This window comes from Primulina eburnea, chromosome 11 (assembly GCF_022965805.1).
Source record: "Primulina eburnea isolate SZY01 chromosome 11, ASM2296580v1, whole genome shotgun sequence".
Lineage (NCBI taxonomy): Eukaryota > Viridiplantae > Streptophyta > Magnoliopsida > Lamiales > Gesneriaceae > Primulina > Primulina eburnea.
This window is the reverse complement of record NC_133111.1, coordinates 38502045-38571860: the sequence shown is the minus strand read 5'-3', so window position 1 is coordinate 38571860 and position 69816 is coordinate 38502045. Positions and strand designations below refer to the sequence as shown.

General features: G+C 34.5%; 10 protein-coding genes and 2 long non-coding RNA genes across 23 annotated transcripts; 7 read left to right on the top strand and 5 right to left on the bottom strand.

Annotated features, from left to right (window-relative positions):
- Positions 1–2145: 2145 nt before the first annotated feature.
- On the top strand, positions 2146–3840 carry LOC140805852 (CBL-interacting serine/threonine-protein kinase 6-like). The gene has a single exon (XM_073162189.1). It carries the CDS (start codon positions 2424–2426, stop codon positions 3717–3719), a length of 1296 nt encoding a protein of 431 aa, XP_073018290.1. The 5' UTR covers positions 2146–2423; the 3' UTR covers positions 3720–3840.
- Positions 3841–9353: 5513 nt separating this feature from the next.
- On the top strand, positions 9354–10682 carry LOC140805854 (uncharacterized). The gene is made up of 2 exons (XR_012112384.1): positions 9354–9880; positions 10519–10682. It is a non-coding gene; the product is annotated as an uncharacterized lncRNA (long non-coding RNA).
- Positions 10683–11005: 323 nt separating this feature from the next.
- On the bottom strand, positions 11006–15518 carry LOC140805853 (AP2/ERF and B3 domain-containing transcription factor At1g51120-like). Of its 9 annotated transcripts, none has more exons than XM_073162197.1 (3): positions 13900–15518; positions 13742–13801; positions 11006–12126 (listed from the first exon to the last, which is right to left on the bottom strand). In XM_073162197.1, the coding sequence occupies exon 3, from the start codon at positions 12114–12116 to the stop codon at positions 11112–11114; it is 1005 nt and encodes a 334-aa protein (XP_073018298.1). In that variant the 5' UTR covers positions 12117–12126; positions 13742–13801; positions 13900–15518; the 3' UTR covers positions 11006–11111. The 9 variants fall into 9 exon arrangements, with proteins under 9 accessions (XP_073018298.1, XP_073018297.1, XP_073018299.1 ...); XM_073162196.1 differs by having other exon boundaries at positions 13742–13798; XM_073162198.1 differs by having other exon boundaries at positions 13742–13798; positions 14311–15518.
- Positions 15519–21560: 6042 nt separating this feature from the next.
- On the top strand, positions 21561–23167 carry LOC140805849 (UDP-glycosyltransferase 89B2-like). The gene is given in 5 exon segments (XM_073162187.1): positions 21561–22309; positions 22311–22448; positions 22450–22512; positions 22514–22588; positions 22590–23167. Coding segments are annotated over 5 exon segments (1407 nt in total). The 5' UTR covers positions 21561–21679; the 3' UTR covers positions 23091–23167.
- Positions 23168–23215: 48 nt separating this feature from the next.
- LOC140805851 (VAMP-like protein YKT61) lies at positions 23216–28816 on the bottom strand. Its single transcript, XM_073162188.1, has 6 exons — positions 28396–28816; positions 24251–24348; positions 24066–24170; positions 23868–23933; positions 23520–23606; positions 23216–23338 (listed from the first exon to the last, which is right to left on the bottom strand). The coding sequence occupies exons 1-6, from the start codon at positions 28589–28591 to the stop codon at positions 23288–23290; spliced, it is 603 nt and encodes a 200-aa protein (XP_073018289.1). The 5' UTR covers positions 28592–28816; the 3' UTR covers positions 23216–23287.
- Positions 28817–30360: 1544 nt separating this feature from the next.
- Positions 30361–33231, bottom strand: LOC140805848 (uncharacterized). Its single transcript, XM_073162186.1, has 5 exons — positions 32554–33231; positions 31679–31715; positions 31225–31461; positions 31091–31138; positions 30361–30919 (listed from the first exon to the last, which is right to left on the bottom strand). The coding sequence occupies exons 1-5, from the start codon at positions 32853–32855 to the stop codon at positions 30659–30661; spliced, it is 885 nt and encodes a 294-aa protein (XP_073018287.1). The 5' UTR covers positions 32856–33231; the 3' UTR covers positions 30361–30658.
- Positions 33232–35882: 2651 nt separating this feature from the next.
- LOC140805847 (uncharacterized) lies at positions 35883–42471 on the bottom strand. Its single transcript, XM_073162185.1, has 9 exons — positions 42276–42471; positions 42082–42132; positions 41300–41321; positions 41012–41126; positions 40361–40393; positions 39631–39756; positions 36751–36857; positions 36586–36657; positions 35883–36457 (listed from the first exon to the last, which is right to left on the bottom strand). The coding sequence occupies exons 1-9, from the start codon at positions 42408–42410 to the stop codon at positions 36072–36074; spliced, it is 1047 nt and encodes a 348-aa protein (XP_073018286.1). The 5' UTR covers positions 42411–42471; the 3' UTR covers positions 35883–36071.
- Positions 42472–44509: 2038 nt separating this feature from the next.
- Positions 44510–45304, top strand: LOC140804254 (uncharacterized). Its single transcript, XR_012112143.1, has 3 exons — positions 44510–44810; positions 44907–45106; positions 45203–45304. It is a non-coding gene; the product is annotated as an uncharacterized lncRNA (long non-coding RNA).
- A 504-nt stretch (positions 45305–45808) lies between these two features.
- LOC140805845 (uncharacterized) lies at positions 45809–48838 on the top strand. The gene is made up of 5 exons (XM_073162183.1): positions 45809–46073; positions 46298–46943; positions 47585–47991; positions 48226–48324; positions 48488–48838. Exons 1-5 carry the CDS (start codon positions 45916–45918, stop codon positions 48699–48701), a joined length of 1524 nt encoding a protein of 507 aa, XP_073018284.1. The 5' UTR covers positions 45809–45915; the 3' UTR covers positions 48702–48838.
- Positions 48839–55327: 6489 nt separating this feature from the next.
- Positions 55328–58343, top strand: LOC140805842 (uncharacterized). 2 transcript variants are annotated; one of them, XM_073162176.1, is made up of 5 exons: positions 55328–55564; positions 55788–56433; positions 57083–57489; positions 57724–57822; positions 57993–58343. In XM_073162176.1, exons 1-5 carry the CDS (start codon positions 55434–55436, stop codon positions 58204–58206), a joined length of 1497 nt encoding a protein of 498 aa, XP_073018277.1. In that variant the 5' UTR covers positions 55328–55433; the 3' UTR covers positions 58207–58343. The 2 variants fall into 2 exon arrangements, with proteins under 2 accessions (XP_073018277.1, XP_073018276.1); XM_073162175.1 differs by having other exon boundaries at positions 55647–56433.
- A 2250-nt stretch (positions 58344–60593) lies between these two features.
- On the top strand, positions 60594–62805 carry LOC140805840 (peptidyl-prolyl cis-trans isomerase CYP28, chloroplastic). The gene is given in 3 exon segments (XM_073162174.1): positions 60594–61220; positions 61222–61342; positions 62002–62805. Coding segments are annotated over 3 exon segments (873 nt in total). The 5' UTR covers positions 60594–60677; the 3' UTR covers positions 62211–62805.
- Positions 62577–69528, bottom strand: LOC140805839 (uncharacterized). 3 transcript variants are annotated; one of them, XM_073162171.1, is made up of 10 exons: positions 69256–69527; positions 66348–69161; positions 66070–66263; positions 65905–65976; positions 65614–65766; positions 65357–65520; positions 65003–65150; positions 63264–63386; positions 62888–62975; positions 62577–62804 (listed from the first exon to the last, which is right to left on the bottom strand). In XM_073162171.1, the coding sequence occupies exons 2-10, from the start codon at positions 69019–69021 to the stop codon at positions 62596–62598; spliced, it is 3825 nt and encodes a 1274-aa protein (XP_073018272.1). In that variant the 5' UTR covers positions 69022–69161; positions 69256–69527; the 3' UTR covers positions 62577–62595. The 3 variants fall into 3 exon arrangements, with proteins under 3 accessions (XP_073018272.1, XP_073018273.1, XP_073018274.1); XM_073162172.1 differs by having other exon boundaries at positions 66070–66254; XM_073162173.1 differs by lacking the exons at positions 62577–62804; positions 62888–62975; positions 63264–63386 and adding an exon at positions 64385–64733 and having other exon boundaries at positions 69256–69528.
- Between the last annotated feature and the right edge of the window lie 288 nt (positions 69529–69816).

Here is a 69816-nt window from a genome sequence, read left to right as displayed (position 1 = left end):
ATTTCATGTCACTTCCTACTTTACAACAAAGCTAAAAATAAACATATGAATATCAATGATGGATAAATAAAGAAAAGTGGAAAATATGATTAAAAATGAACTAAGAATTCTTAAAATTGTAAAAAAAAAAAAAAAAAAAAAAATTATACCCAGAAAAAAAAACTTTTCAGAATCATAGGAAATTCATTGATTTTGTAATTCTTGTTTTCCAAAATTGTTTTTTTTATTATTTTAAAAAAAGAAGAAACTTCGTGTTAGGGCTTCAAAAGTTGACCTGCAACCAGTCAGAATTGTCACTTTGCCCCCGGGGTACTTGTTGGCTGTAGCCTTGCTTTAAACATGTGCGTTAAGAGAAGATACTATTTACAAATAATAATATCACATAATATTTAGGAAATTTTGGAAATGTCGGTTGTGTTGTTCGAAAATTGTTGGAATAAATTTAAAAAATATTTCAATATTTAGGAAATTATGTTATTTCCAAACCTTTTGAGATGAAAATCAACCGACAAATTAAATATAATTTGAGTTAGGGCTCAATCAAAATTTTCAGTTGATCTTCAATGTTTTCTGCAAAAGGAAATTTCGGAATGTTTCACATTCTACTTCATATAGGCTGCATTCTAATTCTAATCAAATAAATTTACTTATCTCTATATTACCAAGAGTAGGTCTCTTGTGATATGGTCTCTGTGAGACGGGTCAACTCTACCGATATTTACAATAAAAATAATACTCTTGGCAAAAACTTGTGTGAGACGGTCTCATGGGTCGTATTTTGTGAGACGGATATCTTATTTGAGTCATGCATGAAAAAATATTACTTTTTATGCTAAGAATATTACTTTTTATGGTGAATATCGGTAGGATTGACCCGTCTCACAGATAAAAATTCGTGAGACAGTCTCATAAGAGACCTACTCTAATTTTTTTCGACTTGGAGGTCGAATCGTACCCACTATAATTAGGTTTGTGGTGAGCAAGTTTTTAGTATTTTGGACTCAATATTACTCAAGAAAAAGTAAACCACCATCCATGTCTACATAATTTCCTCCAAATGAAACTTTTACTTATTATTATTTTTCCATTTTAATAAAATATTTGATTATTTCCTATAATATACTAAAATTCTAGTCGACGAATGGAAATTGAATTCACTTTGATAATCTCATACTCAATTTTAAGTATTTTTGTTAAACCATGGTTATTTTTAAAAGCCAATTAACTCTTTGTTTTTTCTTCTAATAATTTATGCATCAATGGTCAACGAAAGCAAAAGTGCGAATCGAAAACAAGCCGAGTAGAAGAAACTTGATTGCATACGCTTCTCTACATTCAACGTCGTTGTTTTGCAAAATCATTCAAGTAATCGTTAATTCTCATATATTTGTCAAATGTTCCAATTATTAGTGTTATTAAGAAGACCAAAGATTAGAACATGTTTTTTTTCCTCGTTATTTTGTCGATGACTTATAGTTAGTTCATCGACAAAAATTTTTTGTAATATCAACAAAAACAATAAGTTTCTTTCAGGAACTGTCTCAATGAGTTTTTTTTTTAAAAAAAAACAACAAGAGTAGTTATCTTGTGAGACGATCTCACGGATCTTTATTTGTAAAACGGGTCAACCCTATCGATATTCACAATAAAAAGTAATACTGTTAACATAAGAAATAATACTTTTCAATGAATGACACAAATAAGAGATATGTCTCACAAAATACGAACTGTAAGATCGTTACATACAAGTTTTTGCCAAACAATAAATAATATCAAATAACTTTATAAGAGGCTTGAATAATTTGTCCATTTGTTGTACTATATTATTATATTACTACGAGGAATCTTTGGAGTTTTTTGTGCATTAATTGAATCATAGTGGGCATACAATATGGTTGTTTAACACAATCCGATGCGGAAAATATTAAAATAAAAAAGGAAATTAATTAATATTATTATGGTGAAAGTAATTTATTTTTGTAACCTAAGATATAATAATACAATATATTTTTAATTTTAACAAATTAAAAAAAACTATACACAAATCAACAGCCGTCCGATTAACTTCAGGCACCAACAAAGAACTATATTTACATATTTACCCTTCGCTTTGTAGATATAAACACTCGTATTGTGGATGGTTTCTTCCAAGAAAATTTCACCCCGCAGGAAAAACAGTGCCGGCGGCGGTCCAAACCCTAAATATTTTGTATTGAATTTTGCGTCATCATATTTTCTTACGAAATCGAACAGAGTTCCAACTGGGAATGCAGAGAGATGAGAAGATTTTCGCTTTCTAACACCCAATTATCCTGTGTAAAAACAAAGAAGCCTCTATCTAGTGGACGGAACTACCACCGGAAACACGTCGAAGACGGGTGATATCACCACCGTCGAACATATTAGAGAACACTTAAAGGATCATGGGATCTGAGGCAAAATGCGGCGTGCTTCGTGGGAAATACGAACTGGGCCGTTTCTTAGGCCACGGCACTTTTGCGAAAGTTTACCACGCCAGGAATCTGGCGACAGGTAATAGCGTCGCCATGAAAGTGGTGGGAAAGGAAAAGATCATCCGTGTTGGAATGATGGAGCAAGTGAAGCGCGAGATATCCGTCATGAAGATGATGAAGCATCCCAGCATCGTGGAACTCTACGAGGTCATGGCTAGCAAGACCAAGATTTACTTCGCTATGGAATTCGTTCGCGGCGGCGAGTTGTTCGCAAAGATCGCCAAGGGCCGCCTGCATGAGGACCCTGCTCGGCACTACTTCCAGCAATTGATCTCTGCCATTGATTTTTGCCACAGCAGGGGTGTTTATCACCGTGATTTGAAGCCGGAGAATCTACTTCTAGATGGAGATGGTAATCTGAAAGTCACTGATTTCGGGCTCAGTGCATTGTCCGACCATATCCATCTAGATGGGTTGCTGCATACGACGTGCGGCACGCCGGCCTACATTGCACCGGAAGTTATCGGGAAAAAAGGATACGACGGAGCAAAAGCCGATATTTGGTCATGTGGGGTGATTCTTTATGTACTTTTGGCTGGTTACTTACCCTTCCAAGACGATAACATTGTTGCTATGTATAGAAAAATATACAGGGGAGATTTCAAGTGCCCGCCATGGTTTTCACCCGAATCCCGTAAGTTAATCACCAAGATGCTGGATCCGAATCCCAGTACGAGGATAAGCATAGCCAAGATCATGAATTCATCTTGGTTCAAGAAAAAATCAACAGCGAGAGGATCAAACAGTAAACTAGAGCAGGAATTTGCATTGGGAGATGAAGTGAATGCGGGAAAGGGAAAAAATACAGAGACTTTGAATGCTTTCCACATAATTTCCCTGTCCGAGGGATTCGATTTGTCCCCTCTGTTTGAAAACACGAAGAAAGTTGATAAAGAAGAACTGCGATTTGCCACTATGACTCCTGCAAGTAGTGTAATCTCCAAGCTTGAAGAAGTGGCGAAAACACAGAATTTCAGTATAAAGAAGAGTGATTCTTGTGTTAGGTTGCAGGGGCAAGAAAATGGAAGGAAAGGGAAACTCGGAATCGCTGCTGATATTTTTGCCCTTACGCCGTCTTTTCTGGTGGTGGAAGTGAAGAAATGTAGTGGTGATACTCTTGAATATAATCAATTCTGCAACAAAGAACTGAGACCTGCGCTTAAAGATATAGTTTGGAGAACAAATGGGAATTCAATGCCTGATTGAAGATAAGAATTGTGCTAGATTCATGAAAAAATAAATAAATCTCATATCGAGGAAATTCTTGTTTAGCATTTCAAGTTTGTTAGGTTGAAATAGAGTTCTAATTCACTAGTCTTGGTTATGATTTAGTTCTTCAAAATCTTCATTGTTTATTGTATTTTAAAAATGGTTGATAAAAACTTGTGTGAGACGGTCTCGTGAGTCTTATTTTGTGAAAAGAATATCTTATTTGAGTCATCCATGAAAAAATATTACTTTTTATGCTAAGAATATCACTTTTTATTGTGAATAGATAAGGATTCGTAAAACTGTCTCACAAAATATATACTCAAAATTGTTTCTCCTAATAATGACTCAGGTTTAGTCCTCCCAACCCTTATAATAGGATTTCAAAAAAATAAATAAATAAAATAAAATAAAATTTGTTAACAGTGTAGATTTTCTGCCAAGTGGCTAGTTTTAGATTTTGACGGGTCTTTCTGGTATTATTATAACAATCACTGAAGATGGTGACCTGGTTTTGGCAATTTCTTGGAATATGCCAATGCAGCATTGTCTTTGTGACTTTGTATATGAAGCCAAAATTGATACAGATTCAAGGGAAAAGAACGTGGATGATGGACCCAAAAACGTTGTTGGATGCGAATAAAATGGAGAGATATGTAGCACGAATCATGGCCACAAAAATTTAGAAGCCGGTTTCAAGGTTCCTTTTCCCATCAACGATGCAAGACTCCATTTGTATTAATTTCAGAAACAGGTATCGAACTGGATTTATACATGAAAATCGTTTTAGATGTATTTTTATCCACTGCAGTCATTATAAAACATGAAATCGTGTTATTTGAAGGAGTCCGAGTTGATAGAGTAGGTGAATATTTGAACAATGGTCAGAAGTTTCGATTTCTCCTACCAAAATTTTATCGAGCGAGCCTATGCCCGATACAGTTTACTTTACATAGTTTGTATGATATTGCATTAGCTTCAGATTTACCCGGTGCACAATAAAAAAACCGGATACATGTTCTGAGTCTTCTGACATCATTTAAAAAATAAATGTAAATAGTTCGATTGACGAAGAGTTAATGAAGTCAACTTCAAATATATACTGTCTTTAAATAATAATTTCGATTGATTACAAATCATCTTAAAATTTCTATTTATGAATCTCTAGGTTTTTACGTACACCAAAACACATGCACACACAAAAATAAATTATACACGTGCAATATTATATTATATGCGTAATTTTGTTAGTAATATATTGAATTTTTAATGCATCCTATATTCACATTATTTTCAAATAAAATCCCCCCACTACACAAAAAAGGCTAGTGATAGTTTTGAATTATGTCCCAAATTCGGTCGTCATTGACCTATAAAAATTGTCACAAATTTAGTGACGCTTTTTTGAAAGATATCGTTGTTATTTTAAAAATCATATATGGCTAGTAGCGATGGTTTTTATGAAAGATCGTCAACAAATTTGGCGACGAATTAATAAATCATCATTAATTACGATGGTTTTTGTGAAACACCATCGCTATGTAATTTATTCTATTTTTTAGTACAAAAATAATATTTATAATTTCTATAATTAATGAACAACATATTTTTATATTTAAAATTTTAATCATTAGGATGTTTTATATATAAAAAGATTCTATCAAGAATTTGAATATATATCAAACATTAATAAATTAAATTATTTGTTTCCCAAAAAAGATATATATATATATATATATATATATATATATATATATATATATATATATATATATATATATCAAATATCCGACTTATATATAAACAAAAGTGTGCAATAAACATGGGATCAAAAAAAGTGTGCGATAAATATTCTCAATAGAATGTAATAAAATCTTACGGTGTCTTAGTCTCGTCATCGTCGTAATCGTTGTGGTTGCAACCATCACCATCCTAATGTCCCTTGTCATTGTCATCATCATCGTCATCGTTGTAGCTCAAGTTGTGTGATGACCCGATTTGCTCCTGTGAGTACACGTATCCATGTAAGAATTTGCGTTCGTGTGATGGTCTGATGACAAAGCGGTCGCGGTGTGATCCTGCTATCATGAATAAATATAATAATATTTGAATTTATAATTAAAATTGTCATTAATTAAAAATTACTATGATAAATATTTATGTATAAATATAAACAATTTTTTCAAATTTAATATATGTATTACTTAAATTTAATTATACTATATATAAATTTTTAATTTTTTTAAATTGTTAAAAATAATAAATTGACAGCCGTGTTGTTTATTTTTTATTTTATTTGGATGATTATTTAAAATAATTATGAAATAATATTATTATTTATTTAAATGACAATGTGACAATAATACATAACAATAAATATATATAATTTCACTAATAATCATAGATAATAGTTAAAATAAATATTGTAAAAATAGTAATATTAATAATAGATATAATAATATTTGAAATGATAATTAAATATATAATCGTGTTCATGAATAATGTATTTGAAATGATAAACATAATTATATATATCTTACTACATATGAAATGAAAGTTTATATTATTATTTTTTATCAAATTAACAAATATAATATATACTATAACACATTCATAGATTGATATACTAGTTAGATCTAACATACATTTAAATAGTATAGTAAATTAAATATTATGTTATACTAGTTAGATCTAACATACAATTAAATAGTATAGTAAATTAAATAATCAAACATAAAACATTTTCATTTAAAAATAGGAAAACAAAACGTTTTTAAAATATGTGATGACGGAATTTATACGAAAACCGCGGCTATATATTAACGACAACGGTTTATATATTTCATCCCTAACTTAGCGACCCAAATACAGAAATTCAATCCACTGGCAAACCATAATTAAATTCTTCCAAAAGAGGTGAAAAAGGAAAGTAAATATAAGTTTCATATTCTAAATATACCATAAAGTTATCGGAAATATTCAAACAAGTTAAATGAGTTATTTTAGTCTCCTGGCCTAGTGTGTGGTTTGTTAAACAATCGTATTAATATTTGGATTGTGAATTAAACTTGAAAAATGTGAGACTCTGTGATCTGATTTACGTTAATCAAGTAAATATATGAGTAGTAAATCAACTCATAATATAATTGTAGAAAAAAGTAGTATTTTTGCCTGTCTTTGTTTTTTATGCTTTTACTCATCCATGTTGCCAGTTTCATCGTTAGAAGATTTTCGACGAAACTTATTTAAAATAGCTTATAAGTTCTTACATGTTATAAATTATTTTAGGATGTTTGAAGCTCTGAGATCTTATTTTAAAAATAAGTTGTCAATTAATGTGTTTGAATGAAGTAATTTTAAACAATTTAAATATTTTTATGTGTTTGATGTTATGGGGTCTTTTTTTTTTGTCAAAGTTACCAAAAAAAAAGGTAGAGTGGGTCTTATGTGAAACCATCTCACGGATCATAATCTGTGAGAAGGGTCAACCCTACTCATATTCACAATAAAAAGTAATACTCTAAGCATAAAAAGTAATACTTTTTAATGTATAACCCAAATAGAGATCCGTCTCAGAAATACAACCCGTGAGACCGTCTCACACAAGTTTTTGCCAAAAAAGTATAATTATGGATGTAATCGATTCGAGTTGAGCCGAACTCTTGAATGTTTGAGCTTGATTCGTTTATAATCGAGCCGAGCTCGAGCTTTATTTAACGAATATATGCATGGCTCACGAGCTTATTCAAGTCTTTATCGAGCCTAAACAAACTTAATAAATATGAATTATAGATTTAAATTTTCATTAAATTAATTAAAAAGTAAATTATATATTTAAAGAAAAATATATTACTCTTATTAAAATTTGTAAATATGCAAAATCAATAAATCAAATATCAAAACTATTATTTTTCAGCTTAAAGATTACTCATAAACTTACCAACGAACATGTTCACAAGCTAACGAGCCGACTGTAAAGCTTGAGTTTGGTTTGTTTATCTTAACGAGCCTCATTAAACGAGCTCAAACGAGCTTTATCGAATCGAACTTCGAATAGCTCACAAATGGTTTAGTTCGTTTACATCCCTAGGTATAATACTATGAATTAATATAAGTAGTTATATATATATATATATATATGAAAATATTATTATAATTTTAATATTTAAAAAATTTATTTTATATTTATATTTAGTAAAAAATGACGTTTTTCGGGAAAAAAATATTTAATATTATTTTAAATGTATGCAAGTAAAATGCTGATTAAAAAATTGTAGTTACTAATTGACTCGATAAAACTTTAACAACTTTGTTTTTATATCTTAATAAAAAAGTAGAACAAAACCTTATTTTAAATTGAATAAAAAAAAAAAGCAAAGTAATAAAGTGGAGATCTAAGAAGTGAAGATAAAGCTCGGATTTAAGAAGATATATAAAGATATTTAAAAATAGTGAAATATTAAAATAATATCTTTTAGAAAAAAGTTGGGAGGATCCCAACTTTTTTAAATAGCTTTTAAGCGGTCAAACAACTTATTTTGACATCTTACAAATTGTTTGAATTTTTTTTTCCCGAACAAATAATGAGAGCTTATAAATGTGTCACATCAACACTTCTAATAAAAAATGACTAAAAATAAAAAAATAAGATGACTTGACTGAAATTTAAGAATATAAATGACCAAAATAATAAAGAAATAAATATACTTGACCAAAGTTACAAAATTTTCTACTTTTTATGACTGTATAAATGAAATAATCTGAACGATGTTCTTAAAATTTTAAAAAAATAATTCTAAATATATATATTTACTTACAAGCATAAATTTTGCAAATATTTTTACTTAGTAGTTAGTTTATACTACCACAAAGAGGGTTACTTACAGTCAATGTGAAATAAAACAAAAGGTGAAAAAGCAATTTACCGATTAGTTGACGTCCGGAAAATCCCAACAACAGATGTCATTTCCCACAATTATTAAATAGATAATGTTGCACTAGGCTAGGAAGGAGAATTTTTTGAGTAGTTCTCTTTGAGATAATTTTACAAATCTATTTGGATGTGAGTTGGATCAACTCTATCGATATTTATAATAAAAAATAATACTCTTAGTATAAAATGTAAAATTTTATGGATGACCCAAATAAGATATCTGTCTCACAAAATATAACTCGTGAGACCGTTTCACACAAATTTTTGTCTAATTTTTTCATGAGTTCGAGTCATGCGTGGAAAACTCGAAACAAGAAGGAAGATCTTCAATTTTTTTTTTGGATTTGGGTTCAAAGATTTTTTAAATCTCTTAAATAGTTTGGAGTAGATATGATAATATTACCCTCATTCCTTGACTCACCCAATACCAATAATAATTTATTATTATTATAATATTGTTTTTTAAAAAAAATTAATAATATTATTATAATTAAAAAGAATAGTTTAATAATAACAATTTCGGTTTTAGATTCTGAAATCTCCTAATTCGTCTATCTTATTAATATTTTTGAAACGAAGATAAGAATAAAGACGAAGATTTAATCTCTTCAACCCAAAAAGGGGGATCTCGGCTAGGTTCCACATCACACAAAGTATACAAAGATTCAAGAAAGCCGAACCCAATAACAGAAGCAGATGCAACAATTAGTACTAGTACAGTAATCTTGCACGAACATTTGCGGTACCACATCACACAAAGTACACAAAGATCCGAAAAACCCTAACCTTCTATGTTCCAAGATAAAGCTTAAAAAAAGTACACGAATTTTGTGGCTGAATGATTCCGGGGCTCCAAATTTTCTCCATCCAAAATGGGTTTTTCTTGGATTTCTGTTCCGAACAGTACATCGTTGGGATCACTACAGTTTTAGTCCGAATACAAACTTGGATCGATAGAATTTAGAGTTGGCAGGAGAGTGAGCACACGCAGGCAAAGTATATAGACAGAGATGTTTTTGTGCGTATATGCGTGTGACCACTTCTCTTCTGCCAGCTAATTCCCTCTCTATAGTTTCTCTCGTCTGTTCTTTAAGCCCTTTATTGTTCACGACTTTATGCTCACCACGAACTTGAGATTCTTGCAGCTGAAAATCTGGAAACGTCAAAAGAAAAACTGAATAAAGCAAAGTTTACACGTCGACACTGCTTACAATCAGTGAGATCTGTAATATTAGCCACTCTTTTAGTATTATTCAAGCTTATCACTCTCTTCTGCACGCAAAGAATGCACAGACTTTTCGATTACGTGGCTTGTTTGTTTTGAGATATAAGCTTTGAGATCAAGTTCGCCTGAAGAGCTTACTGTACGATGAAATTAAAATGGTTCTTGAAGTAAATAATACCAAGTAATGTCTCTAAATTACGTGTGGAGTTGAATAGTGTGTTTCTTGTTTTTGTGATTATCACATTTTCTGCAACATTCTTGCTGCTGTTGTTGGATAGAACGAGTCGGGGGTTGATAACTACACCTGCTGGCTAGTTACCATTCGGGTTTTAGCACAAAGTTTGTGTATTTGGATTTGTTAAAAAACATTTTTGTTTTTGAAGAAAGCTGTTCCACAGAATCGTGTGAATGATAAAATTAGTGACGGAGGATATATTTCATTCTGGTAGAAAGTCACTGGTAATTGCTTTCTAGATGTATGTTGCTATTGTCTGTACCATGTTTGACTGGCTGTGATATTTCAACTTAACAATTTCTTGACTTGCAGTTGTTGTTAGTCTGTATTGGTACATCATTCGGTTTATTTTCTCATTGTCATAGGATTAACTGATCTGTGGTTTTTACAATGTATTTGACAGGGAATTGATGTACTACCATAGATTTCTGAATAGGTAGCTCACTCTAGCTTGCTCATGATGTTATTGATACTCAATCAATATATTGCTAATGGTGGTTTCATTGTTTGATATTGAAACACTGTTCTCTTTCTGTATAAACTTTCAAACTGAATTTGAATTTGCAATGTTAATTTTGTAAATATTTCTTGATTTGATACATAGTAATTTTATCCGTTTTCAGTCATGGAAGGCAAACCACGAATGCATAAAAAGTCGGTGTGCCCAGAATTGGATTGCATGGGTTTTCTAAGCTTGAGTACCTTTGTGAATTGTTTTGCAAACAAACGAGACGTCGCGTGATCTGGAATTTTGAGAACGGCGATTTGATGAGAAAAACAGAAGCAAGGAATTGTAGGCAAATTTGAAATGTTTATACAAAATATCAAAGCAATTGTTTCTGTTTTAGCCTCCAACAAGTCACCAAGATGACCTTGCAGAACAGTTCAACAGTTAGTAAACAACTGTGGAAAGAAACCACAGACTTCAGATATCCAAGGAATTGTGATGATCTTCATCCACATATATAATTTAATGACACAAATAGCAAAATATAATTAAATAATTTGAACCCCAAAAAGTTTAAAACCCTTTTTCTTCACTTTTTCTGGAGAATCATGAGCATGATCTTCACCCACTTTAGTATTATCTTCATCCTCTATCGAACCATCTGCTGAATCAAACTTCTCATTCTCCTTGGGTATGGCCTCACCGTCGTTATAATGACCCTCGTTATAGGCGACTTCGATCATACTAAGTCTCCGAACTCCAGTTAATCCATTATTGATTTCAAAGATAGAAAAAATAACTGTGTCCTTAGATCTTAGCCCCTTCTCCTTTGCAAATCTATTCCAACCCCTAGTAAACACAAAACTTTGGCTACTTTTCCAATAGCAATACCGAAACTTCCATGACCTCATGGACCTATCAAAAAATGCAAGCTCTATGTCTTCTATTCCACCTCCGTTCTCTTCCTCCATCTCAGAAATCTGAGGGAAATATTTTACCGCATACTTTTTGGGGATGACAAGTCGGTTAAGCTTGCTTACATCGCTGGGAGTGAGCTCCTTTTCGAAAAGTTGCCTCACTTTAACCCCGGTGACAGTACCATTCAATATGGCTTGATTATTGTTACCGCATTGGGCTTGAGCCCTTAAATATTCAGAAAATTTGGCAGGATAGGAGCCATCTTTGATCATGCCTAGGACTGATTCTGTATTAAATTGGCTCTGGAAACTTGGCTCGTGGATGGTTATATCAGTCCAAGCGAAGTTTCTGTATGAGTCTCCATTGCGAAGCTTGATAGCTGCACTGTCATACGCCATTGCAGCTTCTTGCTCGGATTTAAACGTCCCAAGCCAAATACGCGCGTGATTAGCATATATTTGGGTTCCCCAGTGTCCATTTTGTTGGCTCACGACGCCTTTGAATCTTGAAGTGGAGGCAGAAACATTATGTTTAAGGTTCTGGGAAAGAATCTGTCTGTTGCTGGTGTTGGATTGAAATACTTCTTCGGACTGATCGGTAGTTGCTATACCTGAAACAACACCTGGTTCTTCCATACCTTAAATCCTTCAAATTCACAAGAGAAAAACCAAAGAAATCGTGATCGGCATAATGAAGATAGAATATTTAGGCACCATATTAATACCACAGCACGAAAGAATTCTGCTACAGGAGACTTCTTAAGAGCAACCCCATGAAAAAGGATCGACAATGTCATGTGAAATATTGAGGACATACCTGCTATATATATCGACAATATATACACAACAGTGACCAGGATTTTTATTCTTTTCAAGTGCAACTACAAGGTTTAGATCCGATACCAATTATCTATCCATATATACAAGGAAACAAAGCTTCGTTTCGGAAAAAAAAATTTATTTCGGCGAATTCGTGGAACCACAACAGTAAATGAAAAATCATAGTTCAGCATTATGACACATGCAATAATAATTGTAGGAGTAATCATTTTGCATTACCATTCCGAAAATCTATATATTCATCATCAAAGATCATTAATGTTTAATCCTTAATCGCTTCATTTCGTGTTCATATAACATCTTAAAGAATGAGAAAGTACTCTCATATGATTTGAGATTAAAACTATAGTTTCTGCCTTTAAGTTTTGATATATGTCGTCCATCAATCAACTTAAATACAAGTTAATTATTTCCTACATACTGATTTATTGAATAAGGATGCAAATACAATCTCTTTAAACGACATGCAAATATTATTACAATACCAAATTTGTTCTGTAGATTGGCTGATTTGTCAAAATCAGATTCCATTGCAATAACTATGCTTGTTTTATGCTTTAGTCCTTTCATTGTTCTGCTTATTGTGATATCTAATATTGCTGATATGACGCGGAAATGATATCAGATAGAAACAACAAATTATGTGTAATTACTTCTACTACAACAGTAGAACTAATACTCCGATCCCTTTGGCTAATAAGTTCCAAAATAATGCTATTAGACAAACAAATTCTCGAGTATACGTTAAATTCACCATCAAAATATGTCTCAAAAAAGCACTACACTTTTCAATCGATTGACCATAGCCAATCTCAAAGAGTGAAGTGTGCAGCCCTCGTCCAGCAACCAACGACAACTTGTGCTGGACTAAAACGTGAACAACGACATTTTTCAAATGTAAACTCTTGATATGTTTTATATATTCCCCTCGTCCAGGCTGAAATTCTAAACTCTAAAATCTTTTAATAATTATACAAAATTTACATATACATATTTTTTTAAAAAAATTGGGCCACCCGGGAGTCCGGGTAATCAACCATGTGGCTCCGCCTCTTCTCGTGATTGAAAAAAATAGATTTTCCTATCCCATGTGGAAATCTACACTCCAAATCATTAAACATGATCATCCATCGAATCCAATAGAGAGTTCATTAAAATTCATTTAGTATCTGAACTTGTAGTAACAAGAAAACCATAACAAAAACATAAGTTTATATATTCTCTTATTTGTTAGGTACCAAGATTTTTTGCACGAACCCCACGCAAAGAGATTGAATAAGGATCATGATACAACCATGGATTAATATTTTGGTCCAAATATAACAACATCACTTGAACAAAATATAACGCAAAATAACAATATGAACATAAAAAAGTTATGGCATCATTCACGAAGAGAAATTAAAGGTTGTAAAAAGTACCTGGGGAATCAGGTTTCAGTAAATTAAAGGCTGATGAAGAAACAGAAGTAATAATAACTGCTGATCATGAAGAAATTCTTAAGTAGTTGAGATAAACGTCAAAACAGAAAGGAAAATAATCAGGAGAAGTGCTAAGATTTTCTTTTAATTGTTTGTACCCATTATTCCATATGTGGGTTTGTTCGTATCAGCCCATTGAAGGAAACAAAAATCTCCCCATAATTGAATTGCTTCCATACTTGATTTAGTATTAAAAAAAATCAACTCCTTGCGCTCAATAAAACATACAAGTGAATTACCAAAACCAAATCCAAGCAAGAAAATAAAACCAAAATGGCACGTCAAATATTGCAGTGTGATGAATTGAGAATTATTTCTGCCAGAGATAGGCAAACCCGAAAATATGCATAATTACAAATTAACAAAAAATAATAATAATAGCAAAACACTGTTTCTTGGTAGTTGCAGTGCTGCAGATCTTAACTACATTTAATCGTACAATACGGTATTAGTCCTAGAGAAAATATACGATTTTCAGTAAAAATTATTACATCAGTAACAGTTCGTACCTTCTTAAACCAACATCGTCCTCTCCAGGAGCAACATCAAAAGTCACGCTTCAGACTCACATCACAATAAACAAACGAAACCCAGTGATGATTTGTTTTTTAAGTAAAATAAAATAATAGCATAGAATATATATATCCATAAAGTAGTACTATTGGATAAGACTCGAAAAGATTACTTTTTTCACGCATTATAATATCACATCAAGAAATTAACACTCCAAAACCTAGATTAGAAGTGGGTATGCTCATCTTGTAATAACCAGATCTGAGATTAATACACCTGTCCTCCGCCCCGCCAAGAACAAGAAAATCAAACAGATAGTGTGTGTGATTCACATATGAACACTAGTGAGCTAAAGATAGTGCAATGGTAAAAAACGGCGTGCGTGGTTTTTGTTTAGACGTGACAGAACAGACGAGCTTTGATCGGACGGCGGCATCATATCATATATCCTAGCCAAGTGGATATATATATGATCTCTCTATTTGCATCTTCATCTCTCTGGAATCGTCGTTTCTTACATTTTATGGGCCTTTTCTATTTGAGAGAGATCGATCAGTGGATTGGTTGAATGGACCAAAGATACGTATTCACAGAAGGAAGATAAATAGTACTACACAGCCGACATAAAGAGGAGTGAGCACACGTATAAACAAAGGTACACTCTTTGTACAAATGCCTGCGTGTGCTCACTCTCTTCTGTCAACTCTAAGTTACCTCGTTTTCTGTCTGCACAGTTCACTCAGAGAAATCAACCCAGAGGAAAACAAGCACATATTTTTGGCAGTTGTTTTATGCTGCTTCTCATTTTTCATCGCAAATGGTCAGATCTGACAACGAAAACGAAGATCCATTTCTGGAAAGAGACCACCACCGCCTAAGCCCTTTACCATTAACCATGTGAAGCAGCAGAAGAAGCTAGCACCAGAAAGGATTAGGAATTACTTGATGAATTCCAAGATCAACCCTTCTCAAGAAACCGACGACTCTTTTCAAATTTTTTTCTTCTCTGAGACTGGGAATACTTCATGTACTTGGAAAAATGAATGACAAAACTAGTCGGATCAAATAAAATGTCTCCCCCTCCGCGTACAATTATACAGACTATAACAACTATGCATTTATCATTAATGAGGGGCGAGAGGAGGGCGAAGCACAGCAAGACAGCACCACAAGGTGGGGCTCTTCTTTTCCACATGATGACGAAGACGCCGACTTTGGTCTTGTATGGAAGTTGATAAGTAGAAGGAATTGTTGTCAATGGCGGATTGGTTGGATGGGGTATCGTTTTGACTTATACGGCCCCTTGGATAGGGAGATGTGTCTGCTCAGTATTCTTGGATGGAGGGAGGGCATTCGTTTCTCTTGATGAATGGCTCTCATTTGGAGATTACAGTGCGTCGCTACAGGAGAGAACGGATTTGAAGGGACTGTCAACCTCTTCAATAATCCAATCATATACTTCTCTATAAAATAATCTTTTTTTTTTTTTTTTTTTGATATATTTCACACTTCGTATTCAAAGGTGTTTTCAATCCAGAGTTTTGATGATTTTTTTAAATGATATATTTTTATGAATTTGATAGATTTTTATTGACTTTTACAGAATCTATCGGATTTATAAATAAATTTATGTGGATTCATGTAAATTTTTTACAAGATTTTATAAACTTTTGTAAAAAATTTTATAAGATTTTATAAATTTTGTACGTAATTATAATATATTATTTTTTATTAATTTCTTTGAACTAATAATTAATTGACATATAGCATATTCAGTTTGAAATAATGTTTCAATATTTATATTAATAAATAAATTTACTTATTTAAAAGTTAATTATTTAATCCTTACATGTGTATATATGTGGGTTTGTATGCATGTTTGTAAATCTTTTAAAATACACCAATTGATTAATATATAACTTTGTTTTTGAATTGAAAATATACATGTGAAAAGAATATTATTTAGCACTGTATGGATATAATTTTGTATAAAAATAGCAGAACTTACTTATTAATTGAAAATGTTAAAAAGAAATTAAAAATCATGGTTGTTGCGAGGATGTTCAATTATTAAGAATTAAGCGACATTTTTTTGGATCATCTTTCATTATTATTGAATATTACATTAATTTGTATAAATCATAAATTAGAAATCACTAAATCAATTCTAGAATTCAAAATTTTCTATGATATTAAAATAAAAAAATTATTAAATAAATAATCAGTCAAAAATGAAAAATTTGAAAAGGATATATATATATATATATATATATATATATATATATATATATATATATATATATATATATTCCAAAAAAATTTGGGGTATGCTCCAAAAAATTTGGGTTCGGAAAAAATTTTGGGGTATGCTCCAAAAAATTTGGGTTCGGAATGACATTCAGATTCAAAAAGATCTTAGAAGTGTAATTAGCTGTTAGGTCAATGATGTAGACCAATCATGTAGTTAGGATTTATTACTACCAACTTGAAGACATTTTGATCTAATAATTATGGAATAATTATATTTTTTTGCAATATTCAAATGAAATGTGAAATAATATTCATAAAATAATTATTTATGTTAAAATAGTTAATAATATTACGGTTAATGTTATTTTTTATAAGTAACTCAAAAATAATTTTATTTTTTAAATATATAGAGTAAAAATTTATAATTTATTTGTCGAGATTTTAAAGTTAATTAAATGAAAAATAATTAATTATATAAAATATTAATATAATTCCATAATGTTATAAAACATTTTGTTTAAAAATAATTTTTTTTAAACCAAAAGTCGTAAAAAATTTAAAATTTATGAATAAAAGATGCATAATAATTATATTTTTTACATCGTTAAAATAAGACAAAAATTACTTCTTTCAAAAAAAACTTCAATATATAATTATCTATATTAGTACGCATGATTTTGATATCACGCTACATCATTCATATAATTGAATTGTCTCATTGTGATATGTATTTCTAACAAGTTTGTTACACATAGACAACTAAGTTTACGACAATTGAAGAATGAAAAGAAAATTTTGCAACAAGTAAAGATGAGGTTAAGTTTCACATATTTCAATTTGCTACAAAAGCAGCTGTCGATAATTAAAATTAACTATATGTTTCTATACGACTTTAAAATAATACGACGTGTTCACGATCTTATAATATTACATATAGAACAAGTATTATTATATCAAATCAAGTATCAAAGAAATTATAATTAAATGGTCATCGTGGTTGTGGTAACGGTTACAAAGATGTTACCAAAACAACTGGTGGATTTAATTGCAAAAATTGTGTAAAGATTAATGTAAAATTCGTCATAAGGTACTCAACTATGCTAAACTATAGATTCTTAATGAAAGATATTTAATTATTTTGTATATAAGATCTAGAAATGCGGACGACGTAACCTGACTGCATGCAAATATAGAATATTGCTAAAAATATATGTTTAACTATTTGTTATGCATTAAATGCATGATCATGACATTAATATGTGTTTTATTTCATTGTTCGATAAGATTTCATTTATTGAGGCTTTCAGCAGTATTTCATACTCGAACGAGGAACAGAGACCGATGATAGTTAAGAAAAAATGTTTTTATTAAATAATTATTTTTAATTATTTAATATATGATGTATATATCTGAGGTTTTCAAAAATAAGCTTTTGGAGGGTATTTCTACTCATTGAGTCATATTCTAAAACCAATATGTAATTTTTAGCAAATCCAATGACTTTTTGAAGGTTCTGCCAATATTTTCAAAAACGTATCTGAACAAAATATTTTACGGAAGTGTGTTGAGACTTAATGAGACTAATTTATTGCATAATGGGCTTAAAATCCTACTCAACCTCATTATTTTTATTTAAAGACCCATTAACACTAAATATTATAAATAACCCACCTTCCCAAACCCTAAGCATTTCGGCTGTCCCCTCCACAACCTTCAGCAGCATATTTTCGTTCTCTCAAGCTTTTTCAAAGAAACTCCTCACCATCCCCTTGTGTCTGTTCTACGCATTTGTATCAAGGTTTTCGAGCGTAAAAACGGAAAGACATGCCCTATACCTCATTTTTTTCGTCATTCACATCAATATATGTCTATTTGTGCGTTCACGTATGAAAAACATCATACTTACTATGATATGTGCACGTGGATCGAAATTTCATGGAAACACTTCCTTTTTTCTTCATTCAACTCACGTTTTTCTTGCATGGTCGAAGGGATGCCGGATCTTTGAGGTTTAGGAGTCATTTTACAGTAGGTTTCGAACATGTCTAAGGGCTATATCAGATCGAAACCAAGGAAGGGTAAGGGCCGATGGTGTTTTCTTGGTGTTAGGGTTTGAATGGCTAGGTCGGGTGAATGGGGGAAGGCAGCCGTGCATGGCTCATTCCAAGCGCTGGTTCAGGTCGTGTTGGGTCTGTGTCAGGGCTGGGAACGGTCCAAGTTCCGCTGGTAGAAGGGCTAGGCTTGGGTCGAAGCTCGAGGACAAGTTAGGTCACGTTTTGGGCGAGTTTGAGTGATCCCGGTCGCAAGGGCTGCAGGCATGGTTTAGGTTGGGTCAGTCAGGTACACGTGGGTCTGGTCATGGTCCCAGAAGGGTTAGCCATGGTCGGGAAGCATCGGTTTCGCGTCTAAGGTCGAAATTCAAGAGTTAGGTGCACTAGGGTTTGAAGGTTGCAAAGTGTAGGATTTTCCAGCAGTTGTTCGGTCATATTCGAGGGTCTAATGTGGTCTGAAATAAGTGGTTTGAGGGCTGTTCATGTAGTCTCAAGCCATGGTTTAAGTTGGGAAAAGTTTGGTTGAGTTTCATGTTAATTCTGATTAAAACCGGAAACTCAGTCCAAGTTTTAAAACGTATTATAGAAGTTCTTGCATGAGCTCGAGTTAATATCTAGGAAATGATTATAAATATGTTTTGAGGTGTTATAATAAGTTTGGTTGGCTTCGGTCGAAATTTTGATGTCCAAAGGTAAAATGGTCAATTAGGGTTTCTAAGGCAAAATGGTCTGCTTTTACTTAGCTGTCCTGGCAGCAACCTGATAGATGAAATTGCATATTAAAAAATTTACATGTTAATATGAATATGAATTTTTATGAGAATACGAAAAATACGTTGCATGTTTGGTTTTAAGAAGATGTACGAATATGCATGATTTTTATAAATGATAAATACGATGACATGTTTTGAAGGAGATGAGTTGGTTATGACTAACACGAACATGAACACGGACATATAAGGCCAAGGCTCAGTGGATGGGTAAAGCTGTCGCTGATGTCCCTACCGTCGGGTACTGCGGTTATACATAGATGGATCCACCAACTAAAGTTTATAAGAAAGTCACAACTAATGAACTGAATTCAATAAAAGAAAATGAACACGTATATGTTGATATTATGAGATATTTTCTGGATACGTTTATGCTTCGACATGTTATATCTAAGTTCATGCTTTTAAGATCATAAAATGAATTTTAATTACACTACTTTTCACTCTTGGATGTTACGTATATGTACTTGTTATAACGGTTCATGTGTGTTGAATCTTTAGACTCATTAGGTGTGAATGATGGAGGTGATCATGATGATGTGGAGATTGGAGGTACCGAAGACTGAGTAAACAGAGCTGGGAGTGCGCACAATAACCCAAGGACCTCACGATTTTCTTCACTATATGTTTATGAGTCAGGAGTAAAACATTGTTTATTTGATACATTTTACATCTTTTTATATGTTGATGGTTTGGCATGTTTTGATTGATACATTTGAGTTCTTTTAAAAAAATATTTTAGGAATTTGACGAGGATAAATTATTTAATCGTAGTACAAAATCAAAATGAAACGACCAGTGTGACATTGTTCGAATAGGTTTCAGTTACATTTATTGGTTGTTATGTTGAGAAATACATCGACATACAATACTGAGGTAATTTAAAATATTCATTCCAATATTTTTATATATATCCTATAGTATTTCTAATGATTACAAATTTTACATTGTAACAACCAAGTACTCTAGAGCAAATGAACATACTTTATCATCCAAGCAAAGAATATCACAAATTTCTTTTCAAATCATACAAATATGTCTCATACAAGAATGCGACACTAACAATAATCAGGGATGGTTTCAAGAAACCAGAATAACTAAATAGAAACGTCAGAAATTATAAGGAACAAAAAACTTGGAGCATCAAAGAAATTCAAACTATTGATAAGAGAAGAACAAGTGCAAAGAAAACGACAAAACCATGGAAAGAGAATCAAAGAAAAGCATCTTCCAAAAAAGAGAACATCGAGATTCAAGATACAATAAAATGGATGATTATAATAGAAGAATTAATAATGGTTTTTTTTTTAAATGTTGAGAATTTAGAATGGACACCATGTTTTCCTTCATTCAAACTTCAATGGAAAATAAATCTTTAGCTTTCCCAAATAAATCAACATAAATATCTAATCTCCACCAACTCCTTACAAATTTCATCTTCTCACGTCGTATCACACGTACAACGTACGTCTCACTTACTAATTAATTACAAAGGAGTGAGATACATTGAACGTGTAGGTTACATAATAATACATGTGATTCTCTTCATTACATCGCATCTCTATTTTCTGATATCCAAAAAGTAACTGTCGATTAAAACTATAATCAAAATTATTCCAAAGTACAACCAAACGTGTGTGTGTATATATATATATATATATATATATATATATATATATATATATATATATATATATATAAAATTTTGATATACTGCATGCCTACTATGCACTCTCATGTGAGCACCGATGGGATGTCACTCACCTATTGGATGTGATGAAATATAGAAAAAATTGCACATCCAATAAGTGGATGACACATCATCAGTGCTCACATGGGTGTGTACGGGATGTCACTCACCTATTGGATGTGATGAAATATAGAAAAAATTACGCATCCAATAAGTGGATGACACATCATCAGTACTCACATGGGTGTGTACGGTAAGTGTACAAAACATCAAAACTATATATATATATATATATATATATATATATATATATATATATATTTGTATATATGTATTTCTTTAGATTGACCAAATTTACAATAATAAAGATTGACTTCATTCTGTCCGATTCATCTATAACTAGCGGCTAAATCAAAATTTGAATTAGTATTATTTTAGTAATAATAATATCTTCCTTTAGTTAGGTAATAATCAATTATTATTATATTTCAAGCTGTGTATTGTTAAAATTTTCAAATGGGGAAAGTGGAATGGTGAAGTGCATGTGGGGCCCGTTCATCATTTTATATAGCTCCTATCTATCTTCGGACAAACAAAAGCATCAATGTCTGAAACCGGTGGTGTACACATCCTGGTGTTCCCTTATCCTGCGCAGGGGCACATGATACCCCTCCTAGACTTCGCCCACCACCTCGCCATCCGCGGCCTCACCATAACAATACTCGTCACTCCTAAGAACCTCCACCAGCTCACTCCACTCCTCTCCACCCACCCCACCTCCATCACCTCACTTGTTCTCCCTTTTCCTCTCCACCCCCAAATCCCACCCGGCGTAGAAAACACCGTCGATCTCCCTGCCGGAGGCTTCCGCACTATGCTGTGTGCTTTGGGTCAACTCTACGATCCTCTACTCGAATGGTTCCGCAACCACGCCTCGCCGCCGGTGGCTATCGTTTCCGACATGTTCTTAGGGTGGACCAACAACCTCGCCCGTGAGCTGGATATAGCCAGGTTTTGTTTCTCCCCCTCTGGCGCTTTTGGTATGTCTGTGGTTCACTCTTTATGGCGTGAAATGCCTAAGAGGAAAAACGTCGACGATTTGGTGGAGTTCACCAAAATCCCCAATTCCCCAGTTTATCCCTGGTGGCAGCTGTCACCCATTTATAGAAGCTATGTCGAGGGAGACCCAGATTCGGAGTTCATTAAAGATTCGTTTAGGGCAAATCTGGCTAGTCACTGGGATGGTGTTCAACACGTTTATTGAATTGGAAAGTGTTTATTTGGATCATCATGCTAGAGATTTGGGCCACGATAGGGTATTTTCGGTCGGGCCACTTTTGCCCTCCGATGAAGTTGGACCTGCGGAGAGAGGTCGCACCGAGTTCGGTGTCGGCCACGGAGATAAACTCGTGGCTGGACAAGTGCGATGATCATACAGGTGGTGTACGTGTGTTTCGGGAGCCAGGCTGTATTGAGCAATAAGCAGATGGAGGAACTATCCCTAGGGTTGGAGAAAATGTGAGGTAAGATTTATTTTAGCTGTGAAGGGCCCAACGAAGGGGCATGCAAATCAAGGAGACCACGGCATGATACCACCTGGGTTTGAGGACCGAGTAGCCGGTCGGGGACTTGTGATCCAAGGGTGGGCGCCGCAAGTGAAGATACTGAAACATAAAGCTGTGGCAGCGTTTCTGACTCATTGTGGATGGAATTCAATCCTCGAGAGCATCATGGCTGGAGTTCCAATGTTGGCATGGCCTATGGGGGCCGACCAATTTTCTAATGCTACTTTGCTTGTGGATCAGTTAAATGTAGCAATTAGGGTATGTGAGGGGGATGAAACCGTGCTGGGTTCGGATGATTTAGCACGGATTTTGGCCTCAACTACATATGAAAGGTGGATGGAGAAAAGGGTTCGTGCCATGGAATTGAGCAAGGCTGCCACCGATGCAATCAAAGAAGGGGGGAGTTCATTCAAGAATTTGGACGATTTTGTTGGCCACCTATCTAAATAAGAGTGTGCACATTAATGTATTTGATTTTGAAAACGAACCTTTATAATATCAAATAATGCTATAAATAAATTAAACCAGACTCAAGAAGCGGTCACAGGAGGTATACTACAAAGACCTTTACCAGGTTTCTCAAATGTAAAATATCAAGATACAAGAGAACCGAAGCAATCAACCCCGTGATATTATGTGAAAGCAACTTACAAGATGGTACAACATTGATTGGTCTTTTTAGCCTGCTTATAGAACATCTGTTTGAAGAAATCCGGAAAAAGACGTATTATAAGATAGAAAAATTTCGGGAGTATAAAAACTAAAAAAGAGCATTTAATTTATCCACTGGTGCAGATCGAAATTGAAGTGTTAACATCATATGTAAACTCTAAGAATGTGTTCAAAAACAGGGAAAGAAGCAAGACTAAGTTTCTGAACCTGAGAGGCTGCACTTAGATCGGAACTTTTCTCCACCAAACTATCTAGCTTTTCACCTCGTGCAAGGACACTGTCAATAGTCTTGTGCTGAGATGAAAACAAAATATAGATTATATAACAAATTACGGTTTAATAAAGAAAAAGAACACACTGATTTCATGCAATTACTGATCACTTAAATAGCTGACATGCTGCAATGATCTTAATAAGCAGGGCAATTATTTTCAACTTTCTAAATAAAAGATGCAAACTTTGAGAACTAACATCTGCTTGTATATGAACAAATGCCGAAATTGGGAAACATCTAAATAGGTGCCACCGGTGCTAAAATTGGATGAGAACACTCACAAGAATAATTTTGGTTTCATCCAATTCACGCTGAATTCTCAACAACTTGTCGGCCTCAGCAGGGTCCTGTTACAGTTTAAGCTAATTAACACAAATGAACAGGCACATATTTGATATTTGTGAGCACTCGTTTGGGTAAATTCTCAATGTTAAATTTTTGAAAGCATTGAGGTTAATGCCTCTGAGAGACTTCAATACCTGAAATTTGGTTACTGCCTCGGTCAAATAAGGCCATGGTTGAGTACTATCGGCTTGAACAGTTTTCCATGAATCACTAAAGTTTTTTATGTATTCATCCAATACCTGAAAAATAATCATAACCTTCCTAATTTGAGACTAGTCAATAGAAAAATAACTCTCAATGAATTCCAAAAGACTATTACCTGGTTGAGTAATGAAAATGCACTCCGGACTGGATAGTGATCGTCCATAAAACCCAATGAGATCAAGCCATTCCTATTGTAAGCATGAACCATGTATTCTGATTTCCAGTTGAATCAAATGACATTGTCAAATTTAGTTGATAAACTTCAAGAGATAAAGTAAGCATTTTAACAACGAAGGGAAATTGTCAAGTCCCTGGATCAGGGCATGGGTTCCACACAAAACTCAATTCAAACAGCCACAAGAATAACATTGTCAGATTCTTCCGAAAAAATCGCAGAGATAAACTTGAACATTCAATATAGCACATAGAGACGGAAACCAAAACATGATAATAACCTATGAAGGCTCTGCCTCATTTTTCTACCCAAACTATTTAGCCGCTCAAAAAATAAAAACTTGCATCCTGAATAAGCAATAGTTCCCAAACGTTTTGGATGAAATACGCAATTTCGAAGAAATCAAGCCATGGCTAGTGCTCAAAAGATTGTGCAAAGGGAATGATGATCATAGCTTCTTCCTCAAACACGATTACTTTACTATTTCAGCTCGCTCAAATTCACCCATGAATTGAAGTGTATTCCATTAATGTCTATGACCAACTTTTCAGGACACACTAATACCAAATCATCTTTTGGAGAGAGAATCGTCATACAACTATACAAGATAGGTTGATACCCCTATAAGGATATGGGTTTGTTCATCTGAAACCCATGTGTACAAACCAGGGTACCGGGTAGTTTTGTGAATGCCCGGGTAAGTTTTCACTTCCCGGGTGTGATGGCTTCATCCGCAGTCCTTTACCAGTAGCCCGGGTCCTCATAGATTTGCCGGGTGCTTCTCACCTGTCCAGGGAATGTTCTCGGTTGGATACCCACTTGGGCAACCTCGAGAATAGCGCTACCTCGATAAATGAGCCACACTCGAGTGTAATCATTACAGCCAATCTAATCCGCCAGAGCAACTTGGGTTTGAATTCAATAGTGATTTTGGCAAATGAGTATACCACTATTTATAAAGGGAGGGGCTTGATCTCTACCGTTGATTTGCATCTAAACGGGTGGTCGAGATAACCCTCGGGAATCGGATAGTACGTGAAGGGACACGCGCAATCATTAAAGTGTCAGGCCTACTGTTCCTCGGAATACGAAACGTTACTGACCGTTGGAATAGAGTAACACGTGTCATTATGATGTTGTGTGGATAGGCCGGGAGGTTTTGAATACCTCGGTGGGTTTGTTTCGTAGCTCGGGAAGCCTAAAGACCCGGGATGGTGATTTCTGGGACCGGTTAGTTCGATACCCCGGTATGTTGTTACAAATTCAAAGATTTAACTAGCTCGGGAGTATGTTCTAAGTGCAGGAGATACCAGATCCGGGGACCATATTTTCACCAAATATGTCACGAGTGTAATTTCAGTCTTAAAGATTGGGTTATCCTAATTTATGGTACGTCTGTTATTTCAGTTCGCATTAATTTGTACAGGATTTGTTTGCAACAGAATAACGAGGCAGGAAAAATCAATAAAACTTCCATTACATACGATAACGACGAAGAGTTATGGGATCCATTATATCAGATAAAGAATCCTGCCACTCCGTTATCCAATTAGTTAACTCGTGAATACGGAGGTTGACAAAGGATTCATCCTTCATTATCTTGTCCAAAGCACGCCATTCTTTCCACAACATCATGTGCAGCAGAACCTCGTCACCAACCAGATCTGTTACCCGATTTACTGCAAACTCTCGGATATACTTCCTTGCTCTTGTTCTTTGTACTCGAGTAGGGGCGAGACGATTGCGGTAGGTATAGTCCATGTCATAAACCTTGTCCCGCACGGCCATGACCTTCGCCCATATGCGTTGTTCAATTCTTCTCTTTAGCTCCTCCACATGAGGACGCATTTCCGGAGTCACCAGGACATGTGTACTGCTGCAGGCACTGGAACCACTTGAGCTCGACATTTTGGATTAAGGTTCATTTTGCATCTGTATCCTCTTATTTATAGGCAAGCAAGGAAGTCCAAGAGCCTCAGCCAGTCGAAGCGTCTCCTTTATTATTCAAAGTCAAAAGTTGATCGAAACCATCGAATCTGGACAAGTGGACGATCAGGACGCCCCTCGTAAATTGCGCTGGGCAGACGAAAGGGTCTGACGGTTATCAAAACATCAAATCTGATGTACCTCGGAATACAGAACGTTTTCGTTTGGCGGGAATTTAATAAATCTCATATCATTATGACACCACGTCAGCAGACCGGAGGATTCTTGGTCCTGGCTTATTCCTTTTCCCGGACTACAAATTCGGGACTCGGGCATATTGAGTGATAGGGCGGGATTTCAAAAACTCAAGCATTTGGTTTTTAAGTCTGAGGAGTATTAGCCATGTTAATCTTCGTTATTTACTTATTGTTAATTTGGTTTTGACGTTCTACCAAATACATGCAATAACAAAGCGAAAAAGATATTTTATTAATTAAAAGAAGTGAGCAGAGAGTACACGAAGATGTTCCTTTTCAACAAAAATCTTCCATTTGTGCAACCAGCCACTGAGATTCCCGGTAGCGGTCTTGCCAAAGCTATCTGACCCGGATATATCCTCCAGGATCTTCAGCTCCCTTTGTAGCATTAGTGCGTAGACACCATGGTGAGTAAAGATGTCCACGTACTCCGCAACACCGAGGCGTCGGCGATATTTCCGCATAAGAGCCACGTTCTCAGGAGAAGGAACCCCCTCTACATACTGAGAGGATTCCAGCTTGTATAATTTTTCCCAGAAGTGAAGTATTTTGTGAAAGACTTCGTCCTCCATAGTCGTTTTCCTTCTCTCTATTGCAGATGCCATGAGCTCTTCAACCATATCCGGAACTTTCGAATTGCTTGAACCTGCCATTGCACTGATGAGACGGAAGAATAAGCAAGGTCATTATTTATAGGGAAGAGAATTAATCTCCGCCCTCGATTCAAATCTAATCGGACGATCATATGACGCCTAGGAAATCGTGCGTACAAGTGAAGAGACGTGTGCGGTTATCGAGGGAACAGACTCATCATTACCTTGGAAAACGAGTAATTTTCAGTAAAATCCTCGTTAATGTATACGTAATGATGTGTTCGATCGATTCTCTCGAGAATAGTAATTATCAGATTTTGAGGAGTCGGGGGTATGAGATGCAAAACGCTTAGAAAGTTCCCTCACTCGGTATTTATTCACACTTGCAATCCGGAAGAGAGCAGGAAAGATTGAATCGGGACAGCGAGTCAAGCTCTAGCCCGACTATTTTAGGGATGGGTGGTGATACCCCTATAAAGATATGGGTTTGTTCATCTGAAACTCATGTGTACAAACCAGGGTACCGGGTAGTTTTGTGAATGCCCGGGTAAGTTTTCCCTTCCCGGGTGTGATGGCTTCATCCGCAGTCTTTTACCAGTAGCCCGGGTCCTCATAGAGTTGGCCGGGTGCTTCTCACCTGTCCAGGGAATGTTCTCGGTTGGATACCCACTTGGGCAACCTCGAGAATAGCGCTACCTCGATAAATGAGCCACACTCGAGTGTAATCATTACAGCCAATCTAATCCGCCAGAGCAACTTGGGTTTGGAGTGTCCGAGAAGTCATCAGAAGCTAGTATGGTAGACCGACTTAGTAGGTGACGCGGGAATCGAGGTAACTACCAATTCCTCTCCTATAAATAGCAGGTATTAATGTCATTAAATGATCCTGAAGAAAAAAAACCTTTGAACTTTAAGCATTCTACGTATTTTTCCTCAGATATTGTTCGAAGTTCATCATCATACAACCTGCTGACTTTATCATCGGAGTGGCTACGTCGGAAACCCCTCCGACGCCCATTCACGAGTTCTTTTCATTGTTTGCAGGTGTTGTTCAAGTCATTGTCTTCGCTCAAAATTCCCAAAATATTAAAAATTGTTGATTTGATCCGATTGGAGCTCCTTACCCGACTCGCCCATTTCAAGAGGATCTCATCATAGGTCTTAAATGAATTGCAATTTTATGCCACTTCATCCAAAACCTAGCACAATTCCCTTTAAAATCATCAACTCAAAACAAACAAAATACAAAAACAGCGAACAAATAAAGTATGCATCGAAGAAACAACAGGTTTCCATCAAAAGATCGAACCTTCATGTTGTACAGACTGGCGTTGTCCGGGAGGGGTCCGTTTCGCCACGGTCCGACCCACGAAAACGACGAACTCCCTAACGCTGGGTCGTTGAAAAAAACCGAAACTGCTTAGATCCGACGCGTTTGCCAGGATCACTGGGTCCGAACCCGCCGGGTCGCATTTGAGTACCATCAAAGCCGTGATCTTCACCATTCTCTTCGAATTGCCGCTAACCCACCTCTCGCCGTCAACTTGCTTCTTCCTTCGTTTTTCGATTAGTTCGTGAAATTCCAGAAAAGGGATGATTCTCCCTCCATCCAAGGATGTAATAAGAAAAGTGGAAATCAAGAGTCCGCGTGAGACGCTGAATTTGGTAAATGGATCAAATGTCGGTAATGTTTGGAATTCGTGATTCTTCTCTTTTGGTTTGATTTACTTGTTCTCTAAAATTATATTATATGTATTTTATAATAATACCACGTTATTTGTACATATTTCTATTTTAATGACTTTCTCTATCAAACATCATTTTTAACATTAATATAATCCATAAATTATAATATCTTTCCAATCTTTAATAAACATACTTATCTATCTATCTATAAAATTATAGATAATAGAAAAGTTTTCTAAATGTGGACCGATATAATTACATTTATTTTATTATCAAGTAACATACGTGGTAATTTCATATTTAGCCTATTAATTAATAATTAATATCAGTTAAACACATTTTATTGTTATAGTTTTGTGCTTTTGAGTTTTTTTCCGTATCTTTCTTTCATTATAATATTTAATTATGTCATATTTTATTTTATTTTATTTTTTAAAGAAAAAATTATTTCATTATATTATATTATATTATATATGTATATATATATGGATGATAGAAAGATTTTTCAATTATAATGAACGTGAAAATAAAGTAGCGATATATTTATATTTTAGATTGTATGTAGCAAATAAGTTGTTTTCATATTCTTAAATGTTTAGCTAATTTTTTTTATATATAAAAAGACATATTATTAAATTTATTTAATATTAGTATCAATTATTTTTCCCGTTTTCATAATTTCTTGGACTTTTAATTAAACTTTAAATTAAATTAATTACGTTATTTATTGAGCTATTTCACTTTCATTTGAATACATTCAATTAATTATTAAAAATAAATTTTTATGTGATTAGATTTAAAAAAAAAGTTCAAAAATTATATATATGAAGGACCAATGATAAATATCTGGAAGCTTTGAATGCAGAGTTGTCCAAATGAATTATAAATTAAATATATTGGCAGATGAAAAAATAAATAAATAATTAAAATCACCATTATTTCTTTTTATTTTCAAAGTTTTATATCATCTAATTTTTTATTGTACTTATTATTTATTTCTTGGATATACATTTAGTGATACGTTAGCATGATAGTAGATGATTGTGATCAAATTATAAATTCGAATTAAATTTAAATTGACATATGGTGTATTATCTTTATATTCTATATCATTTCATCTTCATCTAAATAGTCTTTTTTTTTTTGTCACTCTCCCTAATGTATAAATATGTGGATAGATAAACATTTTTTTTTGAGTTCGTATATTACCGTTTGCTAATAATATAAGTTTTTGATATTGAACTTTAAACTTTCTATATAAATTCATATTATATATAATTAATATCAACGTATATAGCACGTACTTCGTGTAATTGTCAAAAAAAGTCTTGACTTGAGAAAGGAACTCATGATCATTAGCTTAACGCTCACTTAATCCCTCAGACATCCTTTAAAAATGTGTTTATTTATTATTATTATTATTATTTTGTCCTTTTATTGAGTACATTATAATTTTTTTCAAAAACTATTATAAGGCATGCCATAACATACATGAAAAATTAATAACGCATTCAATTTTTTTTAACATTTTAATAATAAAAATTATTTTTCTGTTTTAAATAAAAAACATAGTAATAACAAAGAAAGCAAGATACAAAAGATCATCGGTATTTACAAAAGAGAAGACATCGACGTTTCTTTCGTCAAAGGATGTTTTCAAAGGCATCAACAAATGTCTTAAAGCATCAAGATCAGTTGGGATAAAGCTTCAAGAACCACAGTTCTACTTTCAACTACCCAAAGCAGATCGATTCTGCTAATTCAACATCCAGTGAATCCACTAAGCTCGCATCTAACTCGCGTAATGTGCGTCCAATCTTTTGATAAAACTACACCAAATGAGGTCTGTGGTAGTTGCTAAGCGAGAGATATAAAGAATGGAGCATTTATTTTTTGACGAATCTCAAGCATCTATTGTGTTTGGATTCTGTTACGCTCGGGGCAGGAGCAAGTGCTACCTTGCTTCGTTTCGAGAAAGAATGTTTCTCCATCGCGTTCACGAATCTGCGTAGGTGTTTGATATACTCTGGAAATGTTTCAAGATTACAGTGTCCACCACCTCGGACCCATAAAGGATCATATTTCTCCCTGGAAAGTTCCCACAGTCGCTTACCGTGAGACCAATCGACAATCTCATCATTCGTACCCTGGAAACAACACATAGAAACGAGTTTTTTTACCTTACCTTCTAAAGAGAAGATGCAGAAGTCCTGAAACCGCATTATCTAACTTGTTGATTTGGCTTTTGTAAATGTTTTTGGTTTTACAAATGAGGAATCAAGCAGTAATTCTTTTACACAAGGTTTGGGAAATCTTACGTGTATGACTAAAACCGGACAGTTGACATTCTGGATTTTGTCTATGTTCTGGAAAAAATAAGAAGACAGGACAATCAGAGTCGGTGTTAAGTACGAAAGGGGAATTATAGTTCATAGATAGTTGACAGACTCACTTTGAAAATGTCGAACCAGAATGTCACCTTCACATTGTACAGAACTCGTATGCCTGAAAGAATTGCACTATGAAGAACGACAGCCCTCAGCCTCTGAAAGCGAGAAGCGAGATGTAACGTAGGACCACTCCCGACAGATTGGCCATAAAGAATCACATCTTCTTGCCTGATTCCATACTCGTTCTTCAAACAATTATATACAGCTTCAATGTCGTGGTATGTGTTGAATTCCGACGGCTGTCACTCGCAAAGATCATTTCTCAATAAACCAAAAGGTAAAGCAGTAACTACCAGAATTGCTATACAATTTCTTTATTCTATTATTCATATTGATATGGAGATCGAATCAATCACTTCTGCTGTATACTTTTGATTCCTATTACAATTTTAATGCAGTAAACAACATGCTCAACAAGCATTTTGAACCAAAAAAGAAATAAAGACCGCTTCTCACCTTCCCAGATGAGGCGCCATATCCTGCATAGTCATAGCTGCAATAGAGCAAAAGAAAACGGAACGCGAATAATAGTGAGAAGCACGATAATCTATAACCTCATGTCTAAATATTTTTTCATACAAAATCCAATGGTCAATCAATGCATTTTGTAATCAGACACGAACAACCATTAAATCAGTTAATTGAGATCACAACTCACAAACAGAAACACAAATTAGTAAAGGCAAAACTGGGGCAAAAGGGCAAAATGATACAGATGTATGCAGTTCAATCTGTAACTCATAAGAGTGTGGAAAGACCAAATATTCTAACTAAAACTGTTAAGATTGGAACTTAGGACCTAACTCAACCCCAAAAGCTAGCTAAAGAGGGTAGGATTGTCCAAGACCATATATATACAACTCTCAGGTTAGTAATCCAACCTATGTGGGACATTTAACAAAAACTAATGTATTAGTATCCGAAACAACGGAATTGGGGAGCCACATAGACTATTCGGGGGAAGAAATGCTATCCACGCTAGACGGATTGTCAAGGGGAGAGGGTAAAGCAAAGACAAATCTGAAACTACTAGTTCAACGGGTCAAGCCGACTGGCTTGCAGCCTACTAATAACTATGCCGTAAAAAATATAGGAAAACACACCCTCTTCGATATCGAACCTAAGCCCCAAAAATCCAGCCGAAACCCCACCAATTAACTTAATTGTCAAATTCAAATCACCGTTGTTCCACAACCAACGCCCCATCCATGCCCATAACAAAAAAGCAGAATCATAGAACCATCAAGAGATGAAACAACCGAAAAATAAAGACATACACAAAATGTGCTCACAACATAAGATCAAGAAAAACAGAGAATCTAACGACAGACCTCATAATATTGACGCGAAGGTGAGCTCTAAGCTCAATGAATAGTTCTTGCATCTGCCCTAAATCAGCAGCGTTACCATGAGAGTACAATATCGTGAATCTCCCCGCAGGATGTTTCCAATATGTGGCCACAATCTTGTTACAGTCCTTTGTCTCAAGCAAATGCACGTCAACATTTTTGTCAGCAGTCAATCCACTCATCAATAGTTTCCCATTTCCCTCATCTCTGTAGATTTCATACGTTGGTGGGTCTGGCGGAAAAAATGCAAACTTTGCAGCGACGCTGGACGTCACATTTCCCATGAATTTACGAAGACCCTTTTCGAAAAATTCAATCTTTAACACGACCCACAACACTTAAACCATCAATACACCTCTTTCGACATGCAAAATCGTGGGAAATGAATTTTAATTTTGTTGGGCATAGATATGTCAATCTTTCTTTATTTTTTTGGGTTTTCTTGCTTTTCTTTAAAAAAAAAAACTCTGCGCTAGCTTTCTGGTTTTGTGAATCGACGATGAAAATAATGGAGATATAGGAAGATCCGATATAAGCGGAGGAGGGAGACAGGGAATCGGAAATCAAAGTACAAAAGAGAAGGAAGTTTGTGTTTTTGTGTGTTGCATGTTTCTTTCTTTGTGTTTACTTTTCGTGGATGAGTTGTAAATTGTAATAAACGATGATGAATAAAATAGACACGTACACAATTTTGACAAAAAATTGTGGGACACGGTCTCACGGGTCGTATTTTGTGAGACAGATATCTTATTTAGGTCATCCATGAAAAAATATTACTTTTTATACTAAGAATATTACTTTTTATTGTGAATATCGGTAGGATTGACCCGTCTCACAAATAAAAATTCGTAAAACCATCTCACAACATACATGTTCCACAATTTTTATGTGATGGTTTATGGGCAGCCATTATTGATGTATATGTGAAAAGTCATGTTTGATCCTGGTTGTTTATATTTGTGGAATTTGTTTATGATCTTGGGACCAATTTTAGAATTTCTAGGAGACAAGGGGTATTGATTTTGGTAGCTGGATGTTCTTATCAATCGATCGTTTATATCATATTTTATGTTTTAAAGCATATTCCAGTCGAAATTTATAGTATTCACACAAATATAAATAAATTCAAAGTTTTATGAGAATAGACAATTTAAGTTGTAAATTTTATAATTATTGATATAAGAGTAGGTCTCTTGTGAGACGGTCTCATGAATCTTTATCTATGAGACGAGTCAATCCTATCGATATTCATAATAAAAAGTAATACTTTTAGTATAAAAAGTAATACTTTTTCATGGATGACTCAAATAATAAATATGTTTCATAAAATAAGATCCGTGAGACCGTCTCACACAAATTTTTGTCTTGATATAAAATATAAAATTTTATTTTTTGCAATTTGAATGGCCATTTGAATAGAGTAGAGATAACATGAAATGAAATGAAAATGAACCATCGTCAAAAAAGAAAAATCAAAACGAATTAAAGGGAGAAATTATTAAAGAAAAGGGAAATAGGGAATAATTGATTAAAGTGGAGGTCGGGAGAATGATGGACGGCTAAGATTCGGTCAAAGGCTGCCATAGATCTAAGAGAGGAAGTGCAGATTGGGTTGTCAGAGTCAGACATTCCCTCAGTATTTGGCTAAGCCATCTTTTTTGACGATTCCTTAATATTCATTCATGCATTATTTGTTCCCCCTCTTCCTTTTCCTTTCCCTTTCCCTTTTACAACTTTTTTTTATTATTATTTTCAAGAAAAATGGGTAAAAGATTTGAAATAGTAATTGATACATTATTGAAATAACATTTAATTCATTACATCTGTATGTACTCTCTGTGTATTTGATTATTGCCTATTGAGTCGAAACAATCTCAGTTTAAACTTCTCTTATTTCATGTGAAAATTTTGTATTTGCAATCAAATATTGCCTATTGGCTTGAAACTAATCAATCTCGGTGAAACTTTACTTCATTGAACTTTTTTTTCTAGATGATCCATGCAGAATAACTAAAAAAAATCAATAACTAACAGCCAAAGTATGTCAGTTTCTTACCAAACAAAACCTAGAGATACACTCAAAATGTATACTGTTTCATAGCTTATATTGACAACAATGTCCCCTCACATTAGTTTTTGGTAAGAAGATAATTATAGCTACGGCCATTGGTATGCTTAAATAAGCCCTTCTTGTTTGGAGACATAGTTAAAACTTTACAAATTCTTTTGGCCATTGAAACAATCCACAACTACCACTTCAATTGCTTATTTTTCATTTCTTTTAAGTTACATATCCATCTGTATATAAATGAATGCCAAACATACATATATAGAAATAGAGAGTAAAAAAAAAGAAGAGAAACACAAATACACAATAATAAAACAAAATATCCACAAGGACCACAACTCATTATAGGTCCAAACAAAGATGTGGGGGGGCAAGCTACAGCTATTGTTTCTTTTTTAAATGCTACAGAGTTTAAAGCTGAAGACTGAGTGGATCAAAAGCTAAGAGCCCAAAGAATCAAATGCTTTGAGAGTATTTATATTTACCAACAAAAGGTAGGCCATAAAGAGAACTAAATATTGAAACATAAAGCTTTTTAAAGGAGGGCTCCCACCAAATAACTACTATTAAAAATGAGTCAACAGATCTAAACTTGTAAGGTCACTTGAAGACTGCCTGTTCAATTGAATACTTGTTTCCAAGTTGGGCCAAAAAAAAAAAAGCAGAAGAAGACAAAGAAGAATATTAGGTAATTACTAAGGAATTCTAATTTTCCAGTCAACAAACTACCAAGATTCATAACAGCGGAGGTCGGTCAATAGCTGCATTAAGAATAGCTCTTAAAAGCATGAATTCATAAATTATTTCAATTCCAACTTTCTAGAATCCTGGGCCAGAATACCAAGTGTTTATCATGAATGCAAAAGACTTTACAAGTAATTTAAGTAAATCATTTCTTGAAAATGTGAGATTTGATACAACATAATCTCTATCATAGTCTATTGCACAATCTGCAAGTCAACTCCCACCCTACGGCTCAAATGCAAATGATATAGAAACAGATCCTGGCAAAGTATTAGTAGGAAGTCCGGCCAGATAATGTGCGGTGAGGTCAACATGTATCAAACAAGAATGATTTTAAAATCCAATCTGCACACGTAGATAGCCCATAACCTCATGCATAAAGCAAGCACACATAAATCTTTCTGAGAGCTCGCCACTGGTAAGGAATCCATTTGGTTCCGTCAATAACACATTCACATGTGAATAAAAAAATCCCACAAAGAACAGAAAAAACAAAAAAACAATCATAAGCCAAGCAAACTCATCTTTGATCTTTAGCAATCTGCAAAAAATCTTTCAAATTCTACATGGCATTATTTGTAATTCGAGTTCAAGATGCGACCCCAAATTTTTATGATGAACTAGATGAGATGACTTTTTTGTTCAATGGTTTAGACTATAAACTGTTACAGGCTCCTAATTTATGTCTCTAGCCACTTTGCTTGAATAAAAGTTGCTCTTTTTCTATTGCGGTTCTGTCCCCAATAACTGAAACCCAAGTTTCGACAATTTTCATCAAACTTCCATCAACTATGTCTATGACTGTAAAGGCTCGAAGGGTGCCTTGAGCATTTGATATTGGGATTGAGGTTTGTCCCAATTTAGAGCTCTCTGAATTGTTTCCTGTTTTGTCCCTTATTCGTTTAACCCTTGGAACAATTGCCCCGTTGAGATATATAGTGTCGTCTTCGCCAACCACTAACATTTTTCGGACACCATTTCCATATGCCAGCTCTTTATGCATGTGACCAAACACTACCAATGGGATACATATTTTGGTGCTCATTTTTAATTCAGAAATTGCTTGAGCTAAATCTGTATCAGAAGTTGCACATAAATTTATTAAAATCGAATAACAGCCGGTACTTTGATCAAACATCTTAATTGGGCGATATAAAGTTGAGAAAATAAGAAGCCAAGGATTAAAAAATTCAGAAGCTTACCCGAATCTCCATGGTCACCACCTCCAGGAATCCAGTCCCTGCCACAAATATCATCCATATCGGTGCCTAGGCCTGCATGAACTTACAGTTCTGATTAATATAATGCAAACTTTGAATTCATGTACCAAGTAAACAAACTGCATTTATTTAGGCAAATTTGTACACCTGTAGGTCCGTTATGAGCAAGAAATATAACTGAATTATCGACAGGAGTCCTCAAAGCAGCGTCATATATCCTTTTTGCACTGTCAGCCAAGTCACGCACACCATATCTAGAAAATTTTGGCAATATGTACAATAATTGGAATCTCCCCAAAGCAGCCTCATATATCCTCAAATTAAATGATATTTTATGTTCACCTTCATATATATATATATATATATATATATATATATTAATTAAAATATGTAATGAAATACACATTTAAATAAGATCATACGGTAAATATAAAATAAAATAAACTCATATAATAATTATTAAATAAAGTTTTAAACTACCGGTATGATTTGCATCATAAAAATTTGAATATAACCAAAGAAATAAACTTTCATAATAAAACTATTTTTTGTATTTGTTAATTAGTTAGTTAGATTTCAAAATAATTAAATAAAAATATTAAAATATCATATGTAAAAACTATAACACTTTGACAAATGTTAATAAATGATCATTATAATTTATATTTATTATAAAGATTATGTCATATATATATTTTTTACATAAGAAAATAACTTATGTGTATTTAATTGCTTATTAATATATCTTTTTCATGCATTACATATTTAAGGCTTTTGATTGATGATTGATTTTGACAAGCAGATGCAAGTAACTTTTTAGTTATACCGTTTAATAAATAATCATGCATATAACATATACATTTGTTATAAAAAAAAAATTCTTTCAGATTTTCATTTTTTAAAATTTTTATTATCTTTTAAAATAAAAATTATATATGTATTACATTATAAAATCTTCATATGAATAGTTATTACCTCACTTGAAAATAAATAGATATGAATACATAATTTTTTTACAATTAAATAATTTTCATATACATTAGTTAATGAATAATTTTTTTAAAAGTATATAATTTATGTATTTGTATGTGGTTAGTGCTTATATATGTATGTACATTAGACATTTCAAATTATTTGTTTTCTATGATCTATTTTTTAATATCAAATAGGTCGCAGTATGGAACATTTGAAATCATTTGCTGTTTAAGTTTTAGAGTTGTATCATATTCAAATTATATACAATATTTATGTCACTTACTTGAATGTGGATTTTTTTATTTTCTTAAAATTTCATAGATAATTAAAAAACATATATAGAAATTAAAAATCATAAATCAAACTATCATGTACTACCAAATTTTGTGTAATGAATTTATAAATTTGTTTAAGATATAATTTTTTAAAAAATTGCTTCTATGATCCATTTCTAAATATCAAATAAAATAGTCATGCAATATGTGAGACGGTGAAACTAATTGTTTAACAATTATGTCTTAAATTTATATATTATGAGATTTGATTTTAGAACTGAAGCCAAGAAAATATTTTAGTTCTAATTTTGGTTTCAATGTTCTTGAAAACCATGGCCGGATTTATTTTTAGACCCTTAATACCTAAATCTTAAGCATTCTTAATAAATGTTTCATATACTGCCAAATTTTGTTTATTGAATTTATAAATTTGTTTGATATATAATTTTTTTCTAAAAATGTTACTAAAATCTTTAAATTTCTTATTATAGCTGAACTCTCCAAATTCTTGCAACAGATTCATATTCTATGATATTATATTATTATTAATATATTAACATTCATAATTGTTGATATAAATTCTCCTAAATAATTTATTAAACTCTTTAATTTCAATTCTTAGTTAAAAAACCATAAAATATGTTACAAAACATCTAAATGTAGTATAAAAATGAATTATTTGAGAAAATTAATATATGAGTTACATTTTATTCTTGAAATGATATAAATTAATCATTAGCATTTGTTAGAATATTAATTATATATTAGGTTGAATAATTAGACTACTAATTAATTTTATATTAGATGGAATAAATATAAAATTTTGATATTTAATTTTTGTCCTTACAATAGAATTTTATACATATATCCTTATTGAGTTTTTGGATTTGTATTGATTAGGAGATCATTTTTATTTTTTGATAATTGGAAACAGGGCATATGATCCACATTTTTATAGGTATATATATATATCTTTTGAAAATTGGAAAACATGGCTTATGATCCAAACTTATATATATATATATATATATATATATATATATATATATATATATATATATATATAGATAAAAATGTATTTTTATTATCAAACATATATTCATTTTAATGTATCATTGTTATTAGATTTCCAAAAAAATATTTTATAAATTTCCTTGCAATTAATCTAACAATGCACAATTTAAGAGGATAATAGAAAATTTATAATGAAAAACTTTGTTATTATTTTTACACTTGTACAAGCATAATAGATAAATATATATTTTTTAGACGTTTTTCCTTTTAATATTTTTGATGAAAAATATATTTTTTATTCAAAAATCTATTCTTTTAATATTTTTTCTAATAATTATGTATCAAGAAAATGTTATTTCTCTAATGTATTTTTATTATTAAATATCCATTCAATTTTTATGTAACGTTATTTTCAAAGTTTCTTGTGTGGTAACTTTCTATTAAAAAATAAAAAACACTACCATAATCCTCATGTATTTAATGAGTTCAAAAAAATAAATTTACCAATTAAATGAATAAGTAATACATTGATTTCTACAAATTCAATATCCCAAATTTGACCATAAATTTTATATATTTTTTCACCAATGCCCATGCAATTTATACAAATAATACATAGTTTTTGGACAATGTCGTAAAATCACAATGCAAAAAGTTGGTTTATCATACACACTTTTATGGATATATAGAATAGATATAGATATACACATGTCTGCAGTTTGCAATCTTATGATGGTAGATAAAAGTCAAAATATGTGCTAACCTGGCAATCAGAAGTTTTTTCCGAAACAAATGGTCACCACCACAAGAAAACGGCCGTCCACCAACAATGCTCGTCTTCAAATTTGGAAAATCTATTCGTCGATAGGCCACATGCTCATCGCCGAGACTGATTATCAAAAAGTTCTTAGTGTTTGTATACACAATTTATCAACTCTAACAATTTAAGATATGATTTCATTATCCCACGATAACAAATAATTAGGGTCCATTCTCCAAGTGATCTTTTGACAAAAAGATAACTGTATAATACATAATTCTAACAAAATAAGAATTCTCTCAGCAAGTTATATGCAATATCAAATGGCAAAGTTTGCTAAGGATGGGCGTATCAGAAATTTAGTATTAAATAGCAGATTCACAGTTCTTGAGCAGAATATTAAGTTTTTCTCTTTGGACCATAAACAATATTAATGTATGCTTCCAAAAAAGTTGTCTACAATAGGTTAAGGAGGTATGAAGGAATGTTGTTTCTTGTACGCGAGGGAATGTTGTTTCTTGTTATCTAGAACTTTCTTGCCTTTGTAGAAAGCATATATCATACTAGTTTTGTTAAAATTCCATGGAAACAAAAAGATAAATTGATTAGGTGCATATTTAATTATATCTATCAAAGATAAACATTATAAGAAACAAAGGCAAAAACTGTAAACTCGTACCTTCACTGAAACAAAACTTATCATTCAAGTACATTAAAAAAACAAAAAACTTACCATTCAAGCTCAAGTTGAACAGCATCTTTTTCCCTTCATGAACATTTTGAGACTATTAGAGCTTTAGAGTTATTATAATGATACAATCAGTTACAAGGAAAGATTACAGTACAATAAATAACATTGAAAGGGTGGCAATCATATAACTCCATAACCTTTCTTCCATTCATGAAGTGCATGACGGTGGGGTGAGGGTAAGTTCAAACCAAGTAAAGAAACAATAGGTGCATGAAGAAGGAAATCCATATTTTGAACCTTGATGTGGAAGTAGGAGAAGAGAATGGAGAAGGAGAATAGGGGAGGACAATATGAGTACATGAGAGAAAGGGAAACAAAATAAGGAAAAGAATGTGCAGACAACCAGAGAGTGAAAACCTGAATAATATATTAATCCAAATTCTGTTTATACAATCAAATAAAAACATCAAATTGATCTGAATCGAATGCTGAATAAGTCTTTAACCCTATGGTTTATGCTCATAAAGATGGACAAAGTAGATAGGATAAAGCTGGAGTTGAGCTTCAACATGAAACCGTGAGAAAACAAAAGGAAAAGGAAAATATATAGATTTCAGGAGAAAGTAGGCATGTTATCCATAAATTCAAATCCCTTTTCGTTTCAACAACTAATCTAAATCACTTAAAACTCACCTTGCAGAGAACGTATGAGTATTCCAGGCATCATGGTTTCCCAAAATAACTGCTTTTGGAAATTCCAGCTTGGAAACACTTCCAACTATATCAACATTCTCATTGCCAAAATCACCTGTACAAAGTTCCGGTACCATCAAAACCACACAAAAACTGAGAACAGAGGGAAGAGGGGATAAGGATCTTCTACCAATTATCTAGGTTAAAGAAGTGCAGGTAGTAAAATAAGAAAGCTGGCCTGCCAATAGGTAAAATATACAGCAATGATGGTTATGACAGAGCACCTGCCTGTGAATAGCACTAGGTCTGGCTGCATTTTCAAACAATGTCAAAAACAAAAGAGACGTTAAAAACAAGCAGTGGTACAAACCATAAAGGATGTAAGAAAATCGCAAGCGCCACTTAGGAAGCATAATATGTTTCTTCAATTAAATTGTTCTAAATACAAAAATCGTGTAATTTCATTTACAAATATCTGATGGACTTTATTAGAAAAAATTCCCCCATAATATGCACAAATCATACTACATCTGCAGGCCCTTTAGATTCCAACACACATTTTCTCTATAAAATTGTAGCTAATTTCAGTTTTCAAAAGCAAATACTAGATGTACTTGCAAACTTGTACCATGGCAGGTCAATATATTAAGAGTCCATTTAGCAAGATCAAATATGTTAAACACTTTACTCTTCACTTTCCACCGCAACAGCCAACATCCTAAATGTCTCAAAAGGCCAATACTACTCCCTTAATCTGCCTATCATTTTTCCTTACGGATATAAGGTTCCCCCCTATGAGGCAAATTTTAAAGACAAACATAGCACAATTAAAGTATCTTCATTGCCTGAAATACAATTTAGTTACTTCCTAGAATCTGAAATTCTCCTTAGCTAAAAGACATTACTTTATTTGATCATAAGCGCTGAAAAGACAACAAAACTGCACGCTCAACAATAGCCGCTAATGTTTCTTGACTTTTTACACGATAAAAAAATTCGGCACACTAGCCGATAGCTGCCACAAAAATCAAAAAATGATATCCAGACCATTAAATAGAACGAAAAGATACCTTTAACACCTGCAAAGCCTTGGTATCTTCCTCTAGATTCCAATCATCATGCTTCAAAAAAGGCAAAAATTTTCCAAAATCAAACAGTGATACTCAGAGAATCTCGTGTATGCAGCAAAATCACTCATCCGAACAAATAATTTTATACGTCCGCCATTGAAACATGTAAGTAAAGATATTGGGAGACATATTACGACGTCGCCAACAACGGCAATACGGAAGGAGGTAGACATCGGTAGGTGTCTAGAACTGAATTCAGACGGAGAGTTAAAGGCGATCGAAGTTTGGTGAGGCGGCGCGTGTAACCACGGCAACAAACAACGGAACATCAAAAACGTTTTGCAGTCAACCAAAGCAACTAAAAAAAAGTTGTGTGGAACTTACGGACTACGTCTACGGTAGCTCAATGGATACTTGGTCTTTTTTTCACCTTTATTTATTTAATATATCAAAATAACATTTTAACAGTAAATTAACTTTAAATCCCCAACTATTTATAACTTTGTCATCAGTCCTCATGTCAGGAAACTTGTGTTCCAACTCTTTGACATAATTGATTTATTCTTTTGAACTTCCTAATGCTTATCAAAATACTATAATACCCTTCTTTATTTGTGTAAACCCAAGAGAACTCCTTTTTTATTTATTTTTTTTCTTTTTCCTCCATTTTTAATGTCTGTCTTTAATTTTTTTTTATGTTGTTGGTTTTTTATAAATCGATCGAAAGAATTGTAAAATATATAAAAGTGGGAAGAAATATGACAATGATCAATGAAAAAATAAGAAAACTTGTTTGCATATTACATTTTGATTTTTGTTTAATTTGTAGTATAATTTGCTTTTGGTTTTTGTCGCTTGAATCATGTTTGAATTACATAATGTCATTGATTATAAAGAATTTAAAACATGGAAAAAAAAATTAGTTACAAATAATCAAAGATTGAGTATAACTATTGGCTATAATAACTTGGGCTACTTTGGATGTGCACACATTCATTTTTTGGAGTTTAAAATGTGAAGAAAACCAAGTACAAATAATTCAAGATTGGGTATAACTATTAGAACTTTTAACACATTTTCCATTATTTTGAGTATACTCTTTAATTAATTGAGCACTAAATACAATAGATCGAGTATTATTCTAGAAGTGCTCCATATATGCTAGTATATGCTCAATTTATTATAAAAATACTAATTGTCCGGCAGAAATATCTCTAGTTCTAGGGGTGGAGCATATGTATTGTTCACTATGTACACACATTCATTTTTTGGAGTTTAAAATGTGAAGAAAACCAAGTACAAATAACTCAAGATTGGGTATAACTATTAGAACTTTTAGCTTATTTTCCATTATTTTGAGTATACTCTTTAGTTAATTGAGCACTAAATACAATAGCTCGAGTATTATTCTAGAAGTGCTCCATATAAATTGTTTAATTTAATTTGAAAAATGGAAAAAGGCATTTTAGTCAATTTGTGTAGTTAGGGATTTTAAACAAACAAATATTTGCTTATGGGGATTGAGAACAAAAAACTTCTGACACAGGGACTGTAGAGGAAGGTCAATTTGGATTTAGGTATTTTAGGACAATTCACCCACATTTTAATCTATTTTTATTTTTTATAATTATATTTTGATCTTTGTTTAAATATAAACCGAATAAATTACATGTGTCGATGCACTAATTAATTAATTAAGCTGAAGAAAAACCTCGAATTATATTCTTTAAAAAAAAGAAGAAAGAAATATCTCAAAATATTAATTCAGTTTGATCATGCGAACAGTAAAGCCAAAAACTATATTAAAAACCATTTTTATTTTTAAAATAATGCTATCAATTTTCTTAACAATAAAATGTAAAAACATCAAGTTTCGCTTTTTTTACAAAATATCCTCAACTTAAATATAATATGGATAAAATCTCGATCATAATTTGATAGTAAATAGATTAATATAACTCAAATATTTTTTAAAACCAAATCAATATATATAAATATATATAGTGTCCAATATTTTTCTTTATTTTTAATCTATGTTAATATATATTAGATTGCAGACGTAACTTAGGGATGTATATATATGATTAGATCCTGATCTCGTTCAGGATATATATAGGCACGAATTCGACTCATTTGAAAATTATTAATTAAGCTTACGAATAGTTCGAGCTTGGGAGCTTAATAAATGATCTCAAACGAATTTTTTATTGAGTCGAGATTCAAGTAGTTCGTGAACGGTTTGATTCGTTTAAATCTAAATATAACCGCACTAATAAAAAATAGAATCATTTGAAGAGGTCTAATGTGATCCATGATTAGCGTGTCATATTTAAGGAAAAGTCAAACGTACAAATTAAACAGCTGACTACGAAAATAATATGCTCATATTCTTAAAACTGTGGAACAATAGGTTGGGAATTGGGAAACGTGTTGGTTCTGGCTTCGAATATAAACAAAAAGAGGCCCTCTGTATTTTCCAAGAAATCGCCTTTTTTTTCATTTGAAGAGCGTGTTCACTGATTTGCATGCAGGCCTGAAAACATAAAAAGAGAGAGGATTTGTGTAATTGATTTAAAGTAAAAGGGAGGGAGGTAGAGGGAGATTTCTGTTCCCAGTCTTTCTTCCTTCATATTCTTGTTGAATTTGCATGCTTTCTTGATGAAGAACCAACATCATTCATGGCTTCGGCCTTCTCCTTGGAAGAGATCAAGAACGAACAAGTTGACCTTGTGAGTATCGGTTTCGGTTCCGGCATGTGATCTACCAGCAACTGCGTTTTCTTGAGTTTTCCATGTGATGGATGATTTATGTTTCATGCATGACAGGAAAATATGCTCACTGAGGAAGTTTACACGCAGCTGAAATGTACTAGAGATGGTTTGACGTCGGAAGGAGAGAAAAGGGTTCAAATTTTATGCTACAATAAGCTCGAGGAGAGAAAAGAAAGCAAGATCCTCAAGTTTTGGGATTTACGTGGAATCCTCTTTCACTGTTATGGAGTGTGCTGCCGTTATGGCCAACGGAGGTGTAATGTTTAAATCATGTTTGAGTTTTTGTTTTTTATTTTGTTTTAGTTCATGCCATATCTTCAGTATATATTCTAACTTTATTGTAAATGCAGGGCAAGCCTCCGAATTAGCAAGATTTCGTCGGTGTCATGTCATCGTTCTTCTTATTATCAACTCACGATTAGTTTCATTGAAGAAAACAATGCAGCCGCCCTTATGGCTGATCTCGCGCCTAAAAGTAAGGTACCCTTGATCATCTAGACGTAGTTCTTTATTTGATACTTTTGTTCAATGGCATGCATGATTCATTTTGTTTGCAGGTTTTGAGGGATGCAAAATTGGAGCGAGCAAGAAGCCTCCATCCATGCTCCTGGAGATTTGATCAGTGTCAAGTTGGGAGATATTATCCAAGGAGACGCTCGTCTCTTGGAGGGTGATCCTTTAAGATCGAAATCTTTCTTTTTTTTTAAAATAATTAACTAATTTTAGTGTCATTCAAATTTGAAATTTATACCATTTTTGATTGGTAATCTTACAATATTATTGTTAATTTATTTATATATATATTTTTTATTGTATTGTTTAGCTACTTAAAAGTGTAAAAATAGATATTTAATTTCTCAAATAAACTAAAACTGAATTTCAATGGAAGGCTTTCTTTATTTGTTATATAATATATATTTTTTAGAAATTAATTAACTAGGCAAACCACGGTCCATTTATTGCAAAGGCCGTAAACTTGCCACGTAATCGGACATTCTTCCCGCCAATTTCATTCCTGTTAACGCGCGCAGCCGCGTATGTTATCTCCTAAAATCGTGCGCCGATGACAGCACAAGCGAGAAGCGAAATGGCTGAGCGTGAAAAGATGACGGAATACGAGCGGAGACGACTGGAGAACATGAAGCGCAACGGCGAGATGTTGGCGGCACTTAAGATTCACTCTAGAGTGAACGAACTCTCCGCCGCCGCCAAACGCCAAAGGTTTCAGATTTCCTCCTTTTATAAGTGTTTTTATGGGTAACATTGTTGTTGGGATTGATTGGTTTATAGTTCACGACTGTAGATCTCCTGTTCGAGGAATTGCAGACGTCGCTCTTTGTGCCACTTCGTGGAAAAATTGTTTCTTTTGTATTTTTGTGCCTTTTGAATATACCTAAATTTTATTTAGTACTAATCTATCATTTATTAAACCCGTGCCATCGCAGAGCTCAGTGTAAATCTTATAAAAGTAGTCCGACAAAGAAACCAAAAATCGAAACCCCTGTGGTGCTACGACGGTCTTTGAGGAAACGTGGAGTGCCTCCTGACGCATCTACTGCTGGTGGCTTGAAATATGATAACGATGACGACAATCAGACGAAGAAAATTCCGAAATTGAAAACTACCGCCACATCTACAAATTCCCTTTATAAACCAGTCCCCCTTGCAATGAGAGATGCATGCACCAGTAATAAATCCTCAGACATGACACTTGTTTCAACCATTTTAAGATGCTCTGAAAAATCCCTTTATCGTGAGAGTGATGAATTTCCCGGTGATTCCATTGAAACTTTAAGGAGAAGCAAACCATTTGAGCAGCTAAAGGGGCGGAAAAGGGTGTACAGTTCAGTTCGTGTAGATGCCCTGAAATTGGAGCAAGAGAATATAGCAAGGGTGGTGACTGGGAAAATTTTGAATTTTAGATTTTTCCCAACTCTTGATATGCAAATGGTTGTGGTAGGGAACAAGTATGGCGATATCGGGTTTTGGAATGTCGAAGCAAAAGAAGAAGATGGTGGGGGGATTTATGTTTACCACCCACATTCGGGACCAATTTCTGGTATTGTGATAGATCCATTTTCCATATCAAAGGTGAGCACATCTCATGATGCTTTTTATGTGATAGCTATATATTTGGTTCTTTTTATGTTTATATATTTTTTGGCTAAATCTGAAGGATTGGGTACAAGGCTAAACAATCGTCTGCTATGTTTTCATTTATTCATTCACTTTTAAGTATGACTCCGTAAAGGAAGTATAATGGGGTTGCAACCACAAGTCATGATTTTTATAGAATATTGTTTCATATCCTAAACTTTTTTTTAAAACAAATCAATGTAAGATACTTGTTCGAAACATAGATCATCCTTGCAGTGGTTGGTCTGAGAAGCTGGGATAAGACTGATTAATGTGAAATGATATATTGGTAAAATAAACTCTTAATCATCGGAATGGTTTTTTAAGACACCGTTCTTTCTGTATATAAGCCTCAAGAAGTAAAACAATGTTGACGCAGGAACTATCTTGTGGATGCACTAACCGGAAAAAAATTTATTTTTGTACTTGTTAAGCATGTAGTTTAGGACATACATTTGCCCTGCATTACAGCACACATCGTTCATGTTCTGTGAGGTGGTTGGCCAGTATTGCTTGCATCTCAATATGATATTCGTGCGTTTAGATCTGTTTACTATTATTGGAGCACTGAAATTTCCTTATTGTGACTTTTGCAGTTGTACAGTTCTTGCTATGATGGGTTTGTGCGGTTATTAGATGTTGAGAAAGAGGTGTTCGATATGGTTTATGCCAGTGAATACACTATATACTCTATGGCCCTAAATCCACACAACAACAAGTCCTTATACTTTAGTGAAGGCAGAGGAGGAATCAAGATATGGGATTTGAGAGCAGCAAAATCCGTGTCTTCATGTGATTTGCATGAAGATAGGATTAACACCATAGACTTTAACTTAGAAAACAGTAATCTCATGGCTACGAGCTCCACAGATGGCACTGCTTGCATTTGGGATTTGAGACTCTTGAGTGCAGATGAACCAAAGCCCCTGCAGACTATTAAGCATAAAAGAGCTATACAATCTGCTTACTTTTCACCAACTGGGAAGTGTCTGGCAACTACAAGGTTCGTACGGGGTTATCTTTCTTACATATTAAGGCTAACTAATATAAACGTTGTCCTTTTTGTCGAGTTCTTAGTTGAATGCATAATCAATAAGAATGTATACTGCAAAATATGTTCCGCCTCTTAAATTTCAAGCTGCTGTTTGGAATCTTCTTCGTGCTCATTCGGTGGCCTTGATCATATCTGTTTGAACAAGTTCTTGAAATTTTTGTGTATTTTCATCTGTTTATGCAGCATGGATAACACTGTTGGCTTATTTAGTGGTCCAAATTACAAGGACACATCTATGGTTTTTCATTATAACCAAACAGGAAGATGGATTTCCACATTTAGGTAAGACGTTTCTTTCAGTCACAAAAGTGAAGGTTACTTTCAATTTTATGGATGATTTATATATTGTCAACATGAGTTTGATTTCTTTAAGTTGTAATCTTGGTGGGTTGAATATGAAGAAATCGTCAGTAATTCTCATTTCCTTTTTTATGATTTGGATCAGAGGTATATGGGGTTGGGATGACTCGTATGTCTTCATTGGTAATATGAGGAGAGGAATTGATGTCATCTCTGTTGCCAGTGAAAAAATTGTCACTACCTTGGAAAGTGAACTGGTTTCTGCTATTTCATGCCGTTTTGATGCCCATCCGTGCAACGTTGGGATGCTTGCCGGGGCTACAAGTGGAGGCCAGGTTTACATTTGGACTCCGTCGTAGAAAAATACTTTCCGTTTTGAGCTTTAACCATGTTGGTCCATATGTTATCTTATCCATGGCTATATGCATGAAATTGATGTTGTTCGTTTAGAGGTGTAAGCCACATTAACTTCTTGAAGTAAATGTTTTCTTGTTTATGCTGTTTAAGCCAGAAATGTGTTCCTTTTTTGGGCTTGATTAATCTTTATTCAAGGAAAACGGGACTACGAGTAATAACCATGGCATCGCATGAAAGGCAAGTTAGTCACATCAAGGCCCAAGTTTTCTGTTACAGTGAAGCTTTGTAAACAACCAATTTGACAAGTATGTGCGGTCAAAACTAGGGAAAAGACTAAACTAACACATAGCCCGAAAGCATCAGCGATGATGCACTTGGAAATAAAAACCACGGGATTGAAGAAAAGATAGTTTTATTATTATTGAAAACAGTATTCTTGGTTGAATTCAAATTGTCTCATTTTATTTGATACAAGTAGTAGACGACGGGGGAGACAAGAATTTGTTTTAGTGGGATCAGGATGAAACCAAAAGAACTATTGCGGATCACTTGTTTGGTTTCGTGACTGTTGATAACGTAGGACAAACGAATATTACAGTGGGGACTCCATTTGAATTCTAGAACAAAAACCTCTTTTTAGAAATCAGTTGATAAAACGTATGTAGGAAGCAGAGGAATTAACATCTACGAAGTAAAAATTGTAGAAATGTTGATGATGGAATCAAGTGAAGACATAGTAAAGCACAAGATCCTTAGTTCTGTAGAAAATCGAGCATCCTATGAGCAAACATATTTCCAAACAAAGGAAACAAAAACAAGGTGACTTTCGTCATGCTTCCCCACAAGTAGGAATCAAGATTTTCCCTTGTAAAAAGTGTTGGGACTTTGTCAAACAGAACTAAGTGATTCCCTAATTAAAATTCTCTATGCCAAATGGACACTCTCAATCTCTAGGTTATTCCTACATCACCGTAGTTATTATCATCAGTCAATTAAGCCTTTTCTCCTGAGTAAACATGAAGTACTGCAAAAGGCACGCTCCGTAGAAAGTAAAGAGAGAGAAGTATGGGCACCGGATCAGCAGACATGATGTTCTGGTGTGTCTTCGACGGAAGCTTGTCGCTGTGTGACATAAATATTGAGCGGAGGCCATATCATCGCAATTGTTCATGCGCAGTGCATAATTTGAATAACAAATGTTCACATTCCGGTTCTCGACGGAGGACCCTTTCATTCCCCAAACGAAAAATCAGGAAAGATTGGGTTGTTTCTGTATATCAGCTTCTCCCATCTCTTCTCAGTATTCTAATATTTGTAATTCATCAGTTAGGGATAGGGAATGCAAAAGTGAGGATTCAATTAAATTGGTTAGCAGCTTAACAACTGGTTAGATTCTTTTCTTAATTCCCTTTCTTTTCTTCCCCCACTTTTTAGATAGATTCTCGTAGGCCCTTGTGATCCGGAGGAAGAAAATAACTCCAGGAGTGTTTCCTTTTACTGTGTATTTAATAGAACTTTCTGTGAATGGAAGTATGGTTTCTTTTCTTCGCCACTACGGATGCATGCATGCATTTTTGTTTGTGCATGTCGAAGTACATTCAATTTCTCCATTATTACAAACTCAAAACATGTTGTCAACCTCTTTCATTATTCTTCCCCATCTTTCCGATCAAGCTTGCTTTCAAGAAATGGATGAAGCCCACTTTCCAATTAAGGAAATTAATAGGCAAACAAGTTGCTGAAATGCTATATACGTATCAGGACCATGATGGGAAATAAATAAATAAGAGTGGGTGAGACCGTCTCACGGATCTTAATCTGTGAGACGGGTCAACCCTACCCATATTCACAATAAAAAGTAATACTCTTAGCATAAAAAGTAATACTTTTTCGTGGATGTTCCAAATAAGAGATCCGTCTCACAAATAAGACCCGTGAGACCGTCTCATATAAGTTTTTGCCAATAAATAAATAGGATTGTATTGATAAATAAAAGAAGACAAAAACGACCTTTATCAATTCCGGTTCGTTCGATCCTGGGTGTGGGAGCAGTGTCCTATACCCCATATGAATGGTTGGATTCCACTTAATGGGAAAAAAAAATTTTAAAAAAAAAATTGGACCAGAAAAAACTCCGACCTTTATCCGTACCCCTGCAGACACTACCTGCAGGGGTAGGATGGAATAATCCGTCAATTCCCGAGGCCCACCCTCGTTAATTCAATGCACATAATTCAAGTGCTTTGGTGTGTGTACATATTGAAATATAATTTAATTGATTTGCAATGAATGGAGACATAATTCTGTTCGGTTCGGTGGTCTGCGTTGACATCAGGGTGCCATGCATCTTTCAAGAAAGTCATTTGGACCAGGCCTTTCACTGCTGGACATGGTTGGGATTGGGTGGACCGTGGAAATCTATGGAAATTTTTGTTAAAAAAATTATAACTTTTGTCTTCTAATTTAGATTGGATAGTCATTTTAAAAATTTAAAATTTTAGGAGCCATGCAGTTTGTAAGATATAATATAATGCTCTTTTTTTTGTTTGGATTGAAAATATATACTATATAATAATGTCAGTCCAGGTTCATCTTGATTCTTGAATTAAGCAGGTTGTTAGACTTGGAAATATGTATTACATGGATATATTAATATTTATATTTTGCAGTGACCTTAATTCTAAATTTCACATTTTCTTTTTGCAACTTTTTTTCTATCTTCATTTACTGCATGTCTAATCTTCATTTCTTTGTTTGTGTGTGTTTTTTTCTAGGAAAAAAAAGGATATCTACGTTGTTCAACATGGGAAAGTTTTCATATTCCGATTGTAAAATTTCCGATTCCTGTCGGGGAAGTACTAATTCATCGTGATTATATGAACAATTAATATATCTTCTAAGAAAATTACAAAAAATATTTTTCTGAGGAAATTATTTAAAATATGCATAAAGATTGAAAGTACTTTAGGGTTTTTACCCACTAAAATCATTTTCACCCACTAAAATCATTTATGAAATCATATGTACAAATCTAACAATTTAAGTTATGATTTCATTATCCCACGATAACAAATAATTAGGGTCCAGTCTCCAAGTGATCTTTTGACAAAAAGATAACTGTATAATACATAATTCTAACAAAACAAGAATTCTCTCAGCACAAGCTATATGCAAAATCAAATGGCAAAGTTTGCTAATGATGGGCGTATCAGCAATTTAATATTAAATAGCAGCAGATTCACAGTTCTTGAGCAGAATTTTAAGTTTTTCTCTTTGAACCATAAACAATATTAATGTCTGCTTGTAGTTTGATTCGTTAAACAGACTCGTTTTCGAGGTCTTTAAACAAGCTCGTTTTAGAGCTCGTCGATTATCTTTTACTGGAAAAAAGTCAACTAATATATGAGAATTTAGGAAGTGTTGATTTCAATAGCGCACAGTTTAATAATATAGTAATGTTGGCAAAAAATCATGACCCAAAAAACTAGCTGAGCTTGAGTTCTGGAGCTTAATTGAATGATCTCAAACGAATTTTTTACCGAGTCGAACTCCAAGCCGATTGCTAAGCGATTTTTGTCTTGATCGGTCCGACATTCGACGCACCCAGGTTGCGCTCGTACGCTTGCACACAAGTCAAGCTTTTTTCAGTTCAAATCGGGCTCATGGTGATTTGCACCCCCTGTACCGGCCAGGTCGCGCTCGTACACACTTGCACACACAAGTCAACCTTTTTCCAGTTCAAATCGGGCCCATGATTTTCACCCCCTGTGCCGCGTCCGCGAGAGAGCGCCTCTTGACTATTCATTGTTACACCTCCATAAAGTGTAACACAATATAAACTTATCTATACCACTTTATTTATCGATGTGGGACAAACTCACATTTCCAAATTTCTATTCACTCACATGGAAAGCCCATAAACCTCACAATCCAATACATTTAATCAAACATTATCCAAGGTGATGCTCATCTCTTGGAAGGGTGATCCTTTAAAGATCAATCAACCGGCCCTCACCGGAGAATCCCTTCCTGTAACACCATGACGGAGTGTTCTCCGGTTCCACATGAAAACAAGGCGAGCTCGAGGCTGTGGTTATCGCCATTGGTGTCCACGTCCTTTTTTGGCATGGCTGCTCATCTTGTGGACTTTATCAACACGACGCAATATAGTTCAAAATTTTCGAAAACTTGGGAATCATGCACGATCCTTTTGATTTAAACATCATTGTAGCTTTGTCTTGATAATAGTCCTACATGAAACATGTTACAACAAGCTGAGAGAGCTCCATACTCTAAAGAGACATGTCGAATCGGTAATGAAGCTAAAGGCACTGGACAACAAAACCATCCAACAACAATACACTGTGGGTGTGTTTGGTTGGGTGGATTAAATAAGCATAGATTAATAGTCCAATATTTATCGTTAAAATTTTAAGTTGTTTTAATAATCATTTTGACCCGGTTTAAGATCTAATTTTATGGATAACTATTTGATTAATAAAATTGGATCTTAAACCGGGTCAAAATGATTATTAAAACATCTTAAAATTTTAACGATAAATATTGGACTATTAATCTATCCTTATTTAATCCACCCAACCAAACACACCCTTGTGTGTCAAACAAGAGAGGAACATAGTGATAGTTATTTTTCGGAAGAGCCGTGGAAATAAGAATGTTTGAATTAAAATTTTAGGCATTCGTAGGATCGAGTTTGTCTCTAATAATATAAATTCCAAAATTTTTACATCTATTTTGGGATTGATCCTGTGTATTTTCAAGTTTCATTTTAAATTGTGAATATTATTATTAGAGAAAATAAATAAATCATCAATTGAGATTGCACATTTAATCCATATTTCTTTTTCTAAACAATTAACTAACTTTTAGTGTCATTACTCCTGCTTCAAACTTGAAATTTATACCATTTTTCATATATTATTATTAGAAATGATGATTATTATCAATTAATACCATTTTTCATTGGCAATCTCACAAATTGTTAATTTATATATATATATATGTATGTATGTATGTATATATATGTTATAGTGTTGTTTAGCTACTTAAAAGTGTAAAAATAGATATTTAATTTCTCAAATAAACTAAAGAGGTGTATTCAATTTAGATTTTTGATGACTTTTAATGACTTTTTCAAATTATAAACTTTTATGGATTTGATTGATTTTTATGGACTTATACAGAATCTCACAGATTTATAAACAGATTTACTTGGATTCACGTAGACTTTTTTACAAGATTTTTATAGACTTTTGTGGAATTTTTTTTTATATTTAATTATAACATATTATGAACTAATAATTAGTTGACATATATAATATATTCAGTTTGAAATATTTTTTCAATATTTATATTAATAAGTAAATTTAGTGGGGTGTATTCAATTTAGACTTTGATGACTTTTAATGACTTTTTCAAATTATAGACTTTTATGAATTTGATTGATTTTTTATTGACTTATACAGAATTTTACAGATTTATAAACAGATTTACTTGGATTCACGTAGACTTTTTTACAAGATTTTTACAGACTTTTGTGGAAATTTTTTTTTATATAGAATTTTATAAATTTTATACTTAATTATAACATATTATGAACTAATAATTAGTTGACATATATAACATATTCAGTTTGAAATATTTTTTCAATATTTATATTAATAAGTAAATTTACTTATTTAAATATTAAATTATTTAATCCTTATATATGTATATATGTGGGTTTGTATGTATATTTGTAAATTTTTCAAATACATCAATTGATTAATCTGTAATATTGTTTTTGAATTGATAATATATATGTGAAAAAAATATTATTTATCATTATGTGGATCATCTTTTATTTTTATTGAATATTACATTAATTTATATAAATCATAAATTAAAAATCACAAAATCAAATCTAAAATTCAAAATTTCTTATGATATTAAAATAAAAAATTATTAAATGAAAAATCAAAATTTCTGATGATATTAAAATAAAAAATTATTAAATGAAAAATCAGTCAAAAAATGAAAAAAAATGATAAGAAAATATGAAAATATAGAGATACATTTCAAAAATTTAATAGAGTGATAGAGATAGACGAGAGGAAAGAAGATAAGAAGAGAAGTGATGTGAAGCGACAGAGAGAGAAATAAATAGTTTGTGTATGAGTTAGAAGTTTTAAAAGTCAATCCAAATCTTTGGGTTGAACCAAATACAATTTTTAACAATTTATAGTTGTACCTTAGGCTTTAATTTTTGTATGTTGACGAATTTCATAGAGTTATTAAAAGTCTATTGAAATTTGAATACATCTAGACTTTTATAGAGTTTTTAAAAGTCAATGTTGGATACCACTTGAGTTTTTAAAACTCTATGAAAGTCTATTTTGAATACCACAAGACTTCTATAGACTATGCAAAAGTCTTGATTGAATACCTTTAGATTTTTAAAATCTACAAAAATCAATAAAAATCAATAAATTTCTCACATTGAATACATCCCAAAAAATTGAATTTCAACGGAAGGCTTTATTTATTTGTTATATAATATATATTTTTTTAAGAAATTAATTAACTAGGCAAACCGCGGTCCTATTATGGCAATGTCCGTACACTTGCCACGTAATCGAACATTCTTCCCGCCAATTTCATTTCTGATAACGCGCGCAGCCGCGTATGTTATCTCCTAAACTCGTGCGCCGATTACAGCGCAAGCAAGAAGCGAAATGGCTGAGCGTGAAAAGATGACGGAATACGAGCGGAGGCGACTGGAGAACATGAAGCGCAACGGCGAGATGTTGGCGGCACTGAAGATTCAGTCTAGAGTGAACGAACTCTCCGCCGCCAAACGCCAAAGGTTTCTGATTTCCTCCTTTTATAAGTGTTTTTATGGGTAACATTGTTGTTGGGATTGATTGGTATATGGTTCACGACTGTAGATCTCCTGTTCGAGGAAGTGCAGACGTCGCTCTTTGTGTCACTTTGTGGAAAAATGGCTTCTTTTGTATTTTGTGCCTTTTGAATATACCTAAATTTTATTTAGTACTAATCTATCATTTATTAAACCCGCGCCATCGCAGAGCTCAGTGTAAATCCTATAAAAGTAGTCCCACAAAGAAACCAAAAAACGAAGCCACTGTGGTGCTACGACGGTCTTTGAGGAAACTTGGAGTGCCTACTGACGCATCTACTGCTGGTGGCTTGAAATATTATAACGATGACGACAATCAGACGAAGAAAATTCCGAAATTGAAAACTACCGCCACATGTACATATTCCATTTATGAACCAGTCCCCCTTGCAATGAGAGATACACGCACCAGTGATAATTCCTCAGACAGGACTCTTGTTTCAACCATTTTAAGATGCTCTGAAAAATCCCTTTTGCGTGAGAGTGATGAATTTCCCGTTGATTCCATTGAAACTTTGAGGAGAAGCGAACCATTTGAGCAGCTAAAGGGGCGGAAAAGGGTGTACAGTTCAGTTAGTGTAGATGCCCTGAAATTGAAGCAAGAGAATATAGCAAGGGTGGTGACTGGGAAAATTTTGAATTTTAGGTTTTTTCCAACTCTTGATATGCAAATGGTTGTGGTAGGGAACAAGGATGGCAATATCGGGTTTTGGAATGTCGAAGCAAAAGAAGAAGATGATGGGGGGATTTATGTTTACCACCCACATACGGGACCAATTTCTGGTATTGTGATAGATCCATTTTCCATATCAAAGGTGAGCACATATCATGATGCTTTTTATGTGATACAGTGATAGCTATATATTTGGTTCTTTTTATGTTTATATATTTTTTGCCTAAATCTGAAGGATTGGGTTTAAGGCTAAACAATCATCTGCTATGTTTTCATTTATTCATTCACTTTTAAGTATGACTCCGGAAAGGAAGTAGAATGGAGTTGCAACCACCAATCATGATTTTTATAGAATATTGTTTCATATCCTAAACTTTTTTTTAAAACAAATCAATGTAAGATACTTGTTCGAAACATAGATCGTCCTTGCAGTGGTTGGTCTGAGAAGCTGGGATAAGACTGATTAATGTGAAATGATATATTGGTAAAATAAACTCTTAATCATCGGAATGGTTTTTTAAGACACCGTTCTTTCTGTATATAAGCCTCAAGAAGTAAAACAATGTTGACGCAGGAACTATCTTGTGGATGCACTAACCGGAAAAAAATTTATTTTTGTACTTGTTAAGCATGTAGTTTAGGACATACATTTGCCCTGCATTACAGCACACATCGTTCATGTTCTGTGAGGTGGTCGGCCAGTATTGCTTGCATCTCAATATGATATTCGTGCGTTTAGATCTGTTTACTATTATTGGAGCACTGAAATTTCCTTATTTTGACTTTTGCAGTTGTACAGTTCTTGCTATGATGGGTTTGTGCGGTTATTAGATGTTGAGAAAGAGGTGTTCGATATGGTTTATGCCAGTGAATACACTATATACTCTATGACCCTAAATCCACACGACAACAAGTCCTTATACTTTAGTGAAGGCAGAGGAGGAATCCAGATATGGGATTTGAGAGCAGCAAAATCCGCGTCTTCATGTGATTTGCATGAAGATAAGATTAACACCATAGACTTTAACTTAGAAAACAGTAATCTCATGGCTACGAGCTCCACAGATGGCACTGCTTGCATTTGGGATTTGAGACTCTTGAGTGCAGATGAACCAAAGCCCCTGCAGACTATTAAGCATAAAAGAGCCATACAATCTGCTTACTTTTCACCAACTGGGAAGTGTCTGGCAACTACAAGGTTCGTACGGGGTTATCTTTCTTACATATTAAGGCTAACTAATATGAACGTTGTCATTTTTGTCGAGTTCTTGGTTGAATGCATAATCAATTAGAATGTATACTGCAAAATATGTTCCGCCTCTTAAATTTCAAGCTGCTGTTTGGAATCTTCTTCGTGCTCATTCGGTGGCTTTGATCATATCTGTTTGAACAAGTTCTTGAAATTTTTGTGTATTTTCATCTGTTTATGCAGCATGGATAACACTGTTGGCTTATTTAGTGGTCCAAATTACAAGGACACATCTATGGTTTTTCATTATAACCAAACAGGAAGATTGAAGTCCAAATTTAGGTAAGACGTTTCTTTCAGTCACAAAAGTGAAGGTTACAGGTTACTTTCAATTTTATGGATGATTTATATATTGTCAACATGAGTTTGATTTCTTTAAGTTGTAATCTTGGTGGGTTGAATATGAAGAAATCGTCAGTAATTCTCATTTCCTTTTTTATGATTTGGATCAGAGGTATATGGGGTTGGGATGACTCATATGTCTTCATTGGTAATATGAAGAGAGGAATTGATGTCATCTCTGTTGCCAGTGAAAAAATTGTCACTACCTTGGAAAGTGAACTGGTTTCTGCTGTTTCATGCCGTTTTGATGCCCATCCGTGCAACGTTGGGATGCTTGCCGGGGCTACAAGTGGAGGCCAGGTTTACATTTGGACTCCGTCGTAGAAAAATACTTTCCGTTTTGAGCTTTAACCATGTTGGTCCATATGTTATCTTATTTATGGCTATATGCATGAAATTGATGTTGTTCGTTTAGACGTGTAAGCCACATTAACTTCTTGAAGTAAATGTTTTCTTGTTTATGCTGTTTAAGCGATAAATGTTTTCCTTTTTTGGGCTTGATTAATCTTTTTTCAAGGAAAACGGGACTACGAGTAATAACCATGGCATCGCATGAAAGGCAAGTTAGTCACATCAAGGCCCAAGTTTTCTGTTACAGGGAAGCTTTGTAAACAACCAATTTGACAAGTATGTGCGGTCAAAACTAGGGAAAAGACTAAACTAACACATAGCCCAAAAGCATCATCGATGATGCACTTGGAAATAAAAACCACGGGATTGAAGAAAAGATAGTTTTATTATTATTGAAAACAATATTCTTGATTGAATTCACATTGTCTCATAATATTTGATATAAGTAGTAGACGATGGGGGAGACAAGAATTTGTTTTAGTGGGATCAGGATGAAACCAAAAGAACTATTGCGGATCACTTGTTTGGTTTCGTGACTGTTGATAACGTAGGACAAACGAATATTACAGTGGGGAATCCATTTGAATTCTAGAACAAAAACCTCTTTTTAGAAATCAGTTGATAAAACGTATGTAGGAAGTAAAGGAATTAACATCGACGAAGTAAAAATTGTAGAAATGTTGATGATGGAATCAAGTGAAGACATAGTAAAGCACAAGATCCTTAGTTCTGTAGAAAATCGAGCATCCTATGAGCAAACATATTTCCAAACTAATGGAAACAAAAACAAGGTGACTTTCTTCATGCTTCCCCACAAGTAGGAATCAAGATTTTCCCTTGTAAAAAGTGTCGGGACTTTGTCAAACAGAACTAAGTGATTCCCTAATTAAAATTCTCTATACCAAATGGACACCCTCAATCTCTAGGTTATTCCTACATCACCATGGTTATTATCATCAGTCAATAAACCCTTTTCTCCTATATAAATCCTTGAGTAAACATGAAGTACTGCAAACGGCACGCTCAGTAGAAAGTAAAGAGAGAGAAGAATGGGCACCGGATCAGCAGACATGATGTTCTTGTGTGTCTTCGACGGAAGCTTATCGGTGTGTGACATGAAGATTGAGCGGAGGCCATATCATCGCAATTGTTCATGCGCACTGCATAATTTGAATAACAAATGTTCACATTTCGGTTCTCTGACAGAGGACCCTTTCATTCCCCAAACGAAAAATCAGGAAAGATTGGGTTGTTTCTGTATCAGCTTCTCCCATCTCTTCTCAGTATTCTAATATTTTTAATTCATCAGTTAGGGGTAGGGAACGCAAAAGTGGGGATTCAGTTAAATTGTTGAGCAGCTTAACAAATGGTTAGATTCTTTTCTTAACTCCCTTTAATTTCTTTTCCTCCCCCCATTTTTTAGATAGATTCTTGTAGGCCCTTGTGATCCGGAGGAAGAAAATAACTCCAGGAGTGTTTCCTTTTACTGTGTATTCAATTTCTCCATTATTACAAACTCAAAACATGATGTGAACAATGCATCAAATTTACGTTTCTGAAAAATTGAAGGTTATTTTTTTAGCACCGAGGAACCATCAGACACAAACGAAGAAGACAAGTTGCGGGCCTGGCTCCCTGTAACCAAATTTAATATGGTAGAACATTCAGATTCATATGATGTGTTCATGGCGGTTAGGCCTTTCTAGTGCTTCCGAAAATACTGAAAACAGAAAAATTTAGGTAGTTTTTGCTTTTCTTCAAGCATTTACGATTATTATCTTAGTGTATTTGGTTGTTTTACTCGGTCTCTTTTCCGATTTTTCTAGACATTTGTTGCCACAATGGTGGAGCTAACTTGTCTCTTTCTGAAATTTATTCGAGCTTTGCACTTGATACATACGTTCAGAAGGAGACAATATTTCACATACAAGGCATGCATGCGTGTTAGCTCCAAATGTCTTGAAAAATAGGAGTACAAGTGTTTCATCAACTACCATATACGATGGAACCAGAAATTTGATATCGTCTTGTTTAAAAAACTTTCTTAACAAAAAATTAATAATATATGTCAATTAATTTCACAGAAATTAGATTTTCTTGGTTAAATTTTTTTTTATAAATATTCTTGTAAAAAATAAAATAAAATCGAAAAATTAATAGATTTCTTTTTAGATTTTGTTTAAATAAATTTAATTTTTCATGAATAAAATAGAACTAAAAAAAGAGATATTTTGAAAATAAGAAGTAAAAAAAGAGATATTTTGAAAATTCTTAAAATTACATTGTAACATATTATAATTCATATAAATTATTATATTTTCCTCCACAAATAGATGTAAATTTACATATTAGTGGATTATCCAGAAAAATATTATCCGCAAAATTACCATTCCAACGAAGTGTAGCCATTCAAGCATTGCTTTCCACCGTATGATGCTGTAGCCATGCGTTGCGCCTACTGCCCCACCACTCCGACATCGCTTCCGCCCCTCCGCTGCCACCAAAAGCTTCCACTCAGTCGCCGCTCCCTCCTGTACCTCTCCACTGCTCTCCCCTTCTTCACCCCGCTATCATCCTCCGCCGCCTCCCCAGACACCTCAATCACCGACAGGGTCTTCCTGGACCTCAGCCTCTGCCCGTCTTACTTCCAGAGCCGTACGCTAGGTGAGTACGACCTATCCCTCTGCACCGATTCGGAGCCCTTCGGCCGCCTCGTCCTCGGACTCTATGGCAATCTCCTCCCAATCACTGTCTCCAATTTCAAAGCCATGTGCACAGGCTCCTCCGGCTCCAGTTACAAGGGCACTTTGATTCACAAGATATTTCCCGGAGAATTCTTTGCGGCGGGTCGGCAGGGGAGGAAGGATAAAGGGGAAGTTACGCCGCCTGTACAGTTGGTTAGAAATACGGAGACTGTTGATTCCAAAGCTTTTCTGTTGGAGCATTCGCGGCCTGGTGTGGTTTCATTGTGCTTGTCGGAGAATGACTGACGACGATGATTTGAAGCTGAATACCAACTATCATAATGTGGAATTCTTGATTACCACTGGTCCTGGACCGTGTCCTCGGCTTGATAGAAACAACATTGTTTTTGGGTCAGTTCTTGAAGGTGAGTTCAGTTTCATTTCTTCTATCTTTCGTTATTTAGCTAAATTCCTGGTGCTTCAATCTTATTGCATATTTATATCCAGGTCTAAAATTGTGATCTTTATATTTTTGAACCTGTAAACTAAATTGTTGCTACCTTTATCCGTTTTCTTGGTATATTCCTGATTGTCCTAAAATCATGAATCCTGGTCCTGAATGAGATCAAGACTGATGGTTGAATCCATAGTTGATTAATTTCTAATTCAATCCATCTAAAAAATTTGTGATAAAAGCTTCATTTCGTTGGACTTCTTGATGATTTTACCTTTTGTAGTTTTCTTCTTGGCGCATCAGCTGTGTCTCGATTCAAGCTTCATGCCTCTTGGACTACTCGATACATCCCTCGTATTTTTCTAGCATAGAAGTTAACTTGAGGATGAGTAAATCTTGTTTTTTGCTCGACTGTTTTTACTGCCAAATAGTTCCAATTGAAATGCATATAAGCGCCTAGAATACTTGGTAGTCAGTCTGTTGATAGCCCACGAGAAAATGCTCGCGATGCTCGCGACGAGTTTGCTGATGATAAACTGTTTTTATGTTGAAACATGGCGCAAAACTTCTGTTTGGGCTCTGTTTACATGCTATCAGAATGCTTTTAAACATAAGGCTGCCTTCCTACAGGACTTGATGTGGTCACAGCCGTGGCTTCCATTCCGACTTATAAACCATCTGAAAGAATCCGCCAATACAACGAATTTGCGGAGTTCATAGGGGATGAAAGAGCTAGAACAGCTCGTGCAACCTGGAACAGACCTCTTAAGACATTGTACATCAGTGATTGTGGTGAACTTTTAGTTGCAAAACCTACCCTGTCCCCAACTCTACCTTGATTTCTTCATGCTTGTATGTTGCATTTTTTGGTATGCATATGTATTTGAAATTTTTCTCTCGAGCACAATCGATCCGTGTACTGTTGCGACATTCAGCTGCATTTATTCTCTCAAACCACGAAGAAACCAAACAAGATTTCAGACTTAGATTAGCTAAAGAAATAAAGTGCGGGTGAGATTATTCCGATTTGGTTGTGTTCCGCAGGTGAAACGGAGGTGGTCACAGGCTTTCTTTTAGGTTGGTTGAACATATTTGAGATCCAAATATCAGTATTTGAATTTATAACTTCCTATTCTCTTTTCTATCAGTATTTGGAGCTAAACGTGTGGATTCATCTTCCATGCCAAGTTTCCGCAATACAAATTCAGACAATACATCTTAGAATCAGCTTTTGACTTGAGAATTTGTTGACAAAACCTGCTGTTGTCCTTTAGGAGGGAGTTTAGCCGCAATGGCCCTTAATTCATTAGCAATCTCCGTGAAATTTGGCCTCTCCGATGGTTCAGATGACCAGCACCTCTCCATTAGATCTCTCCAGTCTGGATCACATGGTTCAGGCACAGGCGGACGCAACGTGTTGCTCACAATACCACCTATCATATCATGAATGATTCATAAGCTAACCAAATTTGTTTGGTACAAAAAGGGTAGTATTAGAAATGTACGAATGCCATACCGATGATGGCTCCATAGTGCAAATCTGCGTATGGTTCTTCTCCGGTTAGAAGCTCCCACATTACAATTCCAAATGAAAACACATCAACCTGCAAATGAAGCCATAAGAATAACATCCAACTTAAAGAAATATCGATGATCGATGCGGGTTCAGGGCCTATCGATTGAAAATTAATAATCTAGAAATGACGTCTTTGATCGCCCTTCAGGACAGTCTTTTTTGAATATTTTTTTACGTTTTCGAAGAATTCACCCCTTAGGAAACGTTTTACATGGAAACATCTCTCGGTCTTGAATGAAATTACAGATTTGGTTCCAAGTTGTTGGTTAGTAAAGTGTAATGATCTTCGGAGTTGAAAAAGAATCAAACGAAAAACCTTCTCGGAAACAAGGCTACTGCTGCCATTAAGAAGTTCTGGTGCCATCCATGGAAGTGTTCCCCTCACACCACCGGAAATTAGCGTCTGGCATTTCACCTTGGACAGCCCCAGATCACCAACCTACAAATGAAGACTAATAAAACACAGACACATGATGGGAATTTAAACAGAATTTTCCCCTAACCATGAAGGGTGCATGGAGGACGAAAACTAAAGGTTTTTTGAGAACAAATTTGAATGCACAAAATCTAGCTAGGAGAAGCCAAACTTAGATTTGCAAACCTGTCTGCTGATTCATAAAATATATTATATCAAGGTAATTTCAGGGTATAGAATGATGTACTTGGACTACTTTCGATCAGGCTTCTCGCGACTCGTATTATCCAAGTGCACACTTCCTTTTGCATGTATCATCAGTAAATTAGTACACCATCCACTTCCATTTTTATTTATCAAATTATGTGCGGTAGAGCATAAATAAAGAACATCATAAACCCATCTTAGGCATATACAGAAGGCGAAGTTGTAAAATTGATCGACTTATTGCGCGAAATGTTTTATTTTATGCATTTTATTAGTAGTCATTTGTCGATTTTCTTTTTATTTTTAGTTAAGATAATAGGCCCATAAATTGTCCACTTGATCACATGAAACAGGTTTTGACCAACAAAACTATTGATATTTTCTCTCTTCTATTTCCAGTCCCCCTCTACTCTCCTTCCCAATTCTGTTCTCCCCCTACCATTACATTGCCTTTACATACAATTAAGATTCTTGAGCCTAATGACATAAAAAGCCAAATACAACTAAACTAAAACCACTATGAAGCAGTCATCTTTAAACAAACTAAGTAGCTTAAATAGTGAGCTTTAAGCTACAACAAAACAATATCGAAATTTTCCAGAATGAAACTTCATGTCTCACGCATGGTCACATGGTTTTCATTGGTGCACCACAAAATTTCCCCTCCATCTTGCTGATTCCACTCATGGGAAAAATTAACTTTTCCTAGTCTACCCATTCTGGTCTGAAATTATGTTCAATGCAATTCTCTATATCCATGTCAACAAGCTGGAAATAGAATAACAACATTTAGCTTAGCTAAGCTGATTGCAATACCAGATTGGTTTGGAGGCTCGAAGCTAATAGAAGGTTACTGTATAATTTTAAATGTGCAAAGTTGTCCATAATAGTAGTGAAACCATCTAGCTCATTGCTGCCATTAATTCTCCAATCCATGCAATTGTAGCACTGGGTTTTAGCTATGATTATGACGACTTTTTGGAAGCCAATGCCACAAATGTCAATTATTAATAAGAAATTATAATCATCGTCATCATTTGTTGAGTGGCCATCAATCCAGAGCTAAATTTGAAAGCACATCAACAGAAATCCCCAGTGACAGCTTCCACAATCCAAGATTCAATCAGAACTTGTAGCTATCTACTAAGTTCCCATTTGATTTAACTGTACAATTGTTCAATCATTTGGCCAAACGTCATAACAAGCTAAGGGCAGCAGCCTTGCATGCTTGTACAAAGCTCCAATTAAGTTTGACATGCACACACATACAAATTAGCATACACATACACAACACCAAACCATCAAAATTTCATCACATTAATATTTATGACATAGAGACCACACGGTTAAAATTGAGATGTGGCAGAATAAGAACTTTTTAACACACACGAACAACTAATTGTGTAAGATGGATACAAATGTCAGATATATACCTTGCATATTGGGCGATGTGGATCCCGAAGATTAACCAATAAATTGTCACTTTTCAAGTCAAAATGTACGATATTCTTCGCGTGCAAGTATTCCATCCCAAAGGCCACATCCATGGAAATCAAAAGACGCTTGCGTTTGTCAAGAATTCTGAATACAAGAAGGGTTATGACTCATGTCTTAGTTTTTTGTAAGTTAGCACACCCAAAGTTGGAACATTTTGGTTGTGCACTCGCATGTAAGATTTATTTCAGATAACAAGATATGTGCATATACACCTCACATTAAGAAAGAACACATGACTTGGGTACAAATCTAGTAATTAACTACTACAATGCAATTTGATGAATTATTACCTCTCACTCTTCTGCAAGGCATTCCTCAATGAACCATTCACCATGTATTCGGTAACAGTCGCAACTGTACCATCAGGGCCATCAAGCACAACCCCATAAAAAGCAACCACGTTTGGATGGTGCAAGTCAGCCAGCTTGATTGCCTCATTCCAGAAATCATCTCTCTGATCATTTTATGAATCAAAGCATGAAAATGGGGGAAAAAAGGCAATGATTGGATGTTTGAAATAATCACAGTGATGTACAAGATCACTGACCATGCGTTCTTGTTCTGAAGGCTTCCCAGCAAAACATCTATCATTGATGCGTTTGATTGCAACATCCGTACCTCTCCATTTTCCATGGTAAACGGTACCAAAGGTACCAGAACCCAATTCTCTTAGCTCTTCCAGGTCACTATTTTTTATAATCTGGCATAAGAAAAGAAAAGGAAAGGAAAGGAAAAGAAAAATGAAAAGGTTGGACAGAAAACAAAGGATGAAATGGTAAGATTTGATCCTTACATTATTTAAGAATCACAAAAAGATATCATTTTTAAGGAAGGATACCTGCAACCGACCCATGCCATCAGATGTAGGGAACCCAAAGTTTATCTTTTCTGGCAATTTGGCCTTGATTTCCTGAATGATAAAATTGTCGAACAGGTGAGTCCGGTTGCACATAATTCCCATATTCAGGTGCTCATACAAGAAAGAGAAGAGGCGACCACAAACCTCAAATTTATCACTGTGCTGCATTTCTACAGTTGGTGGTTGAACTTCACCATTTTGCTGGGTCATAGGTGAAGAATCGCTCCAAGCATTTGGTGATAGGTCCGGATTTGAAGGGACGGGTGAGTGAAGAACAGAAGCAACTACACCCTCAGCAACAGCTTGAAGTTCTTGTTTTATCAATTCATCTGATTCAACTTTAACCAAAATAAGATAAGGTCGTGAGTAACCACACAAGTGATCCATATGAACCAAAATGCAACAGGAGAATAGATTCTCACCTTTATTGGACGATATATGATTTAGATTGAAGTCTTGATTCAGATTTCCTCTGGTTTGGTAAGATGCATTGTCCACTGGAGTCTCTATCACTGGATTCAAGTAATTACCAGGCCCTGCATACTCCCTAATAATTTTATTAGGCCTGGGGGGAGGGAAATGAGAATCAAGCCGTAAGTTCCAGGGATCCTGGTTGCTAAATAAAGATGCTGAGTTGTCTGGGATTTCTCCAACCATAGAAGATGGACACATAGATGATGTGCTATTTCCCTCGACTGCAACGGCTTCCTTATCACCAGGCATTCTTGACGGCATCCATGAAGTGTCGTCCCTCTGTTGTACCTCCAATAAGTTTTTCTCTCTAGTAGACTCAGCAACAGATTTGACCTGCTCATTACCAACCATTATTTCAGAAGGGCGTATATGGAGATTTTCCAATCTCCCATCGATTTGTCTCAGATAATCAAATGCCGGTGAATCGTCTCTAGGATTTCCACCTGCAAGATTACTTGCAAATTGGTCTGGGGATACACCAAAGACATCATCTGAAGTCTGCAATGGCGTGCATCCAACGGGAACAAAATCATTATTCAGAGGCACACTAATTGCCGTCCCCTGTATAACCTGGCGTTGAGGCTGCACAGTATTCGCTTGCATTGATTGAGGAGTATTAGTCACAAGCATACCAAGTGGAGATTGAACGGCACTAGTCGCCGTCATGCCAAGGGGAAATGTCACCTTAGAATGTTCAGGATTTCCTGGCTTTTGATGAATAGATTTCTCATCCATGGTCTGCTCCTCAAACTTCCACGAAACCCCACTTCCCTCTGTCTGGACAAATCCACTTTCAGGATCCTCGTTACCTGCAACTCTTGGCAATGCCCCAGCAGCTACTTGTTCTGTGAACCCTTCAGAAAGGGGTCCAGTTACAGCAGGCCTATTTATTGCGCGTCCTCGGTCATCCAAGTGCAGACTATGATATACTGATCTTGAGTCAGTCAAGGTGCTTAACGGAAATTCTTTTTGCTCCTGAGCTATTGTATCTGAATGAGCATGTGGCAAAGCTTTTTGGCACACATAACAGTCTTCAAATCTAGGAATTACATCAGAAACAAAAACTGGTTGCGGAGGTAAGCTACCCTCTGAGAAGGTTATTTGCTCAGAATGTGGAATTTGATGCCAATTATATATTGATGGAGCCTGAGCATGATGTGCACCATGGCCTTGTTCAGTTGGAAGTTGGACAACCCTATGAGCCACTGCATGTTCTGCCGGATAATGCTCCACACGAACTTGTCGCGGCTGAATCAGGGAAGGAACAGCACCAGGATTCATGATGGAAGGATTCATTGTCATATGCATAGAAGGTGGAAACTGTTGAGGTAGAGCTACAGTAGGGATGGGATGTTGGCTGTATACAGGAGACACTGTTTGCAAGATCTGTGAAGGGAACCCCATTTGAGAAGGAAGCTGCATATAGCCAGCAGGGTTTAAAGTTTCCCGATGAGAATCAAAATAAGCCTGCATGTAAGGAGAAGCTGGAAAAGCCATCCCCTGAACTGAATGGGAGGCAGTAAGAGGGACATGTCTTTCTAACTCTTGTTCAGGAGATGGACCTACAGAAGGATCAATATGTGGTGCAGGATTAGGATCTGCATACATCATTCTAGAACTTGACTCTATCGCCACACCAGGATTTCCCATGGGCGAAAATCCACAGTTGAATGGCAGACCATGAGCCTCTCCCTGAGCAGGGCTAGAACTCTCAGCACCCTCAGTAACACTCAAATCTGAATTCTGAGCAGAAGCAGCACTCTCAATGCTCGCCTTCCTAGCAATTTGACCAGCAACACTCGGTCCATCCGTAATCCCATTCACTGCCTCCACATATTTCTGTCCACCATCCTGAAGATCCACAATATGCATGGGGGCGGGACTCTCAAGCTCAGATGGTGAAAACAAAAAAATTCTCAACTTAGAAGACCCATCTGAAGACCTCTCAATCAGCTTCTCATATTCATCCATCATGTTCTCAAGATCATCAGGACCTGAAACAGACACTAGGGCATCAAGTTCCTCACCTGGCAACTGGTACTTAATCACCGCATTCTGCCCACAAATATCTATCATTTTCTGAACTAATTCGCCAATACTTGCACCTCTCCTTATACTAAATATCCTAGTTTGTCCGCCAACATATCTCAATGTCCCGTCACTTGGTCGTGGCAATATTTTCCCACCAAAACTGCATAAAAACTTAACCTTCCGCCCTGAGACAGAATCATCACCGCCCTCATCACTGGTATGATCAGAGCCCACGCCCCGTGTTCCCATGTAAGGGGAACAAGTGTACCCTATTGTTGAATTAACTGCGGGACCCACAACACCTGGTTGAGGTGGCGGTGGCATTACATTCTGGACCCACCTAGCTACTCCGGGAACCGCGTTGCTCAAACCTAGATTTATAAACCCAGCATCAGGAACTGTTGCAGGATAATAAACAGCATGGCCGGATCCAGGGCTACCCCCTAAATCGGTAGATGAGTTTGAGTAAAACCCTTCTACGGGCTTCCCCGATGAAGTCACAGAAGGCGTAATTCGCGGGTCCTCGGGCACATTTTGTACTATATTTAGCGGGCGCAAAGATTTGGGTATTGAGTTCTGATCCAAAGCCATAATTTAATCTATGTACTATTGAATTTCCAAGCAATCCCGCTAAAAAAATTGAATCTTGTACAAAATCTACAAAAGCACAATGAAACTTGGTGCCTTCCGTACTCGTATTCAGTCTGAGAGTCTATATCACACCCATTAAGCTGAAACAGAGAGGGAACAAAAATCACAATTAGAAGATAAACCACTAACAAACGCAAATAGACTGAACGCAAAATCAATACAAAAAATACCCACCAAGAACACACGGATTCAAATCATGGACAAATCACCGAAGCACCAGATTTCCCTGGGGACGCCACGCCTAAGGAAGGAGACCAGCCTTGGATTCGGTGAGCTCAACACCCACCAATTTCCCAGAATATAATCTAATATAATAATCAATCAAATGTGTATATGTACAGATAGTACACAGTTGTATTTCCCTGAAAATAATCTTCCGAACGAGGATAGCTGGAAGAGAACCTCGGGAGGTGCCGCTCAATGCCTAGATTTTGGTGACCAGTAGAAATAAATATTTTTACATTTAAAAAAACAATATTATCATTATTTATTTAATTTCTTGGGTTTTAAATATTAAAATTATTATTATTTTAAAAAAAAATATTATGTGCTGTGTGAGAGTGGGGAAAGTTAGGGCCACGTGGAGTGGTGCATGTACAAATTTATAGATAGAAGAATTATGTAGATGTGACTCATATATTTGGTAGGATTTGCATTTTATGGACAACGACACAAATTGGTTGGGAAAATAAATTCGGGACAAATGAACAATTAGGGGGCCAAGGCGGATACTTT

What these genes read in the sequence shown, in the direction of transcription:
- LOC140805852 (XM_073162189.1), top strand. Translation starts at nt 2,424, where the DNA reads ATGGGATCTGAGGCAAAATGCGGCGTGCTTCGTGGGAAATACGAACTG.
- LOC140805853 (XM_073162197.1), bottom strand. Translation starts at nt 12,116, where the DNA reads ATGGAAGAACCAGGTGTTGTTTCAGGTATAGCAACTACCGATCAGTCC.
- LOC140805851 (XM_073162188.1), bottom strand. Translation starts at nt 28,591, where the DNA reads ATGGTGAAGATCACGGCTTTGATGGTACTCAAATGCGACCCGGCGGGT. An exon ending in CCAGTCTGTACAACATGAAG is followed by an intron (nt 24,349 to 28,395) that starts GTTCGATCTTTT and finishes ACTGGAAATCAG; the next exon opens with AATACATGGTTCATGCTTAC. An exon ending in ATGAAACCAAAATTATTCTT is followed by an intron (nt 23,607 to 23,867) that starts GTGAGTGTTCTC and finishes TTTTCATCTCAG; the next exon opens with CACAAGACTATTGACAGTGT.
- LOC140805848 (XM_073162186.1), bottom strand. Translation starts at nt 32,855, where the DNA reads ATGGGAAATGTGACGTCCAGCGTCGCTGCAAAGTTTGCATTTTTTCCG. An exon ending in TCTGGTTCGACATTTTCAAA is followed by an intron (nt 31,139 to 31,224) that starts GTGAGTCTGTCA and finishes TATTTTTTCCAG; the next exon opens with AACATAGACAAAATCCAGAA. An exon ending in GTCCGGTTTTAGTCATACAC is followed by an intron (nt 30,920 to 31,090) that starts GTAAGATTTCCC and finishes TGTTGTTTCCAG; the next exon opens with GGTACGAATGATGAGATTGT.
- LOC140805847 (XM_073162185.1), bottom strand. Translation starts at nt 42,410, where the DNA reads ATGTTCCGTTGTTTGTTGCCGTGGTTACACGCGCCGCCTCACCAAACT. An exon ending in TTGCCGTTGTTGGCGACGTC is followed by an intron (nt 42,133 to 42,275) that starts GTAATATGTCTC and finishes CCTTTTTTGAAG; the next exon opens with CATGATGATTGGAATCTAGA. An exon ending in AGGCTTTGCAGGTGTTAAAG is followed by an intron (nt 41,322 to 42,081) that starts GTATCTTTTCGT and finishes TTGAAAATGCAG; the next exon opens with CCAGACCTAGTGCTATTCAC.
- LOC140805845 (XM_073162183.1), top strand. Translation starts at nt 45,916, where the DNA reads ATGACAGCACAAGCGAGAAGCGAAATGGCTGAGCGTGAAAAGATGACG. An exon ending in AAGTGTCTGGCAACTACAAG is followed by an intron (nt 47,992 to 48,225) that starts GTTCGTACGGGG and finishes CTGTTTATGCAG; the next exon opens with CATGGATAACACTGTTGGCT. An exon ending in AGATGGATTTCCACATTTAG is followed by an intron (nt 48,325 to 48,487) that starts GTAAGACGTTTC and finishes GATTTGGATCAG; the next exon opens with AGGTATATGGGGTTGGGATG.
- LOC140805842 (XM_073162175.1), top strand. Translation starts at nt 55,434, where the DNA reads ATGGCTGAGCGTGAAAAGATGACGGAATACGAGCGGAGGCGACTGGAG. An exon ending in TCCGCCGCCAAACGCCAAAG is followed by an intron (nt 55,565 to 55,646) that starts GTTTCTGATTTC and finishes TCACGACTGTAG; the next exon opens with ATCTCCTGTTCGAGGAAGTG. An exon ending in AAGTGTCTGGCAACTACAAG is followed by an intron (nt 57,490 to 57,723) that starts GTTCGTACGGGG and finishes CTGTTTATGCAG; the next exon opens with CATGGATAACACTGTTGGCT.
- LOC140805839 (XM_073162171.1), bottom strand. Translation starts at nt 69,021, where the DNA reads ATGGCTTTGGATCAGAACTCAATACCCAAATCTTTGCGCCCGCTAAAT. An exon ending in AGCACAGTGATAAATTTGAG is followed by an intron (nt 65,977 to 66,069) that starts GTTTGTGGTCGC and finishes TTTATCATTCAG; the next exon opens with GAAATCAAGGCCAAATTGCC. An exon ending in GCCTTGCAGAAGAGTGAGAG is followed by an intron (nt 65,151 to 65,356) that starts GTAATAATTCAT and finishes TCTTGTATTCAG; the next exon opens with AATTCTTGACAAACGCAAGC.